This window comes from Empidonax traillii, unplaced genomic scaffold (genome assembly GCF_003031625.1).
Source record: "Empidonax traillii isolate 1590-97213 ecotype Southwest subspecies unplaced genomic scaffold, ASM303162v1 scaffold421:size509273, whole genome shotgun sequence".
NCBI classification, from domain to species: domain Eukaryota; kingdom Metazoa; phylum Chordata; class Aves; order Passeriformes; family Tyrannidae; genus Empidonax; species Empidonax traillii.
The window spans coordinates 426,132-498,220 of NW_020955614.1; the positions used below are offsets into that span (position 1 = coordinate 426,132).

A 72,089-nucleotide genomic window follows, 5' to 3' on the forward strand; every position below is an offset into this window, starting at 1 on the left:
ACTACAGGTCTTCCAAGATTAACGAAATAATGGCCTGTGATATGTATCTTTATGACTTGTTTAGTGGTTGTGTTCCTGACTCAGTGGGCAGTCTAAGAGAATGCTTCCTGAAATTAATTGGTTTGGGGGCAATTAACATCATCCACGATGGTGAAACAATGCAAGCAACAAAGCTCCTGGTTTTTCTCATCTCCCTAGGGAGGAGGTCCAGGTCTGGGGCCTGAGTCAAATAGCTTCAAGCAAGAGAAGACTTGAAAATAGTGACTTGTCCTCTGAAGGAAAGAGGGAGGGAGAAGCTCTTCCCCAACTCTAACATATGACCCACTTTCCTGGCTCACTGCATGAAGGGAGCACGATGGCCTGGTATGACAGGCATGCATGCAACAGATACTTTTTCCTGGAGTGCTTCTCTTCTGATTAGCTAACACCAGGTTTCATGGGATCTGGTTCACTCTACTGTTCCTTGAAAGTCCTGGCCTGCAGGTGTGGCACCACAGTCTGCCCAGTGATGAGACTGGCTGGAGACCTGTGATGGGACTCAGGGACCTCACTGAAAGGCACACATAAATAAATTGCATGAGATAGTAGCAAAAAAACAGGATAGCTAAGAGATCCAGTTACTGTCCTTGTGGTCTTCATTTCTCCTGAGGATGGCAGCAGGAGTCTCTCCCCTCTGTCAAGTAAGGTGCCAGTCTGGCCATGCATGTGGAAGTCACAGTCAAGGCTGGTGACACGCCATATCAAAATGTGCAGGGCTGTCTGCAGGCAGGGCCTCTGCCTGCCCTGGCTGTTTGTGCCTGCCCTGGACTAATGCCACATATCCTTGACACCCAGGCAAGCTGTCTGGAGAGCTACACAGGCTCAAAGGATCCTTGGCAACAAAGTTGAAAAACAGTAAAAGAGGAGTCAAATAAATGCCAGAATTGATGCAAGAGAAGGCAGAGAGAAAGTAGAGTCATGAGGGAGGTAAAGCAATGATTTAAGTTGCTTGGAACTATTATAAAACCCCACTCTTAGCCAGTAATGACATCCAGACTGAAACACAAGATTTCCCTGTCCTGTATATGACTGTGATGGCTGCCTGCCTTTACTTTCCATAGTAGCTGTCCTTCAAAGCAAGATTTGGGCTTCTAAGTGCTCCACAAACCCCCTGAATGATCATATGTTGACTAACCTCACTAAGGAAACATTCCAAGTACTTGCCATTAGCAAGTAGTTGAAAACTAGTCATCAAGGGAATCAGACTGGAAAGGGGTTCTTTACAAAGACATTGAAGTACAATTAACTGATGGTTCATAATACCTTGAGGTTATCACTCTTGGGTTTCATCCATTTTTTTTTTTCTCTTTCAGTTCAATTCAAAGTCAATTAAATCTCACCTTAAATCACAGGACATCTTTTTACTTCTTTTGCTGAGTTTGTGTGAGATGCAGTGCAGACTGCAAACCAGGGAATCTACTCACCTACTGTTGCCCCTTCTGAATTTCAGTGGGAGAAGCATTTTTCAAACCTGGGTGTGAGTTCACCTAGTAAATCCTTAGCAGCACTTTCAGACTCTGTCCTTATTTATTGTCGAAATGGAGCTTCATATATCATATCAAGTTGGTTTGACTCATCTCTAAATTACTGATCTGCCCTCTCTAACAATTGTGTTATGCTTACCATCCTGTGGCCCTTTTGAACCTTGTCACTCCTGCTGGAGACAACTGGTTATCTCCAGAGGTTATAGCAGTCTACACAATCTAGTACATGTTTTACTAAACCCTAACAACTGCAGTAAATATTTTATCAGATTAGTGATTAACTTATTTTCCATCTGATCTGTCTTGATTCATCTCTCTCGTTAATTTTAGCAAGATTCTTCGTGTAGCTCAAAGATCCTCTTGGAGCTCTCTCTGACCTATAGAAAAAGTTGAAAATGAGTAAAATGGGCATTTGACTTGGCCAATTCTGATGCTCTACTGAGACTAACAAGAAAGCAGTCAGGCCACTCAAATTAGTTCAAGATTCTTAGATGGCTTCTCACCTGGATATGCTACAGATCTTTCTGTAATAATTTTTTTTGGTTGGTCTTTTTAGTGTAGATCTGGGAGAGGATATAGAGCACAGATTTCTCTGCTGAGGATGCCTGTAAAGATGGTGTTGCTTTTAGGCAACCTCCCCACCAAAAACTCACACACATACACACACACACACATGACTTGTGGGAAAGCTGCTCTTGGCTCTCTGGAGAGACAGGAGGTTTCTCTGACAGTCTGATACATCTCCGGGGCAGCCAAAGGAATTTTATTTTTCCCTCTAAAAATGATCAAAACTGGTCTAGGTGAGCAGTAGCTTCTTCAACATTTCACATGTTAAAAGAATCAGTTTTCTTTTTTTCTTTTTTTTTTTTTCTCTCTGATTCTGGCAGAAATATGTTTTGGAAAACTATGTTTTCATGTATGATTATTGTTATCATTATGAGCAGAGCATTCTGAAATACAAAGGGATTGTTTCTAACAAGGGGTTCCTTGTCTAAACTGGGCTAGAAAAACCAGCTATTCTAGTTCACCTAAGCTGTTTGCCCTTCTAATTCTCCTTTGCAATGCGAAGGAGAATCAGTCTTTTTGTTTTTCTGTATTTGTATTCTTTTAGGTGCAGGGTGACTTTGCAGAGCTAGTTGGTAGATAAATCACTGCTGTTCTTGTCTGTGCAGAGTGCACTTAAAACTAGTATTGCAGATATGCCATGTTCTCACTTTTCTTCAATTAACTTCTGGCGTGGAGCTTCACTTTGTAGTCCTAAATGCACTGCAAACACACTTTAATGGCAACATTCAAAAGGTAGGAAAAACTACTACCTAAACTTGGCACCTAAACTCCTCCTTCCAGGATTGTGAGGGTGAGTTGCCAAAGTAAGTTCTCTTCAGTGTTATCCGTGCATCTGGCCCTCTCTTGGCATGGGATGGGCCTGTGCAGTGTGAAACGAAGTTACAACTTCAGCATAATGTTGAAATGTAATAAATTAAAGCCGCCAGCCAAGTGAAACTTGTAATTGGAGTGTCACTTTCGAGTGAGAGAATGGCTCAGGCTGGTTCAGCGTTCTGCCTGGGTTGCAGAACTGTTGTAATTACCCTGTGTGGTTTTTAATACTTTTGAGAGAAAAAAAAAAAAAATAAAAAAAGAAGATGCACTGATTTTTAGAAGTACAGTCCGTTGCCAACATGCAGCTGGCATCTAAGGGCATCTCAATGTTTCAACCAGATGAAGAATTGCAAGGCAGGGTCAAAAATTGCTGTTGCCAACACGTGCTGAGTTACTTGTAAAGTACTGTGAGTTCTTGTGGACTGTTAGACTGTCATTGAGATTGTAATTTATTTTCAAGAATAATCTCTTTCTCTCTGTTCCAAAGCAAAGCATATCCTGAAAACATGAGAGGACAGACAAAAAAAATGTAAATTTACTGCTGGTCCTCCCTAATGGCTTTTCGCCCCCCATCATTCCTGAGGACATTCTTTAACCCTGTACATAAATTTTTATAGATATACTCAAATACACATATGTGTATTGAGACAGACATTGGAATTTGATGTGCATGAATAGATTTCACACCTTTCTAGAAAGAACCTAGATGGTATGAAAGCCCTCTTGGCAAAAGGATGCCCTTGAGCTAGTATATTTGCATGAGGAAGCTCCTAAAATAAATATGTGTGGGAGTTGTTGAAGAGATTTAATCTACATTTGCCTGTCAGAAGTAATAAATCAAAAAAAAAAAAAGAAGCTGATAAGTATTTAACCTTGAAGGTGGAGTAACACCCAACCAGCTCCTGAACCTGCTGTGCATATAGCAGTTCAAATGATTGTGGATGCTGGTAGTTCTCCCCAGAGCATTGATGCTCTTTAATATCAAGTTCGTTTAGTAGCTATAGAAAATCATATATTGTGAAAGAGCAAAATAAAGCACTTCATCTGAAGTAAGTACTTTCAATTCATGTCAATATATCAATGTTTCCAAAAACCAAACTGGGTTAGTGCATTTCTGTCTGCTGGTTGCCACCTTTGAAAGGTAGCACAGCACCTTTAAGCTTCATCCTCTTACAAGTGTCTCAAACTACTGAGTGGTAAAAGTCAGATCAGGGAGATATAAATCACTGAAATTGCTGTCCATTCGAACTGTAAAAAGTGGTGTTAAAAGACAAATTTATGCATATCCTTGTGGGCTTTCTGATCTCTTGGAATATTTCTTCAGGTCTTTGGCCTCATGGCTGGGATGCAATTGTGTAATTTTCCTAATCTTAGTCTGAGGCTGTCTGGGCTGCAGAACTGTCTGCATCAAACTTGTTTATACTGCTGAGTTCAGGCATTTTGTACTGTAGATGGATTACTTATACATTTGGAAACTCTATCATTTATACGTTTAATAGTAAGAACAAACTATATATTATGGAAAAAACAAATACATTTCTGTCCTAACTGACACTTGCTCATTCTATAGCTGTAAGTTATTTAACATTCACTTTCTCATTTTTTTCAGGAAGGGTGGGAAGGTGATGTTTGGCCTCACATCCACATCTGCCTTATGCTCAGCAGGGCTTTGTGGTGTCCATTGCTGCTACAGGACATCAGTAAAGAGCAGCTCCCTTCCAAACTGACCTATCTACTGGAACCAGAGAGGGGTATTAAAAAACCCAAACCAAAACAAAAAACCCCAACCAAAATACAAGGCAGGAGGTTTTCAAGTTAGTATATGATCATATAACTGTGCACTTCTCAATGAAAAGATTTGATTGATAATGCTATTACTGCCTTTAGCTCCACAGGGATAAGTGAGTATTGCTCTGAAACACTGAGTTACTATGGAAATTCCCATTACCCTAAGGAACAGCTTTGGAAATATCCTTGACTTTGTTTGTTTGTTTTGGTGGGGTTTTTTTGTTTGTTTTTTTAACTTGTGGCATGCATCCCAGTATATTCACTTCACATACATGTGGGCTCCTAGCAGACATTGAAAAAATTCCCCTTGGTGCAACAACAGTCCTTTCAAGAAGCTTTTTTCAAAGCTTTAAAAAGCAACATCAACACCCACAGACTAAGACATCAATACGTTGTTTTGGAAGTGGCATGGACTGTCCCTGGAAAATAACAGGAGGTGGATATTTTAAGGAGCTATGTCCCCATGTGATTGAAATGGCAAAGGTTAATTCACTCACTGCTCTTCTAGATGATGCCAGAGAAGACTGGTTGTTTGGAAGGGCACCTAGTTCATAACAGATTTCGCTGATGCCTGGAGGCTTTCATTGATCTGATAGGGGAGCAACAATAAACGGAATACCTTTGGGTGTAGAAATCCAGTAAACTCTTCAAGAACAGGTAAAACTTGTTAGTCTTTTCCTGCAGTACATTCTGAACCATAACGTTCATATAGAGGATGAAGTTTGAGCACAGTGTTCAGGTTGTTCTTTCCTCTGTGCTTTGTAAGCAGAAGCTTGGATATGCGATATTAAAGAAGAGTTCTGTTCGTAAGTGGCATTATGTGATTGTTTCTTAAAGTGCTTACATGGTATAGGAATAAAAAATCCAATTTTTATATGCAACTCATGATGGCAACTTGGTCTCAAACATCCTGAAATGAAGAATCCAGGGCTAAAGTTTTCCTGAGTGATGAGGTCTTTGATGGTTCCTAAGGCACTTACTTCCACTTAGTTGCCTTATATCTGAACTCAGTGCTTGGGCTCGATATTGCAGCACCCATCTCAATTTTCTAAGGACAGGACTAACTCCCCTATTACTAATCACTGCTGAATAATTTATATATTTTCACAGAACCACAGCTGAGGCTGGCCAAAACAGCACCATCGCTGAGGCATGGGGGCTTTTAGTAGATGCTTCTTAAATTTTACATCAACTAAGAAGGAAACATGGGATTTATCTTGTGAACAAACTATCTCCAACTTTATTACTGCTGTTAGAATAGCAGATTACTGCAGCATTCAGACTTGGAGGCATAACATGTAAGTTATCTCAGCATGAAGTTCTTTCATGCAATTTTGGACTCTCCCCTCCTGAGCTATGTCGTCTGTTCCTTCCTTTCACTTTGTTCAGCATTTACTAAGTGACAGACATAGTACAAACTTTACCCATCTATTAACTGCTATCCACAGGGCTAGGTCTTTTGCCCTTTCCCTTACCCAAGGAGGAACTAGGTTTCTAAATATGTTTAAAAATATAGTCTCAGTCTCCATGGCCACTTCTTTAACACACTGCTTGTTTATACCTAGGTTGCAGGTGAACTGGCATTTTTAACGCAGGCTGTTGAATAAAAAAGCAGCGGAATAAAACTGATCTCTAAGTTATCATATTAATTACAAAAGAAGCTCAAAAGTTTCAAACTAAGAAGCCTTCTACAGTACATTATTACCCTTATCCTCTTTGGCCCTGGTTTTAATCCATCTTTAAGAAAAAAAAAAAAAAAAGAATGATGACCCATAAACCAAAATGAACCTTTAATCAAAGACCTAGCACTTTAACTAGTGATAACTTCTAATATTTTTACCTACTGAACATGCTCATTAACACAAACATGGTAACTTTAACGAGGAAAACAAATATTTGCACTGAGGGCCCAAGATTTGAGTTCTTCTGGATTATAGTTGGTGGAAACAGCTAACGAAAAAGGTCAAGTTTCCTCCTTATCTGAGCTGTTTTTCACAGTTGACTGGGTTGCTCATTCATCAGCTAGGCAAGACTCAAAGTCTTTTAAGAGATTGGACTGCTTCTTGATGTGAGGTTTACATATAAGCTCCTGATCACTGAGCTGACTAAAGGAATTTCCAGAGCTGGCCCAGTCTGACTGATGATGACTATTACAGCTGTAATGTGAGAGCTCTACTGAAAGGACAGCACAAAAGGATAAAAGTAAGATAAAGGAAGCTGTCAGCATTATGAAATATCAAAGCTCAAGCAAAAGTACAGTAGATTCTGACAATAGATATGGGGAAGTCCTTTTCTACTTTAAGATCCACTTCAGGAAAGTCTGTTTTTTGTTTGGTTTTGTTTGTTTGTTTGTTTGTTTTTAATATGAATTTTTCTTTTCATGTAAGGGTTGTGTGACATTTTTTGGAGGGTGAAGTCTTGGCTTGATTGGAACAACAACTGTATAGAAGTACCGAAGCATTCAAAACTTGTGAAAACCTATCTGCTTTGCTGTGAAGCCAAGCTTTGTGGTGGGGAATCAGAAAGGGATCAAATAAACATCTTGTTCTAGTGTCATTGGCCAAACCCAGTTAATGCTAACGTTAGCTGGAACAAATGTTTCTCTGTCTGCTTCTGGTAGCCAGGCAGGGCCATACAGAGTTTGAATTCTCAGCTAGTGGATAAGTTTGCCCTCAAGTAGAAGATATTTCCCAATCTCCGGTTAAAGTTGAAAGTTTTTTTTCTTTCTATCCCCATGAGCCTAAAGTGGTTTGTTACGCTTTCACTTTATGACAAGAAGCTTTTAACATCTGGTAGGAGTCACATTGTACTAAAGGGGAGCAAGGACAGCAACACCATTGCAGTGTCATGTGCTGTCAGCAACTGTCGTGGTTGCACTGGGGATGTCACCATTTGCACTGTGCACAGAACAGGAAATACTGAGTTACCAGGCTGTTCTTATTAGCCAAGTCTTCAAAAGTGGTAAGGAGGGAGCATCTCTGACATCTCTCAGTAGCTATTTCTAGCAGGACACCACTGACCTGGTAAGAATTTTTTTCCTAATGCCCAACCTGAATCTCCCACACCTCAGCATGATGCTGTTGCCCTGTTGCCTCTTGCTTTATCACCTGTCATTACTGTAACAAGTTTGGTTCTGTGATCTCTGGGGCTTAGTTTCAAGCATTTGTAGGTTGTTTTACATCTCTGACAAGCATTTAAAAACTACAGGTGGATGCAGTTACCAGACAAATGCAAAGAACTACATGCTACACAGCACAGGTGTGAGAAAGCTGGTGTATCTCCTTACCTGCAAGTTACAAGGGTCAGAGATATAGAGGGAAGGATTCACAGGTTTGAAAAAGTCACAGCAGGAAGAAGGAGATGGCAAATGATGCAGTTACAGGGATGGTCTCCTAAATTCAGCCATGGGTGAAAGCCAGTGACAGGTAAGTGATTTGTTGTCACGATGAAAAACAAGCATGCAGGGCTTTTAAATACCACGTTACTGAGAAATGTTGGAGCTGGGGTGTTTCCACAAACTGTTCTGGTATGGTTTCTGAGAAATATGTTTGGACAATTAGAGGACTCTGACAACTAGAACAATATTACTGAAGATGCTTCTCATCAAAGCTCTTCAGGGAATAATAAATAAGTGTAAGACATTTGCCAATAATCCCCTGTCCTATCAGAAATTATCTTGCATGTGAATGAAATTTCAGTGAGCAAGGCTGCCTCTCCTGATGTGTCCCTTTCCAGTGAAATGGCAAGGTGGAGAGCAATCCTGAGAGCTTCTGAAATCCCTTACAACTGAGAACAAGCTACATCTTATTTTAGGAGTGTCCATTCATTGCAGGGTCCATGTTCTTCAATTCGCTCTCACCCCACTTTGAGGATTCAGTTCTTTGTATATACAACTAATGGAAAAAACACACACATGTGTGTGTGTGTGTGCACGTGGAGCTTTCCTGCACTGCTACAGCCTTAACCTTCCCCACCTGTGCAGGGCTTATATATCTGCAAGTAACCATTATACCAACAACCATTACAGCTACTGCTGTAATGAAGAAGGACCCAAACAGATGTATCACACTTTGTTTTGGCAAGAAAATACTCCAGCCACACTTGAAACATCCTTCGTTTAGAGACCTTCCCTTCCCTCAACCCTGTGCTGACTTTTCTGTGTCTGGGGAAGGGCTTTGGGGTTTATGGAGCTAAGCAGTTTGTTACCCTGACTTCACTGCTAAATTTACAGGAGATGGAACTGACTTTGATGTGGGAGCAGAGAGGGGACTGCTGGATTATTTCTGGTCTCAGCTTTGTCAGAGAGATGTCACCTTCAGAGATTGTCTCCTAAGCCAGAGCAAAAATGGTTTGTGCTTTATGGCATGTGTGCAGTTTTCAGCCTGTCTGCTGTACACAGGCCTTCACCCCAAAAATATATTAATGGATTTATCTTGGAAGTGGGTGGGGGAAGAATCATATTTTGCTTCATTTAGGAGGAGAGTTATTGTTATGGCCCTGAAAGAGAAAAAATGTTGGCAAGACCTTTATAGAAATCCTTTTCTTTTGTTCCTTGCCTTCCTCTTCTAATCCTGTAAAAGCCACTGTTAAATGACATGCATGTAAAAATTAAACTGTCCCTCTCCAAAAATGATGCCTTTGCTTAAAGGACAACAGCACAAGTCAGTGTAAACTATGGGCTATTTCCTGTCCTTTTTGTGGACAGCAGATCATGCTGGGCTTTGCTTGCAGTCAGAGCTTAACATCCTAGGGACTGTCGGGGGTGAAGGAAAGAAGCCTTGCCAGTGACGCTGCCAGCAGTCAGGAGGGTATCTTCTTGCCCAAACTGTGGGGTCACGAGCATTTAACAAGAATTTAATGTTTAACAAGAATTGTGGTAAAGCATTTCTCTGACTTGGGCTGTTACACTGATGTTTATTTTTGCTTTGTGTCTACCAAGAAAAAAATTCTAGCCAGGGTCCTCCTACCAGACTGCAGGTGTGGAAACAGCAACAGAGCAAGAGATACAGCTACTGCAGGTGGTTGGTATAAACTTGTGGTACCTCAGGTACCATTGTCCAGGGCTACACCTTATTTACCTTTGTTTTCTTTCCTGGCTGGTAATCAGCTAACTGCTGTTTGCTGACTGTAATGGAGAACCTGAGGGCAGACATGCACCTTCCAAGGCTTTTGCCAATCACAGTGGACATGGTGTTTGTTTGATGCTGCTAAGTGCATTTTTTTCCATAGAGTGAGTGTTCACAGGACGGGTATAAAGCAGCCCCTGTGCTGTTCAGAGCTCCTGTGCTGTTTGGGTTGCTGTGTTATGCTCACCCCAAGTTTATTCAAATGATCCTCGCCAAGGCATCTGTCCCACTGCTCCACACGCAGACAGGTAAAGACTCTCGTGGCTCAGGGATGGGGCAGAGGTGGCTGCCATGAGTCAGGAAGCTCTCTGGCCTTGTGAGCTCACAGATGTGGCTGTACAAGTGCCAGACTGGTGCTGGCTTCCCTCCTGCTCAGTGTGCAGAACCTCAGAAACCTGCAAAACAAATGCCCTCAGCAATGCCCAGTCCTTACACCTTGGCAATTTCCACTCCAGCTTCTCATTTGCTCCATGTACTTGTTGGAAAGAGAGTTGTAACCCTGTCAAGGTCTGAAGTGAAGGTCTCCTGAGATGAGTCCTCCTTGCTGGAGGTATTGGAAGTGCCTCTGACCTGGCATCCAGATGGTCTTGTTTTCTGCCAAGTGAATTTCAGAGCTTCTGATATTTCTCCTTTCTTTTCCACACCACTTCCTTGGTCTTTCTCACTTAACAGTTTACACACTCATACTTTTTTTTGCCAAGGCAGCATTTGGTGCCTGATCCTGTGCAGTAACAGCTCTTACCAGTGAGAAGCCAGTTATTTTCTCTCCTCCCTGTACTCTAGCTTTCCTGACCACTCCTCAGTGAATCACTTTGGCATTTAAACTTCTTTCAAATGCTTCTGCTCCAAGTCTTTCACACCAGAAGACCATTTCTCCTCCATTGCTTTGTGTCATTTAAACTGTGCCAAAACTTTTGCAATAACGCTCACAAGAGCATTCCTGCTGTCCAGAACACTAATTTTTGACTTCCAAGTTTTAAGTAATTTCGGATCAAGTAGTAGTACTATTTAAAGAAACCCAAACCAAACAAACAAACAAACAAAACCAAACAAAAAACCCCTAGAACAATGCTCCTTGAAAATACTACTTTGTACACTATCCTTGTCAGCAGCATGTGTAATTAGACCCCAGTTTCTTACCCTAGCCTCCCTTTATTTTAAAAACTCTAATCTTGTCCACATGCTTTTAAAATAACAATTATTATCCCATTTATAAAATGGTATTTTAAGGCTATATGTATCATATGTTTAGAGCAGCTTTTTTTTTGCCTAGCATCAGGGAAGAAGAAACTTCTTAAGAATCCCCATTTTAATTTTCAAAAAGACATGATAAAATTCTTGTAATCCCAGCTTTCATTTCCAGCACAAAGCAGGAGCCGGATGACACACCTAATCCAACGTGCAGGCAGAGGGCAGACAGCCCACGTAGCCACCCAGTCCCTCCTCAAGGATAAGGGTTGCCTTTGAAAGCCTCCATTGTTCTCACTGCAGCATCCCACGTGTTGTGACTGCAATGCAAAGCAAGGCAAAGGTAACCACAGCACAGCAACTGTGCTGCCAAGCAACATTTTTATTACAAAGGGGAAGTTTAACGAAGAAAAAGCCTGTTTCCTCTTTATACTATTTCTTCAGTTTTAGTTAACAGCTTTCCCCCCCCCCCCCCCCCCCTACAAAATCTGTTTCAATCTCAGTCACAGATCATTCATCTTGCATTCCAAATCCAAGGTTCTTCGGCCTTAAAAAGGTTGTGAGAACTTTCAGCTCATACACATGCCTGATATCCAGAATTTTGAGTTAAAACTCAAGTGTGCTCATGTATCCTGAGGCACAGTGTGCGTTCCAGGCAAAGTTCAATAGTAATACTACAACATTACTGATTTATTTAGTTGTTATTCCAAGCCAAATACAGCTATTCTGGCTGGGGCCCATTATCTTATGACCTTCACGGGCTTCAGAAAGTTTCTGAACTTTTTGAAAGACTTAACCCTTCTTGGCAGCATCTAAAAAAGCCCCTTTCACTCTTTATTATTTTTCTGTGTTTGCCCAGTGGCTCAGACTTGGCTATTTCAACTTCTGGTGAAAGCACAATAAGACATATTTTGGAGGGTCAAACAATTAAATTTCTCTAGCACTGAGCAAGACCTCAAATCTCTTACTTAAGTAACAGGAGGTCCCAGACGTCAAAGTCTAATCAAGGCAGAAGTGGTGTCCTTCTGAACCTCAGACATCAAGAGCAGACTGGGGACTTTTGAGGCCATCACCTTTCAAGGTGTGAGTGGTGGCAATTTGACTCATGGTCCTATAGCTGATTATAGCATAGAGATGGCAAAAGGCAGGCGTAGGTAAGAGAGGACCTCGTGCAATTTCAGAGGGAATATGTGGTGAGCGTGGAATAAACAGCCTGGAGATGAGCACTGTATTTGCAACTGGTGTTGTCCCTGTTCCCTTTTGTGGCCATGGTGCTGCCTGCTCTCTGACCAAGGGCATGGGCAGGTTCAGAAGCTCCTGATGCCTTGGAGGTGTTTGCAGTATTGGCTCTAAACTATAGCTGCTAAGGACACGCCTGCTTCCTCTTCTTTATATCTGTGGATATTTAGGCTGGTCTGATGGCTAAGAATAATAAGATAGAAATAAGGGAATGGGAGCTTATGTTAAGTAATTGAAAAATTGTTAAACAAAGATTAAGTTCCTAACCTTGAATTATTTACAGTCACATTGGACGCAGCTGAAGAAAGGATAAAAGCAAACTCTAATTTCTGATCCTGTGCTTACAATACCTTAATGTGTATATTACAATGATTTTAGCTCTAAACATGTGAAATAAAATTTGTTTATTCCCCCTTCATATGCAAACCTATTAAAATATCCAAAGGATGACTGTACAGAATGGTAAAAGCCTGATGTGTATACTTTCTACACTAAAGCCCTTTTTGTCTTTGGTATATTTGAGCAAAACTCCCTGCTGGGTTTTCAATGGGCAGATGCTGTGCAACATCTAAAACAATATGCCAGGTGTAACTCACCTGGTTGTACAACACCCAATTCTTCAGGACTTGTCCTGGATGTACTGTGATGTTGAGCTCAAATATGCATTTCCTCCAGTTGATTTCTGCCTCTGTTTCCAGACCTTTGTATCATATCAGATGATGCCTTAAGGTTGTGTTATCTTCCCTGTGGGATGGGTCTGCACTAAGAGTCAGGAATGTAAACTGAGGTGTTAATCAGTAGCAGTCAAAGCAAAAGAATGGAAGAGCAGCTGCTGGAGTTGAAACATCAGTCTCAACACTTTGCATGGCTTGTGCATGATTCGCTATGTGACTGTGCTCATCAGGCCATCTCATGAACAGCCCCCCCAAGAGAACTGTGAAGTGATACTGTTGGGTTTTTTATTCCTGAAACCTAAAGATGGGGAAAGGTTAATGCTTCTGGCAGTGCTTCTGGAACCCAAGGGCTAACCCTGGTAAAAAAGCAAACAGGCAGCCTGCCTACCATCAGCTTTAATGGATTGCCTTCTGAGGATAAGCTGCCAGGCTAAACAGTGGCCAGTGAAGGAGTTCAGGTTCTTGTACTGCGGCTTATGATGGTGCCAGTTCATCTCACATGCAGTTTCCTGTGGGCCCAGAAGGGAAGACTGAACCTTTCTTACTAGATAGCATGTTCCTACTCAAAAGGAAGACCTCACAAGAAGAGCCAAGTAACCTAAACCCTGTGTTTGTGTATAATATCATGCAATATTTTATACAGTTTAATTCTATTTAGGAAGGGAGAGAGAAAATATTTAGGAGCAGTGACAGGAGGAAAAAAGGCAGGAGGATAAAATGAGGAATGATATATTCTCTGGCACTGAATTAATGTCTATATTCTCTAGTATCTACTACAAAATTATTGATACTGTTTAAGAATTTCTACTACAACAATTCAGTGAAAGATGGTTGTACTGGGTTGTGATTAAGACACGAGTCAAGAGGACCTGGGGTCAGTTCTTTGTTCAGCCAAAGACACTTTGGGCACTGCTCAGTATGTTTAAATTCAAGGTTTCTCAGGAAAAGAGCAAGCAGGGAATGTTCTATTTCTCAAGTCCAAGACTATGGTTAAAAAGATTCTAATTATTTTTGAGATCTTCAATGACCCATTTTACTGGCAAATACCAATTAAAAAGAGGTGAAAACAGAGGATGCTGGGTGGTTTGATATGTCAGCAACACTGTAACATGTCTTGTAAGTAAAAACAAATTATTTGCAGGAGCACTCTGATGCCAACAGGAGCTTGTCTTCAGTAACACTGTCCTGCTGTAGAAAAGTCTAAGTCTCCATACACAGATTTAATTTAAAATTTGCCCTTTTAAAGGAAGGGCTAAGGCTTGAAAATACATTTGCTGCATCCCAGCAAGTAGGTTCACTAATAACAAAAAAACCAAAGACAGATTTTTTGCATTAGAGAAAGCACTTTATTATTTCTCTGACTAACATGCTTTGTTTTCTTTGGAGACCTGCTGAAATGTTTTTGATTGCATACAAGTAGGAGATCAGTTGTAATAAGGCGTGTCTCTGTTTCTCATGTTGTTGCCAGGTCTGAGATACTTTGGAACTTGCTTTGATTTTAAAGGGACACTATCATAGAATCAGATAATCATTTAGGTTGAAAAAGACCTTTAAAATCACTGAATCAATAGAAAGAACGCAAAAACTTTGCATCCCCTTCATAAGGACATCTTACTGGGAGACAGTCACACTAAACAGAGTATTTTTAAGTACCTGGCATTGTTTGGTTTGTTTCTTTTTAAATACCTTGTGAGTTTCACAGAACTAAACCAGTGCTTGAGTATTTCTAAAAGCAGCTTTCCTGATTTTCAGACTGCAATTCTTCATTCCCATGCTACTCTGTATTCGGGTTTACTCTTTGTATATTAATTTTGCCTACCACTTCTTTTTGGGCAGCAAAAGTAGACTTGTCCAGGTTTCCTGGTGTTTACTCAGTTGTGGCACATGCAGTGTTACTTGGGTTAAGAAGATAGAAGAAAAAGAAGTTAGATTTTAATTGTCTGTTTTCTATCATATTTTAAAAAGTTATAAAAACAATTTCCTCAACATGAGGTGCTGTAAGTTCCCTTCCCCTGTGTTGTTTTTGGACCTGTAGTATTTTGAACATGACCTCTTAAAAAAAAACCCAGTATTTTTAAAACCTCCTTCTGGAATGCATTTGATTTGAGTTATTCAAAGCAAATGTGGAGGACTAACAGACCTATGAAAATGATCTGTGATGGGAAAGCAGGGTTGTTTGCTTACCTCCCCAGGGCACATTCTGTTCTGTGCACACATGTGGGACCTTCTGGGAATCCTCTGAGAACTATGTGCATCTACCAGCAGAATTTAGCTCCCTGATATCCAGAAATATGTTTGGACACAATGCAATGTCACAGTCTATTGTCCTAGTTTCTGGTAGGAGCTAGACCTTTAGCCAGTTGAAATGTGCATCAAAGGAATGCACATCTCCTGGATAGGAACAGCTGTAATAGCTCCTGTGCCAGCAGGTCAGAATGAGGGCACAGGATAGGCTCTGTTCGAGCAGCAAGGCTTAAAAATACATATGACAAAAATACACATGACAAAATTTTCATTGCCATAAAGGTAGTTCACCTCCCCTGATTTCAGCAGAGGAATGCCAGATCATGTCAGCTGATAACCCAATCCCCATCCTTTTATATAGTTATATATTAATTTCCTATTGGTTTAATGGACAATTTAACTACTGGTTGGTTGTTGGGTTTTTTTGAAAAAAATTTGACTTACTGAAAGTGCAGATGAGGTTTTTTTAGTGCTTCTTTACCCTCTCTGAGCATCATATCATGGTAACAGCCTTTAGGTGCTTAGGATTTTTTTTTCCTACTGTTGCCTATTCCCACATGTGCAGACATGGTCCTAAAGTTATCGCATTGCACGTAATTGCTGTAGGGAGGATGATTATTTCATGTAAGAGAATATGAAGCAGGATCAGCATTCCTTAAGCAGCACAGAGCTAACCTCTTGTGTGTGTGTCTATTACTTCAAAAACAAAGGCAAGATTCCACTCCCTTTACTATATATCTAATCAAAAGAATTATTTTGAAATTGCAATTTTCTTAAAATAATCACCGAATCACCTGCAAATAACTTCCCCACCAACTAGTAAATAATGATGGGTCTAAATTCAGCTTAAAGTTTCTGAAACGTAGTGTCTTAAATCCAGTGGTTCCAGTTAAAACCCCATCTGGACACAAATTACAACAGCCAGGTGAGGGAGGATGAGAGGAGTGAGAGATGATAAAATGTATGTAAAATCAGTTTTGTTGCTGATGAAATCTCAAGGAAAAGAGGCTTAAGAACCAGTGAGCCCATGAATACAAGCAGTACAAAAATAATAATTTTAACTTCATTGGTGCTTTTATAAAGCAGGTAGCGAAACAGCTTCTTGTGCATACATGGAGTCTGGAGATTCTTATTTAGCTTGTGGAAAAAAAAAAAAAAAGAGGGTGAAAGACTACTAAGTCCTGAGCAGTGCACTTGATGCTTATTCACTGTAGAAAACTATTTGTACAAAACAGTCTGAAAAGCCTTTGCTGCCAATCAGCATTTCAAACTTCTCTGCATAGATCAAAGGCAGTCATCTGGAGCTCTGACTAGTGGTAAACCTGGATGAAACTTCACCTCAGACATCCTGAAGAATCCATCTTTGGTTATTCTTATATTGATATATACAGTGACAACAAGGTGATTAGGACTAAAAACTCCCAAAAATCACTCAAGTCTTTATATAAAATCGTAATTTCTTTTTTTCTGAGATACTTCCTGGTTCACAGTGGCAACACCAACCATGTGAAGATAATTACGTTAACTGATGTATGATCTCGTTTGTCTTCAGTGGTGCTATGTTCTGATTCAATCTCTTAGTGAGTTATAGGCTTTTGTGGTCCGGGTGTTGATGAAATCCGCCTTCTTAAAGTCAGCCTTTGGAATGAAAGAAACAGAATTATCCATTATCTTCTGTGCTGATTCTGCAAGGTAGCTGTCTACAAGCTAGATAGGGAGCCATGGTAGAGTCCATGCAGAGTCCTCTACAAGTTGAAGAGACAGTCACATCTCCATTTAGTCTAAGACAGGTGAGATGAATAATTGGAGTTGCTTAACTCTCTCCACTGACTGCACCAGGAGTCTGTTCTTCTAGCTCAGCTCTACAGACTCCTGGCTCTTAGGTGACTAATGCCAGCTGAGATTAATCTTATCGGAACAAACAGTACAGGCTGATGCCAAAATGACTCAGGGCTTTATCCACCTCATTTGATCAAGTAATTTCTGTTGCTCATCAGCCTGACTTTTCAAAAATGTCTAGGCATTAGGTGGTCTGCAGTTTTCAGTGCCATACTTGGTGTCTCTAAGGGAGCTGATTTGCACAGGAACAACAAGTAATCGGATTTTTTTTGGAACTCACATCTGACATATGTGTCTTATAGGCATACCTAAATTACCAGTGACTTCAGAAAATTCATACCATATTGCTGTACAATAAAGTCAGGAATGTAGTTGTAAAAAACCAGGGACGACAAAATCTAGTTAAGAATTTATATGGGTACATTCTTGAGAACCGATTTCTGGCTTGTGGGGAAGTATACTGCTGAGTGTGATGCAACACCATGAAAACACACTATGCTAAGTAACTTTCTTAGAGCAAATTTCAACAAAAAAAATCTACAAAAAGAAACAGCCAACTAATAAATGCTGAAGGCTTCCTTGAGAACATGGGATAGTTTTAGGTTATAGGGAATTTTAGGTGACAATTATGAACAGCAAACAAACCAGGACTGAAAACAGTTTGAAATGCAGAGTGAAGGTAAGTAGGTTGAATTCAACGTGGCTGTGCACTGAAAAAGCAGTCACAGAGCTTGAGGAAAAAAAAAAACCAAAGAAGAAACAAACCGGTTTGTTGTCTGACTCATGCTGGTCATTTCTTGTTTGATTTTGATTACGGCAGTAAATATTTGCCAACACCTTTCCCAGGCCCTAGCTTTTTGCCTACACATGGGCTACCAGATCGTGCAAATAAGGAGAATAAAACTGGTCTGGTTTCAAAGCAGGAAGCTGTCTCACCCTGCCTTTGTTTTTGCTGGCACTTTACACCCTCTGTGCCAGGTTGGTTCAGTCAGCGGTGGATGGTCACCTACTATGCATCACTTCTAACCATCTGACACTTCTGACAGGAAGCAGAAAGAGTTTTCACAAACTTTGGCAGTGGATTTAAAACCACAGAGGGAGGGAACATGAACATAGGTGAGCAAAAATTAAGGCCATGCATTACTAAGGCAGTATAAGCAATAGGAAAAACAAATTCAGAGACCACTTGAAATCCTACTGATGCTTAGATGTGCAGAGTTTCTAAGGGCCCCAGAGGACAAATGAGAGAGTTCTAGGTCTGAAAGGACAGATTCTGTGTGTTTGGTCTAACCCAGATCTTACCTTTTTGTAAGCGTTGTGGAGATCAGTATGAGACCACAGGGAGTAGAGGAGGACTGAAGCAGCCCTGCTAGCTTTGCTGAACATGTTACTGCAATTTTGCAAAAAGAATGATAAAACATATTTAAATTTCCAAGTCATAATCACAGTGCATGTACAGACTTCAGCAAATGTAACCTCGCAGCATTTGTCCTGTCTCTCTCTGCTCCTAAATGTTGCTTTGCTGTTCTTTAGGTATAGTAGCATGTTTCATGCTGTCCTGATTACTGAAAAAAATGAAACAAGCCTCCAGGCATCACTCATTCTTCAAAATTAGGGCAAAACCAAGTACTTTGTAGGCTACATCTTAGAGCACTATTAATTTTCGGTTGTGAAAAATACACTCAGCGTTTGAAAGAATCTTTCCAGTAGGTAGAATCTCTGGTTAGTTAGACAGGATTTAAACTACTTGGAGCCTCATGAGGCCTCCTTTACTGAGATGCATTTCCTCGTTCATTTTGTAAGAAGAGAGGAGAGGAAGGCAAGCAGCATCATTATTCGTATTCTTAAAACATTAATTATCTTTTGAGTAAATACTGATTGCACGTGATTACATATTAAAGAATGATTAAATTTTGATTCTATTCTCTAAAATGCTACTTTATAAATTATTTTAAAATACAGGTCTATCAGTTTTATAAAAGTATCTCAGCACTTTACTGCTAAAGATTATCAGGAGTGTGTTACAAATAACAGGAAAGACAGAAACTTTTGGGGTACAAGCAAGATTTGATGGTTAATCACTACATGTATCAGAATATAGGTAATGTTGTGCAGTTATCTTCTGAGGAGTTACTTAAAATTCTGAAACACGGTGAATTTAGCTGAGGATGGAAGAGTTGTAAGAGATTTTTCTTTATTTCCCAATATGTGCAATTCTATTCACATTGCTTGTTTAAGCTGCCCTGTACCTTGAGACAAAGGGTTTTTTTCTCCCCAGGTGGCAGAGAGGTTGCAGCTTTTTTTTTTTTTTTTTTTCCCCAGGAGAAAAAAGGAAGAGGGTAAGACTTCTTGTCCACCTTACCTGTCATTCATGCTGATGGCAATAATCTTGGGCAGGCCATCAGTACTCAGGAGAAGCCGTGCATTGTGCGAGCTGCTCTGCGTCAGGTTGTACAAGGTGTAGCAGATGGACGCTGTGGTTTCACAGGCAATGTCAGACCCTGGGACAGACTCGGGAAGTACTGCGACCAAATCAGGCAAAACTTCTCTGGCTTCAAGTTGGAAGAGAGACAAGCAATTCCATTACCAACAGGTGCAGGTTTATGCAGGGGTCCTACCTTGTTCCTCCCATTCTCACCTAGCAGGGTGCTGTGTGCTCCCACAACAGTCACGGTTTCGTACCTGCATTACATGCCTGCAATTTAGGTTAAGCTGCATCCACACTAAATCAGACTTGCCTCATACACAATACATTATTGCCTCACGTGCTGTAGTGAAGTCACTAGGCATGTGCCAGCAGCAGGCAGCCGCTTCCCAGGGAAACCTCTGGAGTCCTAGAGGTAATCATGGGTATAGTGATAGACACCAAACTGAGAAAGGGTGACTGCAGCACAGCTTTCTGAGCCAGTGTGTAAACTGTTTATTTAAGAATAATATCATATTCTGAGGTCCATCCCTACCCAAGAAACACGTCATCGCTTTGACCAGCCTGTTCATTCCTCCAGATGGGTGACAAGGTTCAAGCAATTATGTCACACATGATAGTCCATTTTTTTCTCCATCAGTAAATCAAGAAACGCAATTTTCAGAAAGCTTCATGAATGTAGACACATATCTAGAAAACAGCATGCCTTTCCCAATGTGCTTTAAACACAGGTTTTTTTAGGAATTTGACCTGAATTCACACATGCTTTCAAGTCAATCACAAAGAATACCTTATCATGGAGAAAAGGTTTGCCTGAAATTCCCCCAGTTCTTTCTACTGTGGGTGAGGTAAGAAAATGACTGTGAATGTGCAAGATGAAGCATCTGTCTCCACATCTTTGTGCCATTCTATATCTTTCCCACACTCTTTCATAAATTATTTTTTATGATGAAATCCCAGCTTCTTGTCAGTTTAATTTCTATTCTGTCCGGGGGATTCACCACTTGTAAATTTTAACACCATATGGATTACCCTTTCAAATCACCTCAACAACATGTTATAATATTTTCATTAATAGGGAATGTTCTCTAAGGATTAAACAGTGCCCAGGGGACTGTTCTGCAGAATTCTGGAGGTTAATCTGCCCTGTCAACCTTTTGTATGCCTGTAATTTCCCCTTTTCCCTTTGGTGGGAACACAGAAAAGGACAACAAATTATGTGAATTCATTTTATCCTATCAGTAGGAAAAAATTTCAAATACACATTAAATTGAAATGAGAATATTCAGAATAGAAACGGCTTCTATTTAGAAATAAGATCCTTTAAAATTATTTTTTCTATAGCATCTTCTAGCTTCCATTCTCAAAAACATTTTGCAGGAAAACTGTGTGAGCTGCAAGCTTCCAAAGTTTTGTGTCTAATAGAAGAAAATGTGACCTTTGCTAGAAGAATTAGAGATGGTCTGTGATTTCTAGCAAAGCATTACATAGCTGTGGCAGCACAGAAGCTGGCACTCACCTTCCTTTACCCTATTTTAAGCAGAAGAAAAACTCCCTCTCCAAATCTGCATAGATTTCACTTCCATTATGTACTTTTGAAGATAGCACCTATGGAAGTATTTGACGAGGAATACACAATATAGAGAAAACTTGAGGTGAAAGTCCTCCTTAGGCAAAACTCTTCATTTTAAACCCTGTAAAATGGCTGCAAGTATCTGGTGTAAAGATCTACTCAACTCACACGGATCAGATTTTTTTGGAGCATTTCTTTTTTCTCCTAAAGAAGGAAACTTGAAGGTAAAGAGAGCAGAGAGCGCCCGAGAGACAAAGCCAGTCTTTGCTCACCTATATCATTTTGCAGAGAGGTGTTGCGAGACAAGTTCCTGAGCAGTGACACTGCTGTCTTCTTTACTGCAGGGTGACTTACATGCAGCATAGTTCGGATGCTTGGAAGGCCATTTGCCTTCTGAACAACAGTCCGGGCCACCGCAAATGGCATCTGTGAAAGGACACGTGGCAACACTGTGTCATCACCGTGAATGTACGGCCTCAGGAAACCCCCCACAGCAGGTTCTCTACATCAATTTAAGCACGTTTAAAAGAGTTTCAATTCAGAGCTGCCTATGAGCTGCCATGGAAAAGGAAGGTGCTATAAAAGAAGTTTTGAGCCTTCTTTCTCCCATGTGCTCTTTGGCCGGTTCCTCAGGCAGAGTCATTAGCTTCCTCACCACAAAAGTGATCTGCTGCTGCTGCTGCAGAGCCTTCCTCTCCACACGGGACTATGTTCCACAAAATGACTTTTTTGGTGCTTTTAACATCTGCTCATCCCTCCCACTGTGTAATGAATTAGCAAATTCCACACATGGAGATGTGCACAGAGTGAGAAGAAGCAGGGCCCATGTTTGCCAAGCAAGAAAACATTGCAAAGTTGGTTGTGACTTTCCCTCCAATGTTCTTCAATTTCCTTGACGATGTCAGTGAGCCAGTGACTTGTCAGTGATTATTTGAGCTCAGTGCAGTGGGCGTGTTGCACTGCAGCCCTGAACTCTATGCATTCACATTAACAACTAAACGATCAGAAAAAAGAAAAAAACACTTACTGGTCCAGTGCCAGCAGTGAGGTTCTGAAGAGCTCCCAGGGATGCTTCCTGGGTGTAGTTTCTGGTGCTCTTCGCTATTAAGGAGAGATATATCCTAATCAGTGTAGAATGCCAGAGTGATTCAACACCTTTGGGATTGCTCTTTTCCTCAGGTAGTGGGGTGTCCTGGTGCTTCTAAACATGTAAACAGATAAAGCCTTTAGAGTGACCTTATTTGACTTAATGCATCACAAGCTAAACTAGCCATTTTGTAACTCTCTAGGACGAGATTATTTGCTGATTGTCAAGATGTGAGCTCAAATAATAATGTGTAAAATTTCAATATTTAATGATACTGGCCACTCAATCAAAAAATAAAGGACATAGGTATGGGGGAAGTTGTTTCTCATCTCTCAGCAACTGATGTTAGGGGCTGAGATCAAGGAGAAACAGAAATGGACAGCTAGCTGTACTGTAGATGGAAGGCACAATATACTCCAGCAAAACCAATAGATGGAGGAGGGTTATCAATCTTTTTTATTTTGCTTTGCTATCCCCTAGTACTGTTTTCCCTCCAACTATTCCCAGTTGTCAGAGTATTAGTGATCTGTACCACATGGCACTGAAAAGAAGAGGTCCTGAGATAGCCCAAAACCCAGCACGTTGTGGCAGTGGCAAATCATTCTGAGCTGGTTTCACTGGTGAAAGAACCATCACAACACGCATCCATTGGTAAGGCACTTGCACAATTGCCGTACGTGGCACAGATACCACTTGGATCCATCAGAGGGGATGAAACCCAGTGGCTGTATTCCTCAGCTAAGGAAACAGTGCTTTTTATATGTCAGTGTCACCAGCAGCAGCTGAAAGAGATAATTGGTGTCAAGTAGGACTATCAATAAATCTGCATTTTTGGGGCAAGTAAGTGTCATGGTATTGGACACATCAATAACAGACTGTCAGGTAGATTACAGTCTTATTCTCCAGAGGTTACTTTGACTGATTAACCAAACGAGATGTAACTAAACATGCACTTTACCTCTTTTACTTTTCTACTCCGTGTTCCAAAACAGCCTGGTGTTTTATCGTTGCTAGAAATATTTCTTCTTTGCACATATATGCTCTGGGCATAGCTCTCAGGGAGCTCTATCTCTAGCTGGTAGGAAAGATTGTGAAGAATGCACACACAGTTTTCTGTGGCCTAAAATAACAAAAGAATAGAAATTGAAAGATTTGGCATGCACTGAAGGGACATGTACAGACATGGGAAAAGCTTTCATTTTTGGATCTTCAACAACTAACTGCAGAGCTTCTAATGCCTTATGGAAGAGCTGGGCTTCATGCCAGTGATCCACAAGACTGCATTTACACTGATAAATTAAACATGCCCTGGGATGTTCCTGAGCGCTGAGGCCAGCTGGCACACAGGGCTTGCATTTGGAGTGGAGTGCATGCCTGCTGGAAATGGTCCTGGGACATTATAATTCCTGAATTGTGCCTAGGAAGTGTTTGGGCGAGTGCTATTTGACACAGACCAGGAGTGTGCCAAGAAATATTTAAGTGCTTAAGAGTAAAGATGATCGTGTACAAACCTTGCTGTAGCATCAGCAAAGCTTTGTATCTTTCCTAAGGATGAAGTTTTTTTCCTGTGGTAGAATGCTTTTTTAAATAAGATGTTCCTTTCTGAACATGGCTAAGGTCAGGTCTACAATTTCTGAGTGACGAGTCTATGGTAAATGGCTTTATTACCAGCTCCTCCTTTTTAGAAAGTAAAAAAGGAATGAGAGATTTTAAGACAGAATGCAACAAGGAGCTATTGGCACAAGTGTAACGCGCTGGATTCTCCCTGAAGCTAATGGCACTGAATACAAGGAGATGCTCAAGCAACTAATCCTAGAATAGAGCTGTAAAAGAGCAGTAATTACCACTACATGGCACAAGTTACAGCAGGCACGCTAGAAGTGCCTCGCAGGCTGCAGATAACTTTGTCATAAGTGGAGGCTGGTCTTCTCATCCAGCTAAAAGACAAGCATCTAGTCTAAGCTGTGTTCAGGGTTCATCTGCAGCCAATGGTGGGAGGAAGAGAACGAGATAAACTGGTGTCTGGAGGTGTCCGTGTCCTTGTAGTTACTGGCTTAGGCGGCAAGTATAACTTCTAAAAAAACACTTAGGAAAATTAATTCCATTCTAAATGATGCAAGCTCCTTAATTACACTGCCACCACACTGCCAAAAGGATTTAGGTTCTCATTTCCTACGGGGTATATAGCATTAAATATACAGGTGAGTAACCAGATTAAATTTTTAAGCTTCTAGCGAGCTAGCTCCCTGAGGCAACTGAAAAGGTAACATCTGACTCTTTTGTGTCTTAGTATCTCTGACAGCTGTGACTTTATCTCACTTTTTTAAAGAAGACAGAAGTTTCTACCTTTCTCTCTGGTGTTTCTGAAAATGCTTTCCCAGTGCTAAGGTACTATTCTTTTAGATAGCAGGATAAAAATACTTCCAAAAGCTTCTTACTGGACTTTCACATTTGGTGGCAATTTTAAAAGCCCTGGAAACAGTTACATCACAACACTTTCTGAACACTGGTTTCTAAACAACAACAACAACAACAAACATTCACTTAGCAATTTCCCCTAGGAATACACTTTTCATCTCAAAGAGTACCTTGTCATTAGGCTCATGGTCTGCAATAGCTCCTTGGATATAATACACAAGAGAATCAATCAAGCCATCACATTCTCTCATCTTTTTCCTTCCTTCTGGGCCGGCAGAGCTCATGTTTCTGTGCAGGAAGGAATAGGTTGGTAAGAAGAGATTTAGTCAAAGATATTTTTCTGTGCTACTCTGACAAGCTTTTCCAGCTAAATCTTAAAAACACTGAAGTTAAGGTTGACTGCTTCCTTTCTTCAGGGCTGTAAGACAATCTGAGCCTCTTCTAAGTTTAAACTTTCACTTCAGCACACTCCCAGAAAAAAAGCAAATACACCAGGAAAACAAACCATTGTGTTTGGATGCATAAGGTACGATCTGACTCCAATTTTCATCTCAAAGTTGAGTTAAATATTTTTAAACAAACCTGAACAGAAAAACCTGGGATTTTTTTCATTATTCTATTTTCAGTTATATTTTTAATATTTAGGACGGTGCCTATGTCAAAATAACAGAGGAAAGACAGCTGTAAAAATTTCCATGCACACAAAGGTCCTTTAGTAATTTACCTACACCAAACCAGTTCTTGATTCAAGATAACCCATAAACAGCAATTGTTCTGAGAGTTTTAGCAACATCTCTACATTAACATGTGAAGAAAACCGATGTCACTTACAGGGCCACGTTCACATGGCAGTTCAGGCGCTTGTGGAAATGCTTCAGGGGAAAATGCTATCGAGTAGGAGGGGGTTTGAATGCAGCCAGACTGGTAGGTTGGAGCAGCAGCCTGGCCCCACTGCTGGGCAAGACGCTGCGGGGATGAATGGTGAGGTGGCTGCCAGAGCAGCAGTGGGAGACAGGGAAGAGGAGAAAACTGTCCTGTGCTCAGCTGATTCCCAGCTTCCCAGAGAAGCTGCTGGCATCTAAGCAGGTAAAAGCTGAAGCCATAGAAGCTGCTCAGTCTGAGAGGGAAATGCCAGATGCCTTCAGCAGATGCCTCGTGCTGTTCAACCACAGTGCCTCAGACACTTCTCTGCAGGCTTTCTGCTTCCTCCACACCCAAAAGAAGGCACTGTTTGCCAGGCTTTCATGTAACATTTTCTGTGCTTTGGAGTAACCCAAGTGCAACTTGAAAATGAATTACAAAAGTGATTTAAAAAGTCATGAAAAACCAAACACACCCTTGCTGCTTGAAGCTAGGCTCTAAATAAGATACTGATTTCCAGGGAAGTAACAACACTTAAAATTTTGTTGTGTAATTACTTTTACAACTCAACAAGGTCTGAGTTATGGAATGCTGGAGTTATAAACCCAGACCTCATTATTTTGGACTCCTGCAGCTCCGCTGGCCAAAAGACTGCACATTCCAGCTTCTTTGTTTGAAATAACATTAAATATAACCCAACCTGAGCATCAAAACCGGAAAGGGACATGTTTCTTTAGATACTTTCAGGTTGCTTACTTTGCATGCTTACTTTACCCACTAGAAATCAGTGTTTATTATTTTATTACTGACAAAGCTAATAAGGTACAGCTTTAAACTTTCCCACGGCTTATGACTGTAAAATGAACGTAGCATTTTATATATTGTCATTTCACTTCTACGTTTTTTTTTTTCCACCCCTGGAAAGCACATGCTTAGACTAAATACTAGTGCTCTGTAATTATAATTTTACTTTAGGTCATAATGTTCATAATGTCTCTATCTATGAGTTCTCTATTCTCTCATGAAATTATGTATTGCAGAATCAATATTCAGATTCCTCAATATGGCCTACTATAGGCATCACTTTGGAATGTAATTTTACCTATATATGTCACATTCGAGGCATGTGATGCTTTCATATGTTTATGGCTATGCTGACAGAAATGTACATGTTATAGCCCTTCTAGCACATAGCAAAAATAGTTCCTAAGGCACATAGACTAAAAATACTGTTAGAGATAAGTGTGGAATTTCCCTTGCCAAAGACACTTCAGCTGACGTGGTATTTAGTTTTGTCCCAGTACATTATTCTGAAACCCCCTGAACTTTTTACAACTGGTCATGCTGAATGTTTGTGCAAGGAGAAGCTTTGCCCTGGACTTGCTGTCTTAGCATGAATATAGTGAGGCAAACAGCTTTTATAGCTCAGGAGGTGGAGAAGAGCCTTAATTGAGGGCACTGTCCTGTTCTGCAAAGGAAATTAATTACCAGACTCTGTTTCATTAAGAAGTTGATGCTCAGCTGTTCATCCAGCAACAGATATCAGTGCATGTCTGTGTGCATGTCTATACACACATGGCCACCCCATTCTCCACCTTTCCCCGTTTCCTTATCACCACAACATGGGTTGGGAAGGGAAGAGTTCCTGCTCTTCCACTCACCCAAACATAGCTGTAACCACCTTACTCTAAACAGGGTCAGAGAAGAGCATTTCAGGCAAAACCTCAGTTGGACAGCTTCAGTTCGTTTGCTAATTGAAGCTGGAGAAATTCCAGGAAATAAAAATGTTATTAGATTGGGAAGAAAAAAGAAGTTTCTGAGAAGTGTCACAGAAATGTAAAAGAAAAACTTTTTAAAACAATGGCGATTTAGAAAATTTCAAAATTGACTTCATCTTGGCTTCCCAGGATTTGAGGTTCCTGACAATTGGAATGGCTCCCTCTGAGCTCAGGAGCTGGACTTTATTGTAGTGGAGTTCCTGGAGGCCCTGAAATACTCAGTGCTTGGGCAATTGCTGTGGTTGGGCTGGCCCAGCATTGTGACTCATGGCAACTGCTATGGGGAGACTTCAGGGCTACCTAGAAATCTTAAAGTCTGCTGTGCAAGTTTGTTTTATTTGCATTTTATCAAAAGTGCTCTGATATAAACAGATCCATGAAACAAGGATCAGCTGGAGTAAAAATCAAGAGCCTTCTCATAGAGAAGCTCTTCTGCTGCCCAATTTCTGATATTTCAACCCTCCATTGGCCCTGAAGGGTTGGAAGAGTGCAGCCTTAGGGAGACTAGTGCTTGCAGGGCTGGTCTCTTTAAATGACTCAGAACTCAAATTTTGGCATCACCTAAATATTAAAAATCTCGGACTTCTGGCATGCTCAAATGTGGTAATCCTGGGGACATGCTCAAACTATACCACATGCTAATGTGGATGCATTTCATCTATCTATGTGCCTCATTTATCTCATCTTACATTTGCTTCTTCTGTTCTCTCTTGCACTCACGCATGCTGCAACTACATTTGTAACCAAAATAGCTGTTTGCCTATGTTCTCATGGCATTTGGGGAGGATCAGCCAATTCCCTACTGGGAAATATTATTTTGATCCACAGATGCGAGGTAAATGCAAAGAAATATGACATAGTAAAATCAAGCATGACTTTGAAAGAAACAGAATGATGGTAATATAATGTTCAATTAGCTTGCAAATGGCACCGAATGAAAGGAATACTCCCTTTAAGCCAACACTGAGTCATACACCGATTGTTGGAAAAGGTTTTTGAACTGCTGTGAATGATCCGCATAACTGATAAGAGGAGGGATTTTGCTCCTGGGACTCATTCAATTACCAGACAACAATTTCCTGAAGTAGTTTGGGAAATTCTATTCCCTGCATGCCTTACACAGTTCAAAACTTCATCAAGGAGGGAAAGGTATCTAGGATCTACTTAGTAACCAGAGGCGCCAAGCTGCAAGATGCTTGCTGGAAATAACAAAATTCCTCTCAGGAATTGGGGGAGCAGATAAACTGAAGAGGAGGCAAGAGAAGATAAGAATGGATGGAAATAAACTTCAAGGAGTAGCAATGCTTTGCAAAGAGGCCTTGGTTCAAAGACTTGTTATCATTAGTCATTTGTTTTAGGTTCTCTCTTAGAAGCTTCCATTACAAGTTTGAGCTGCCATCACGCTTTTCAACACACGGTGAGAGCTTTGGCTTCACTTCTCTCTGGAGCAAAGGGAAGAAGATTTTTATGCAGCCTCCTGGTTTGAAGTGTAATGATACTACTTCCTCCAAATAAAGCTTTACACTGTCCTGTGGGTCAGTGTGTAATTAAAAAAAAAAAAAAAAAAAGCTAAAACAAGAGCTGGGATAGACAAAGTGTCAAAAATAATAATGAAAAGGAAGCATTACTTTTATTTAACTGGTTGGGGAACCAGTAACAGAGAGCATAGCTGACTTTTCTGGAGATAGTTGTCTATAAAGTTTTGAAAAACTAGGTTCTCTCTTAGAAGCTTCCATTACAAGTTTGAGCTGCTATACAAAGGGGTATTGGATGCTTCAGTTCCAGAGCAATTAAACAGGAAGGCTCTGTAATTAAGTACAGCAGTTTTGACCCTGAGCTCCAACACTTAAATGAAATGTTTTGCAGGAGGAAGTGTGACGACTAAAGATAAATTTGGAGTTCTGCACTGTAGAACTTTCGGGAACAGGTATTTCAAGATAAAAATGGAATAAGATAATTTATCAGCTTTCAAGATGTAATACAAAGAGCCTTCTACTAAGCCTTCCTTTTAATCAGAGGAAGAGTCATGCCAGAGATTCACTGCATATAAATAATATTTAAAACCATATATTCTGCATGCTGTTGGTATCTTATCCCTTCAGACACAGAGAAGGAATATGGGGAAGTATCTTGAAGACTGAAGATTTTTACCCATTTGTGTCAGAACTGGAGACAGAACTTTTACGTATAGGACTTTCAGACCAAGAAAAAGTGACTTTACCTTTACAATCCAACAGAACTTATCTGCAAATGTCTGTAATACTCCTGGAGATAGCGTAATACACCAATTTTACTTGTTCAGCTTATTGTCAAGCAACCAGTGAAGTCTGTTCATTTGACTGACTCTGCCTGTTCAGGGCATAGTGCTTTTTATCACATTTCACTACTGAACAATACTATTTCTTATTCTAGCTGCCAGTGCAGAATTCTGTGGCGTACACAGCTTCTTTTTCCTGTGTTAAGTTTTGTGACCCGTGATTTCTGTAAAGCTTTGCTTCTGACATGGTTTTAAGACAAAACACAGACCTAGAGAACGGGATTAACAAATCCTTCTAACGTCAGACTTCCTTATCAGTGACTGCAAACACTGACACAGGCAGCCAAGATTCAAGACTCCACAATATGTCTGGCAATAACTGGTTAGCAGGACAGGGATTGGTCTGCTCATTCACTCATTCCAGTGTTTGAAAGTACCTGCAATATTATCTGCTAGAGTGGATTCACTTCTCCTCCTGAACTTTTGTCAAGGAGGAGGAAGAGAGCTTTGATTTATGAGTTGGTAACTGTGTGGCACAGTGCACACACCCACACCAGATGCCAGTGTTAGATTTGGACTGTGGGTGTCCCTTTCAGTCAATAGGCGTATGTAAATTTTTGAAAATAAGTTCTGGCATTCTCCTATAGCTAAGTACTGCACTATGCATAATGTATTGCACTTCAAAGTACTATTTTTACCCTGTAATAGAAGCTGCAGGCTATAGACTTTATCAGCGTGCACAACAAATATGTTAGTATTACAAAAGGGAAGACTAATTACAGATTTATATTCTAGCAAATAAATATACTCTTTTAACATCTTCATTAGCAACATCATTCCCTCAGTGCACAATTTTATTACTTTGTGGTATGCTCTTTTTTAAGTTTTCAGCATTTATTCATGCAGAGATTAATTTTTAATTAATACATAAGGAAGGAATACTTCTAGTGACCTAATCTGGGAGGGGCATCCATTTCCAATAAAGAGATGCAAACTGATTAATCTTAAAAATCTCAACTATTTGGCCTGTACAAAGAGGATAAGCCTTATTAAAAACTATTCTGTGCCAGAAACTAATTCTGTGCTGCAGTCTTGCAGATCACCTTCACCTGGGAATTTTAGAGCCCTTCTTGTTTTAATTATAATTTTCAGTGTTGAAGCTCTTAAAAATGAGGACTAGAATATGGACATCATATTTATAAGATAAGTAATGCATCCTTGAGCACCTAGCTAAGGGCAGTTTAAGAGGCTTTTCATTTAGGCTGCAGAGCTCACTGCAGCTCTGGAGCAGCCCCAAGCACTGACTTTTCTGTACAGGGTAAGGTAAGTCCAAAATTTACAAGAACTCACGTAACAACTTGTATCAAGCTGCTGAAACAATCCCAGATAAAGTAATACCAAGCTAAACCTGAGAATGATCCTTTTTCTGCATTGGTTGGCTTACAGGGAAGAGACAGTTCCAGAGTCCAAATGTAGGAGCAGCCAGACTGTTTCTGTGTAAATGCATCCTGGGCTAAGCAATATGAAAAAAGACAACCTTTTCATTTCCTAAACACCACCAGTGTTAGCTAGAGAGATTTTATTATGGGTGGTTAACGTTTCTTTTTATTTGCTTTTGAGCCATCATAGTAAATAAAAGTTAATTATTACTTAGAGGTGAACTTAATTAGTAGTTAGTGGGCTGACAGGAGTTCCTACAGGAAAAGGTGCCTTATTGTTGAGTATTTTGTATAGTTAACGATTCATTTGTCTTCTGAAACCACATGAGTCAGGCACAAAGCTGTTTACACAGTAAAAATTAATGCCATATATACAACTACTATGCTACAGGACATGTTAGCATAGCAGGAAGGTGTGAGGCAAAACTGGGCAGCTTCCCAAGCCTCTAAATTTCGAACTTAATTCCTTGTATAGTACTAGAAGGTGTGAAAAATTCGGGCCATGACTTTGCACTTGTACTTTACTCCTCTAAGGAGCTCACTGTCCTTTCATGCATTTTGGAATGTGTAAACAAAAGACATGCATCCCTGATACTCATGAGTGTACTTATTTAACGAACAATGACTTTGAACTCACAAACACAAAGGGCTCCAGTTCTACAGACTGTTATTTTTAAAGGAGTTTTTCTTGAAGATGTGATTTTTATCCTTCAGCCATTTAGGGGTGTGTTCACTGAGGCCTTTGGTGTTTCTTTGTACTATCTAGCTTCTGTGTTCAAGAGCCTAGTAGCTGACTGCAGTAGCAAATACACAGCTGTAAATCTATTCATCCACTCCGTGGCTGCAACTTGCTTGAACTTGTGCAAAAGGTTGGACAGGGCTTACTGTGGTTTAACAAATGGCTTTTTCTTAATTTAAGTTAAATAACTTTCTAGTCAGTTTAAGTATAGATTAGGATATGTCAAAGTAAGCATCTTTGGCAGCAGCTGAAAACTGAAGACTTTTATGTGCTTCTAGGTACCATGTCTCTTTTCCAAGTCATCTGTTTAGATGAGAAGGGATTATGTCTTGAGAGGAACTCTGTGCATTTATCTAAAGGGTCCTTGGAGATGCTACTGGATGTACCTATTAGTTATGGTTTATATGCAGAGTAGAAAAAAAGACCAACTTGGCCACTGCTGAGCATATTCTGCTCACTACTCAAAGGACTGCTCCCGAGCCTGCTAGCATTTAGCAGGTATTGCAGCAGGTGAGCAGAAGATATTTAGCAGAAAGGTCAAAAAGCAGTGGTCCCATTAATACCCAATATTGTTGTACATGAGGATAACTTTCTCAGTCTCTCAAAAGGATATTTCAGATACACAGGCACTTCAGTTGTCCCATCAAAGATCTGTGACACCAGAACTAATAATTCAAATATTTTAGTCTTTTGGTAGTCCAAATGGCACTTACAGGGGTATACAACAGTAAAGTGCATCAAAATTGAAAACAAGAAAGAAAGTAACTGTGCAGGCCTGTTTTAACATCACTATTGCTTTGGGTAGCATTTGGTAGATTGAGTGCTCACCTCAAGCATCCCGTGGCATTGTAGAAGATATCAGGGTCAGGTAAAACACTTGACTTTGGGTAATCTCGATCTGGCCAGCCTGAGTAAGGGATGAGTACAGCTTCGGTCAGCGTCTGCAGGGCTTCTCTAACCAACAGGTGCTTCAGCTGGTCATTAGAGGACAAATTCCACAACAAACCTGAAATATCCAAAATAAAATCAGAGTGGCAAAAACACTCCTCTGCAGTTTGAAAGACTTAATCTCAAAGTCCTTGAAGTTAGAGAGTGAAGAAGCCTGCCTGATACTTGATATCCTGAGGAGGAGCAGAAGGGGTTGGTAAGTGTTCACTAGCCCTGATCTGAGGACAGGGAAATGGGGCAAAAAAGAGGGCACAGTTATCCATGGGACTAAAGTAAAATTTCTGCATAGTCAGTCTGATGCCCAACCACGAAGTGCAGTTTCCCATGGCTCCATATTGCTTATCTGCAGCAATCATCTTCTCCATTACCAAAGTAGCACAAGCTAAACAGAGATAACAACACCAGCATCACTGATCATCCCCCACAGTTCCAGGGAGGAATCTGTCCATTCTGGATGCCTGGCAGAACTAGGTGCACTTACAAGCACCAAGACCAATGAGTGGGAGAATAAACTCATATTCAAAAGGGATTGTGATGGAAAGTACAGAGACTGAGTTCACAGGTTGCTGGAAATCTGCTGGAAGACAGGAGATGCCCATTATCAAGTTTCTCTAATACTTGATAGCAAAATTTCTCATAAGAAGGCAAGCTGTTAAACACTGTTTGGCCGTTACTGTCCAGATATTAGCCACTAAGCAAATTATTAAGTAATGCTACAAAGCTTGTCTATTTACAATCTCCAAAACAAATCTTAAATATAATTTTACATAACTTACTAGGTTTGCTTATGTTCTATTCCAACAGATGATAGTTCTTTCTGAAGTACTCTTCTCCCAGAAAACGACATGTATTTCTGCTTTTCACTACAAAGACATTCATTGTTTCCCCAGCCTGCTGCTTTAAGTTTCACAGACCTCCTCCTCCACACACTGGTAGAGTATTAGTGAATGTTCCTTTCATCAATTCACAACAAAAATTGCTTCTTTTATATCTCCTTATACTTTGAATTTAATTTCAGGTATTGTGAGAAATAATAAAATCAAAACAAAAGCCAGCCAAAAGCAGCCCATTCCTTCTTTTGGGATCAGCTCTTCAATCTCTGAATTAGAGGATAAAAGGAAGAATGTATTTTCCTGAAGGAAAATAAGGCTTATGGGAAATCAGACAAGCAGTCCAAAAAACATTGGTAAGGAAAGCAGGTTAAGGCAGAACGGCACAAATGCAAGGAAGGGGACAAGGACAGAATATAATTTAAAGAAGAACAAATTAACTTTTAATAACAGATTGATACTTAGAATAGAGTTGTCAGAACAGAATTTGAGATGTTGCTTACACTGTAAATTTTCCAACAAAAATCCTACCTTTACCCATAGGCACTGTATCACTGGGCTGAGAAGGATTCTCTCAGTGGCATTCTGGGTTTGGATGAATTTGTTCACATTAGAAAACATCTTTAGGAGTGGATTCTTTCCTTGCATCTATGCTATAATGTACTCAGAGAAGCACAGTTTTCCCTTAAATGGTTATTTGGAAGAATGGGTGGGGTCTGCTTTTAAATTTATATTTCTTTTAATGACAGTCCTGCTTGTGTTGTAATCTTCCCTGCAGGAGAAATTTCCTTTCATTTCTTGTATTTATGCTTCATGATAACAAGATCAAGAGGTTAGCTACTCCCTGGAGGCTCATCTGGCTTACCTTCAAAAGCTAATTTTTTTTTTTTTTTTCCAAGCCACAGCCATTTGACTTTCTGTTCCTCAGTATGCTCTCCAAATACTATAAAATTCAATTCCTGTCTTGGCTCTTGTGTTGTCACCAAATGACATCCTCTCCTACTACTTAGGAATAACCTCATTCCTTTCCTAAGAGATTTCTAAGCAGCTTGTATGTCAAAGAAAGGACAGAGCCTATGTTTCCTTTCCTTGACTTGTATCAATGATTTCATGAAGCTGAACAGTTCACTCAGATCTTGAGGAGGACTCGTTCTCCCTATGAAGGGGTCATATAAGCACAGAAACTGCAGAGAAACCAGGCAGCTATTTCCTGCACAGGGGCCTTAGGTCCACTGGTCCACAGCAGCTTTCAAACCACTTTCATAAGCACAAAGCCACCTTGGTGGGGGTTGGGGCTTGGTGCTCTTTGTGTTTTCTCCTGGGACGCACAGAGCGTGAGGTAGCACACAGCACTTGCTGTAACCAGCATTTATCTCCATGCACTTTAATTGCTTTTAGTCTTTTCACAGGACAACTCAAGGCATGCTGCATGATTGTGCTCAGTCTGTATTCCCCAGGTCTAGAAGGAAATACAGGCCATCAAAGTATTATTCTTTAGAACATTTGATGTAATATGGCTTAAAGTTAGGCAAGTGCTTTCTCTGTGTTAACACTGCTGGTCCTAATAAGCCAGTGATCTTAAAAATAAGCCTTTAAGGCTGATATTTACTTGTCACATGTAATTTTCTGAGAGGTAATGAAGTACAGTATGGGAAAAAACTGTGTCTCAGAGTTTTAACTTCCTTCTCTCCAACAACTTCCTGATCTTCACATACTTCTGCCAGGTGAGTGCTTTGGTACCATGCTTCCTACACACCAGCAGAAACAAAAAGCTTCCCTCTGCTGAGCTTAGACATCTTTATTAATGGGTATTGCATGCTTTCCATCCTTGGCCAGGAGTCTTTCACCACAGCTCAATGAGGGATTATCAGGTACCAAGCTGATTTTACTCATCTTTTATAGGGAAAGACATTCAGTTAAATATCGTATAACACATTTGGAAGTCCCTGATTTACTGTCAAAGTAGGCAAGTAATATGTATGATGTGGAAAGAGAAATGGACTTCTCATGCTGACTGGGTGGAAGGCCAAATTTTCCACATTAATCTTTTCCCGGAAGTGTTACATGAGATTGCATGCATAGCTATGATATTCCACTAGTCCTGCAGGAAGCCAAAGGCAGTGCAAGAGGAGAAACAAAACTTGTAGGTGAGTGATCAGTCAGACAGGGAAACTGTTGTTCAGCAGAATTTAACCATTTGGTTAGAAAAGACAGTCAAAGGTTTGCATTATCCTTGGAAAAGCCTTGTGTTGCAGCCCATTTCAGGCTATGCAGTCAATCTCACATCACAGTAATTCCAGTGATCCCTAGATAACACTGTACATGCCAAGATCATCTGGAAGAAATGATCTAAGTTAGCATAGGTATAACAGTGACTGTCTATCTCCTGCCTGCAGCTCACTCCTTGCCTGTCTGGGAAAGAAAGTGGCCAGAAGCAAAGCTGATATTCTCATAGAAAATCATAGAAAATCATTCATCCAGACTGCCCTTTGCCCTGTAGGCTCCTTGCAGCTTATTAAGGAGAAGAAGAACAGTTGAAGTGTTGGTAAAAAGTATGCCCTAGTGCCATTTTCACAGAGGCACTCAGTGTATTTCCTCCTGACTGCACATTTGGTCTTGAACAAAGCAAGAAATGCTTCTCTCTTGGTGTATTTTTTTAAGCCATCCTTGGCAACAGATAGGCATGAAAGCATATCACAATATTTTGCTTTACACAAGCTACATCATCTTGCTTGATACTGCTTAAATATTTTGTTGGTGTCCTCTTTGTTTTGTAAGTAAATACTCATGTTCAATGACAGGAGTAATTGCAGAACGAATTGCCTTCATCCAATTCCACACTGAAGGGGAAGACAGTAACATTCACAATATCCATGTGAACTATCCTGCACAGTCAACAGTTTTGTCAGAAATTATGAAACTGCTAGCAAGGAAAGAGCATTGGCTCTCTGGCCACTGTACCACCATCTTCACTGCTTACCTCACTGATCTGTAACAGCACAGAGAGATAATACACTATACAATAAGTTACTAAGTGACCCTGATTCTGCAACTGATGACTGTGAAAACCTTTAAAACATTTTAATGTTGCAGAGCTGTAGAACTGAGCCAAAAGAACCAACAATACAAAGCTTTGTTCTCCAGCTTAGGGAGTAGAGTATTTAAAATACTTAAAAGAATGCAGAATTACAGAAGGTCTTGACATGTCCTTGCTTCAAGGCAGGGCTGCTTGACACCTTCTGTATCTTTTCAAGCACTGTTCTCTTAATAGCTTTTGTTCCTGGTATCTTTAAAGTTCACTTGAAATAAAACCCCATTCATTTATTCATAATGTTTTCCATTTATAAAAGATAGCCTGCTCTTCCTCTGTATGCTAACGAGAATGAATGTGGGTCATGAGCAGTTGAATTCCAACAGACAGACTCTGGTCACACAGGACTGCAGGGATGAGGTGGTGGGCACTTCTTATTAAAGGGCTGCTGCAAAGCCAACAAGGCAGCAACCATAGGTTTCCTTTTGAGTAATGCTGGACTTTTCCTCCCACCATCCCTTCTGCTACACTAAAGAACAACAAGGGTTTCTGATCCAAAGGGCTTTTCCTTCAAATTTGCAGTTGGCCCTACTAATTAACAGTTCTTCCTCAAGGTTACTGGAAATAAAAGCATGAGAACACCAGCCCGGCAAAAACAGAATCCAGAATGTCAGTCACTCCACTGACGGTGCTGTGTGATCTTTGCAGTCAAATGGCTGTCCAGGAGGAATTCTCTCCCTTGTACACAAAAAAGAAACATGCTGTTGCTGAGGCAGAGCTTTCTGCTTGTCACAGATCCAAGAGGACAGACTCGTGTGTAAACCACTGGGAGTGAGAGAGCTCAGAGCAGAAATCTGGGGCAGTAGAGGTTTTGGGGAATACAACAACCACTTTCTATCCAAGGCACCTGACAGTTCTGGGTGACTGTCTTCAGCAAGGAACTCCCGGTAGGTGCTGTCAGCATAGAGTCAAATAACAAAGGCTGAACTGCTGTGTAAATAGCAGAAGCATAATTACAGTCCCAGGATCCTTAAGGGAGCCTCACTTTTCTTTTCTGGAATATCTAGGATTTTAAGCTTCCCGCAAAAAGACTCATATAATTTCTGAAGGAGCTTTAAGAGGGGAAGTTGCAGTTCCTAATCTCTTCTTATTGACTGAAAGAGGTTTTGAGTAAGGACCTTGGAATTTTACTCTAAGTGAATTGCCTAGAATAGGTGGCAATGTTCTTGTACTTAGTCACTAAACATGGGCCTAAGTAAACAATCCTGTACCTCTCCCGGAAAGCTTGTGCATTACTTAAAGCACTTCACGTCTGACTGCACAGAAAACACTACCTGTGATTTGCTTCTTAGTCTCTACATCCCTGGTGTGTCGGAGTAGGTGGAGCAAGAGTGGGATCCCTTTCTGCTCTGACACTTCCAGTTTGTTGTCATTGTCCTCAAACACCAAGTTTCTCAGAGCACCACACGCTGCCCGCTGAATGTCCTCATTCTGAACCTCGAGGAGCTGTAAAAGTCTGGGGATACCACCAAGTGAGAAAACCTGTGAGGGAAATAGAGCAGAGAATAGTTAGATGCAGTAAAAAACAAACTTCACTCTCCCCCTGCCCCAGCAAATATTTAAATAGTCATAGGGACTTCTTTCATTTGCTCCTATTTGAAAGACTTTAGGCGCAAATCTTTAATGATTTGCACATGACTGCTAACTTCTGGGCTTTCATATGACGAATAGTTAAAATTAACAAAGGGAGGTATCACATTTTGATAATGTAAGAGAATGAAACTAAATCTCTTCCAGCTTTGCTGCAGATTTGTACTCTCTGACAAGACATTTAATCACTCTGTATTTTAGCTTCCATGTTGCTGAAATGGGTATTTGAGATTTAATTCTGAACGTTTATACAATTTATAAACTGTTTTGAGGTTTCTATATGTAAAATGTTCCTGAGTGCCAAATCTGGGGTTTTTCTTTTCAGCAGCAAGCCTGATGGAAAGACAGTATTTTTTTCTTTATTATCTACTGTGCATTTATCAAATAAGTGACAGTGTATCAAATAAGAACACATTATACTTAGTACTTCTTATCTGTGGCATACTGAGAAACAACAGTAAATTTAAACATTGTAAGCTAGCTATCTACTGAACCACCCTCATTTAACAAAGACTACTTTTCGATGTCTAATTCTTTAGAAAATGAGGTTTTGATCACAAATGAAGACTTTAGAAGATCTTATTGTACAGCAGCTGTATGGAAAAATTAGTTTCCAAGTTCTATATGCTGTGGGAAATGAGGAATCCCATATGAGCTGTGATGTGACATAAGCAAGCCTTGGCTCATTTAAGAATGAGTTTACTATGAAAAGTATCTTACATTCAAGTACAATTGAGAAAGGTTTCTTCCAGCATCTCAAAATGCCATATGGTTTTGTGGACAAACTTATCCTTGTGTATAATCAACAGCACGTGAAAGACTAAGAAATCTGATACAACTGTTTTGAGCAGTCCAGAGTTTAATGACAAAAAGAATTCAACACAACTGGCAGGTGTTGGCAACACAAAGAAATGCAATGTAACAAAGCCTTTTGCCCTTCCTGTAGCAAACCACACAGCCTGCCAGCCTTTCCTCTGATTCAGCTGTACAAAAGGCACAGTTTCTTGCTACTGCACTGCTGACCTGATTCCCTCTGTAATCATCTCAATGCTAGCAAAATGAAACACAGAAACATATACCTTGAGGGAAATGGAGCACAGAGGCACATCAACCTATTTTATTATAGATCAGCCCTTTCGACACTGACACTGTAGTTGGTTGGGTTTTTTTAAAAAATTTATGCAGACTTTCTGTTAGTAATTTTAATGCATTTATAGCTCTTGTAAAAGAAGTGGTGCTATCTTGACCTAATTTGCAAAGGATAATTTACTAAAGCTATTGATTAGTCCTAAATTTTCACTGGTAGACAGAATTCATCAAAATACTGTAAGAACACCACAAGAAAAAGAAAAGCCACTAGACTCACAAACTATCAACCATGAGGGAACATGGTTGTAAGCATGTAAGACAAAGGCTGAAAGGCTAAAAAGGGGACAGAAAACAATGCCAATGTGAACAAGTCTGACAGGCACCAAACAAAAAAGCTCAGCTAGGATATGTGGAATAGACAGGAAAACAGAAGAAGGCTTTAGGCTCCAATTAGAACACTTCTACTCATGCACTTGTTTGCCTGGAAAGCTGACTGAGAGAGGTCTGTATAATAAACCACCTTCAAACATTAAATTCTGGAGCTCTGTCCTCAGCCTGAAGTTAAGGATGCTACATGTACTGGTGTTTTCTTCCAAAATAGACTTTGACATACCGTGAAAGCAAGTTAAAAGGACTGAGTGATGTTTGGCTGTCACTGAACTGGACTGCATGTACATGAATATGGAGTTAAGGCTGAGGTTACCTATGAATGATACTAAGCATATTCCAAACCAAAGCAGGTGTAACACTGTTTTTCAGTGGCTGAAATAAACTATCACCTTACACATTCACATACAGAACTGAGAGACATGTTTGTGTCCAGTAGTGAAACTTAAAGAAAAGGAAGAAGAGAACATTTTTAATATGCGCTTTCAAAAAACTTTTAAGAGATTTAACAAGTGTCTTGTAAGGGACTTAAAAAATTTGGTTATTTCTGTGTAAGTGTGCCAGTCAAAAATGAGAGACAGAAGCAATTATAATGAGAAAAATTTCAGACTCTATTTATAAAGGCTGAAAGAAGTATTTTTTTTTTCCTGAAACAGAGCAAATTGGATTTTTTTTCCACTTTGCAGCCTCAACATTTATGAAAAACCACGAAGACAGGGCAGAAACTAATCAAATCAGTTTGAAAAAGGGAGATTTCAAGTCTGCTTTTAAAGTTATACCAGGAATAACTAGTAAATGTAGTAAAGCTCTTTGACTGCCTACAGCAGCTTGTGGAATCCTAATCAGTGGGATGATCTGGATGTTGGTCCTAAACATCTGTAATTACAGATGGTTTGAGTCAAATTTTACCCTACATTTCTATGTCTCCTATCACAAAATGATAAGCCCAAATTTTTGCAAGCATAGATCCAGTCCTATTCCATGGATTTAAAAGAAACTTCAGCATAAACCATCAGTGTATTTTAGGGAAAATATCTAACATTAATATCCTATAAGGTTTCTTGAGTGCCTTTTTTTTGTGTGTGTGTCATGCTGACACAGTGCCATAAAGTACAGAAAGCTATTTTCTCTACCTGACTGTAACTGGTGCAAAAATAATTACTTACTTTTCTTCTGGCATCTGCTTTCTGGAAGCACTCATGCTGTATGAAAGTCACTGCAGCAAGAATCCTAGGCGTGGACTGTGTGTTTTCACTTTTCAGTATGTTCACCGCACGCTCCAGTGTCATCTCCACTTCAGGGTTCCTTAAAAGTGTAGACAGAGGAAACGGTGAAGCAAGACTGCAGAAAAACTATCTTTGTTGTAATACCAGGATTTTTGTATCTTTCAAGTAACTTAAGATTGTCTTAAAACTTTTTTTGCTTTCCAGTAGCAGAAAGCAGCATAAAAGCTTTAACAGATACTGATATTCTGGGGAAGAGAAAATCATAAATAAAAGTGTGGCGACAATGAGAAGTTCTGGAGAAAACAAGTCATACTTCAAATTATAAAAACAAAATGGAAACATTAGTGGATGTTTTTATCAGTGTTTCCATCAGTTTCCATCCTTTCATAACAGGATGTCCTTCATCACAGGATGAAGGACAGGATGTGGAAGGAAAGATGAAGGAAGTGGATGAAGATCCAAAGAAGGCAATAACCAAAGTAGAGTGACTAGTACTGATCATGAAGACACCCTCATGTTTTCCTCAGTAATGTGATGATTGCTTTTTTACATTTGTTTTCATGCCTTCCATCCATTTCTTAGTTTCCAGACTACATATGTGCAGGACTGCATTGAAACAGATCGGCAAAGCCTTTTTTTCAGAATAAAAAGAGCACTCATTAAACTGAGTACGTATATTCACTGCGGTAGGATTAAAAATAAGTGTGGCTATTTTCCTTTCAAATTCCAGCATGTTTGCTTAAATGATGATTCTTTTAGACAACCATATGAAAAAATGGAAAAAGAGGTCACCAGACACATTTTTTTCCTCACTAAATAGAACATAAAACAATTCATGGCACATTCAGGAGCATTAGCCATGGGACAGGTGGTTATGCTCCCCAGACTTTTATTTACTTTTTGTTTCAAGTATGTTCCACCTAGAGAAAAAAAAAGGAGGGGGCGGGGAGGAGGAGGGGAAGTGGACAAGAACCTGAGTATTATATTTTTTTTAAACCAAACAGTTTTGTAGTACCACATCCTCTGCTGGGGATGAGAGGGCAGTCTGTGAACCCCAGTGAAACAAGCAGTCATTGGCAGTAACTCCCTACTTCAGAGCTACCAGAATGAGAATGATTTACTTAATAATCATCCCACTAAATGAAGCCAAAGTTAGAAATATTAACACAATTAGAATTTATGTTAAAATACGTCCCTGGGAAATAAATTTACTTAAATTGATTTTTTTTTTTAATTAACTAAGTAGAAATATTAAATAATAAACAATGTTCAAGAAAGTGAAATACCAAATGTTTTGATACTGAAAAGATATTCCTAAAGAGTGTGTTTGTGGACTGCACCAGGTGTCACCCAATTCTTCAGCTCTGAAACTGGCTCCATATTGGACCTGCAGGAGTGAAAGAGCCTGGAGGCTTGCCCAGAATGGGCTGCAGGGAAGCAAGGTAGACAAACCAGGCAGAAATCAGGCAGATTTCCCACAGGGAATCTTGCTATAAATGCACTGAAATTCAGCTCTTTCTCCCAAAATATTTATGATGCACTCGTGAGCTCTGAGACAAAAACAGATTTTGCTGGAATTTTTCTTGCAGCTACACTGCAAATCAACATCTGCTGCTTGGTTTTGCCAAGGCAAAAACCAATTAGTATGGCTGTAAGGACAGCAAAGAAATGAAGAATTTTGATTCACTCCACCTGTCGCAAATGAAATTATACACCCATACTCTGAGGTTTCCATGTGCCTTTACATTTCTTTTTGGTATAAATCATTACTGTTTGGTATAAATATGTTATTTCTTGACTTCTCCTCTCCTCTGAGTTACTGTTTTGAGCAAATACACTGTATCTACAGGTGCTGAGGATGCTCATGCCAGAGAAAGATGAAATGAAGGGGACAGTGTGTTGAGGATGTCAGTGGAGAGGTTAAATCAAAGAGAAATTAGACAGAACTTTGGTGCCTGGCAATGCTTACAGCTTCCATATTTTCAGAGTTTAAAATTCTGGCCAAATTTAAAACAAAGTAGTTACTAAATTAATCTAATTTGTAAGTCAGATGAACCAATCAGAAAACTACTTAAAGATCTCAAACAATGAGTGACGTAAGAAAGCCAGATCATATTTCTCCTTCTTACTTTCTATAGTGGGACAGAAAAGCAGGCTTTTCAACCTTGGGTTTTAGTCCTATTTCTTAAATCAACAAAAATTTTGTCACTCTGTGCACATCTGAGCATGTCAACCTGACTGCTAGTCACTGCAGTCATTCTGGAGCCCTTCGCCAAAAAGCAGTCACCTTCTGTGGGCAGCAGACAACAACAGTGTATTAAATTGTGAGTCACTTCACGGACTAACAGCTGAGAAGGACTAGAACCATGTGCCTTTCAAGGTTAAAATTGCTGCATGAGCTGATCCCTCATGGGATACCAAAGAATCCATGTGGAAACTCAACCTCAGGATGCCAAGGGTGTCCCAGAGTAGTTATGGTCCATCAGCAGTGCCTGCCAGGCTGAGATGAACACAGGGCCAGCGTGTTTCTAAGTGCTGAGGGTGTAGATCTGCACTGAGACTGACAGCAGCTCACTGTTCACCAGAGTTATCCCTTCATGGCTGATACTCCTTCATGCAGTAGGCAAAAATATTTCTCTCCTGTTGCGCACTGCCATACTAGGCTTGCTCTTCATTGGATAAAAATAACATTCCCTGATGTTTTATCTGGCAGCAATAAAGGATGCAATACAATCTTTGACCCTCAATGGTATTCATAAAGTTGCAGCACCCTAATTCTTGTCAAAATAGAATTTGATGCAGTGATTCTATCTCACCCTCACAACATTTACAGGCAAACTTAATAGCAGTTGGCTGACTGGCACCGTGTCATGACACCGAACAGTCAGTCAGGAAATGGTTGTTAAACAGAACAATGATTTGACAAGTTCTGACTTCACCTTAAGTGCCAGAGTATAATATTTTTGAGATAGATACATACATAATAATTTTGTGACAGCTCTCTGCACATTTAGAGGTCAAATTCTGTAAGCAGCTGTTTCTCAGACAGCTTCAGGTTGAATCTCTTTCCTAAGCTTTTCATCATAACAGTGTTTTTAACCGATTCACTTTACCAGAGGATACAGAGATAACATCTCTATACTCTGATTTTTTTCTACTTTGCTTTCATAGCATGAGCGAATTCTTTCACAGAAAGTTTGAAAATGCTTTTATATAAATTTCAAATGCTGTATACAGCTAGTCCACTACTTCTCTTTAACCTTGAACAACTATTTTACACTCTCTTAATTCACCCTGGAAAGACCAAAATTGTGATTTGCATAAAAAAGTATAAATTTCAGGAAAATTAATTTACTCCAAAGCCAAGCTTATCTTTTTTTTCCCCTCTATCTTACTAAGGTGGGATGATAGACTTAAGTGAAATACCTCTGACTTGACAGAGGTGTACACTCCACAGCAAAATGTTGTCTAGTGTGGTTTAAACAGTTAATTCTACAGCAACCTGTGTGGTAGCTATTGAGGTTGAACCAGAATGCACTACAAATAGGACTTCTGCATCCAGTCCTTTCAGCGGTGAGACTCACAAGAGGACTTATTAAATGTGCAATATAGGTGTTGACAACAGTAATAATGTATATGGATATCACACACATGATTATATAAACATGTGTAACAAATGCTGACTTCAGTGAGCTAAAACAGCTACAGTTTCCTCCTTATAATTTAAGAATAGTGTAAAGATGGTGAAAGTGGTGCAAATCTCTTGCAGAATTTTAACTTAGATGATGCTTTCCACCAGCCTCTTTACTAATATAAGCTATTAGGTTTTACAGAGACTTTTTAATACTTTGGGTAAAGAGCCCCTCACTCCCCCAAAAACTTAGCCATGAAACTAAAGTAGATTCTAGGATATTTGAAAGTCTAAGCAAGATATGTAGAAGTAAATGAAATGGAAGTACTGAGATAAACAAGATCTGTAAACAGCTGCAAAGGGAACTCTAGAAGCTCTCACAGCACTTCCAGTTGTTTTCCTCTCTAATTTCCAGCAAAAGCTGAACCTAAAAACTGGCACTTTAGGAATTATGCTGTCAAAACATTTCCAATAGACCACAAATCTCCCAGCTGAGTTCAACACAGTCTCAGTCAAGCCACTTGCACAATGACTGAAGAAAGATTTTTTCATCTCCAGATATGAAAAATACTTTGCTTGATGTTTGTACAGGCAGACAACCAGACTCCAGTGTCTGCACCTGCAAAAGAAAAACCAAAATCGCTCCTACATGTAATTAAAGACAAAAATTGCTGGTTGTTGCTCAGAATTGCACCCTAGAACGTGCCAAAAGTTAAGAAAATTATTATCAATGGGATACATGCCTGCTTGTAAATTGTCTCACTGAGAAATAAAGTCCTCTCAGGTACCTATTTTCAACATTACTACTCTCAAATCTTTAACTGTTGTGAGCTCTGAGCTGTTTTTTTTTTCTGGACTTACTTGCTGTAAAGACTGAATACCTAGGAGTCACATCATTAATATCAGATCTCTTAAATCCTGCATTTCCCGGTAGTGAGAATTTCAATCCAGGCCAGAAGTGGGCACAATACTACATATACATTTGTAAATCTTATCATAACGCACAACACATAGTTGACAACAGAAAATACCTCATCAGTGATACCAGATGATGCCTCAAAACTCACAGTAACAAATTCAGAAAAAGAAGAAAGGTAGTCTTCAGAAAAATGAGCCTAACCACTACACAGTTATGGGAAAAGAGCCATTTCTTAATAACACTGTTGTAAATTACACTATGATTAACTTAAATAAGAAATTTTAGGATCTTATTTGGATTATGAAACAACAATAGAAACCAGAATAGACACTACAAGTAACCATCTCCTGTATACCAAGTGGTTTGTTCTGTCTGTTGAACCTTAACAGCTCTGAAAACATTTAGAATTATTCCAAAATTAAAAAATATTCACCTCTGAGTGGAACTTCAGAACTGATGCACTTTCTTTTTTGAAAATGAAACTGATTTTAGGCATTCTGAAATCTTCTCTAGAAGAGAATTTCAGGGGGGGCAGGGGAAGTAATATTGGGGGGAAAAAAAAATTCCAGTACTTCAAGCATTTTTCCTGAAGTCTGGGGCAGATTTTTGACTTTCTGGCATGGATCTAACAGGGCTTTAAATCAGGATAGTGCCCTCAGAGCATGTAGGATCTCATGGTAGTGAGAAGCTCTGGGGTGTTATTCTAGGGATGGATGGTGCTACAGAGCTAAGAGAAATTTCTGCTTATGTTTTAATTGAAGTTAATATTAAAAAGTATCCTTGCAACCATGAAGGATTTTTAACCAGAAACTGTAAATGTGCCAAAAGCTGCTTCACTGGTAGATTTCTGACCTATTCTTGTGAGGATCAGTGCTGATATCATCTGGTCTTTTATGAGGGCAAAATTTTCCAATACTACGTTGTGTATTGTGACTCAGGTTGTAAATTACTCAGTGACTACCTATAGTGTTATAAAATTGGTTAACTTTTGGCAAAAGGGGATCCCAAACCTTAAGTTGGAGCTGTGGATCCTGTAGTATGTACATACATACACATTTTTTTCTCCTTTTCCTCTGTTGCACTGGAAGAGGATTTTTAAAAGTAAATCTTCCTGCATCCCCTGCACTGATATTACATACACTCTGTTGGCTGCTGAACCATAAGCTGTCAGTTTACTTTCTCTTTTTAAACAAACATGTTCCTTTCAGCTGTGACACCCCAGAACCAAAGCAGGTCCTGCATTGTGCTTACCCTAGCTGAGATCCATTGATGGTGACTTGCTCACTCTGCAGGAAACCATTTCTCCCAGCTGCGGCCACAGCAGCTGTCAATGGCATCCTCTTCCCATCTGTTTCTGCAGTGACACTGGCTATTGAAGCTGGATGGGAAACTTCCCTCCTGGTCTGTGCGTTTCTGAAAGTGGTTTGGTAGAAGCTGGACCTTACAGACTGCCTGTTCTGAGACGCCAGCTGGGAAGCAGTTGGTGATCTCACTTGTCCCATCGCGCTGCCCGAGGTCAGGTAGTTTTCTTTCTCCAAAAGGTTGGTCATACTGCGACTGTTGCCCGCTTGGTGGTACAGAGGTACAGTGGGGCTGGGGTAGACACCATCCAGGGCAGCATCATTAAAAGCCCCCATGCGGGAGTGTCTCTTAAAAGAGCGTCCCCTGTTCACCGACTCACGAAGAGTGTAACCAACAATCTCAGACCGAGCGTATCTCGGGGGGACAGTCCCACTCGATCTCCCGATATCTCCATGCCTCATAGAGAATCCAGTTGAAATCCCTCCATCATAGTGAAAATCATTGGACACATATGCCAGTCTTTCCGGAATTCGTTGGGGTGAAACCTCGAGTCTCTTCAGAGGTTGCCTTTGAGCTCTCTCTTCCATTGTCCTGTAAGCTATCCTTGTCCCCCAGCCATTTGTATAAGAGGATGGTGAGGCAACCTGCTCAAGGGTGCACAAAACAACAGGAGTCACAGTAAGATCACAGCACTTATAATTAATAGCAAAGAAGTCTAACAAATAAGTAAAGATAAAAATTTTACACTCTGCTTTCAGAGCAAGAAAACAAAATGCAAACATCAACATACACTCTGTGTATTAAATGGGATTCTGCAACACCTCTTTTACCTGCCTCAAGAAGGTAGGAAGAAGTACAGTCTATGGCATCTAATCTTTAGTCAAGAACTCAAAATAGTTCCACAAGTCAATTATTCCTGGCAGTGAACAGTTTAAACAGTTTGATTATTAAGGGGCATTTTTCAGCTTGAAACTCCTTGGGGATTAACACCAACATCTGCTACTAAAACTAAATTCAAGGTTGTCCAACATACAGAAGAAAATTCATCAGTCAGATATGGAAAATATTATACTAAAGTGCCAGCACATTAATATTAACCTCATTAATATAAGGTTATTTAGCACTTCTGTTCACTCTGTGGTAGGATCTAGTAAAAAGAGATAGCCCTTTCCGTGTTTGTTTAACCTCTTAAAAATGGAGGAGACTGTATAACATTCCAAGAAAATCAAAATGACCATTTCACCATTTCAATGATATCCCCAAGTCTACAGTTGCAATTTTAGATGATTTTTCTTTTCTTGTCCCTAATGGGCATAGACTGTAACAGAACATCATCTTGCTTTATAATTTTCTCTTTTCTAAAGTCAACAAATCCATGTCCTCCAACTTTTCTTTATAGGATGTATCTTCAAGATTTTTACTGTTTAGGTGTCGTTTGAGGCCTCTCCAAATTTTCCTCCTTTTCCTTGTCTTTATTGGACACCATACTCAATTCAAAACCTTCCAGAAGTAAATCAACTTTGAACACTATCTGGCCTTGAAATACAGGAACCATGTTTTTTTAAAAATCAGTAAGCATAGGGGCATACAGCCATAAATCAAAGTCCCATATATATTTCCATCTTGTAATAAAGTTTTGCAATATTAAAGGTATTTTTTTTAAGGTAAACTGAGGAGTTTATACAAAATATTAATTGAAGGAACAGTGCTCAGCAGATAGCTGCCAGACTGAAATCCCCTAATTTCACTGTTGAAGAGATCCTGAGGATAATAACTGATTCACAAAAGGAGTAAAGGTTACAGAAGCTGGTGGGTTGAGGCAAGGATCATTGGCTATATCTGTTTATTCTACAGAAGTTTTGCAAGGATATCTTTATCTTTTGTTTGGGGATAAGGAGTTTAATGATTTTGTGAAATACTAGACCTTGTGCCTTCTCCCAGCTTTCACACAGGACAAATAGTCTCTCTCTTCCCCTCAAACCCCTGTTTCCCCCACCAAGAAAGCTATATTATTTTCTTGTGATTCCTATGTCACCTCCAGTTTTCCTCTTGTTGCTCTCTTTCAGAAGGAATTAATTCACATAAAATATTATGGACTGGACAATAGGTGAGAGTAGCAGAGAGTAGGACAGAGAAAGAAATATGTTTAAGTAAACAGTTCTAACTCTCCCCATACAGAGCCAGGGCTGCTTCACTGATTGTTTAGAAGCTGGACTATTTCTTTTGATGACAATAAGCTATTCTTAGTAACCTAAAATTAAGAAAGAACTGCCCTCTCCAAATACAGTTATTTATTAGATAAATATTTCTGTTCTCAAGCTGAATTGCTTTCAGTTGACTAATGTTGATCATGCAGCAGCGTTGCTATTGAGCTGTGTTGATTTCCCAGTCACATGGTTGCTCCCTCAAATAGGTTCATACCAGTTATGAGCTGTGTCACAAACCCTGCAGAAAACCAATTATCTGTTCGTTCAGGCCATGAACCCAAGAAAAGCTGGTCAAAACAACACGAGAACTTATGATTAGATGGTTTAAAAACACCATTGTATTGCAAGGACTGTACTGCTGAAATTCTTGTAATGCTAAAAGGGGTTACAACAGCAATATTTTAAACTATAAAGAACACTCTACCTGTCTTTGTGAAACTAAAGCAATCTGTTTGCCTTTGGGTTTGGATGCTTAATTATGTTCAACTGGGCAGCAGGGCCTCTAGCTGATCTGAGTTACGGATGTGCTGATTGACCTCCTGCCTGGTGGGAGGGATAAACTTGTCACAGCCTTTGCCTTAGTGGAGTGTTAATATGATTTTTCATTTTTTACCCTGATGCCAATTCTCACAAAACCAACAGGGTTGCAAATAGCCTGCCTGCACAACTGAGTTTAATCCAGCCACTAGGCTCTGAAGTCACTGGAAGTGGGGTAAAACATTAAGAGACTTCAGTTGTAAAAACCTCATTTTCTAGAAATCAGGTTTTAAAAAGAAAACAAATAATCAAGCAAACCTTATAACATCATCTATATGCTATTATTTCTGGTAACAAAATGAATGAACTATGCACATGATATTATGTTTATTTCCATTCATCATCTTCCTCACCTGGTTTGACTGGTAATATGAGAGACTATACGGAGTTCTTGGTGCAAAATCATTTTCAGTAATCCCCATGTTATAGACACGCTCTGGTACACTGGATGCACGGTGCAAGCTGCCTGTAACCAAAGATTAATATTAGTAAGATTTTAACAAAACACAGTATTGTTCCACAGGAGGAGATACAGTACCAGGGAAATGTAGCAGTGTGCACTACAATTAATATATATAAGCTGGATGTTGAACAGGGAAATAATGGAAAGATGTTTGCATTTGGCATATCACATTCAAAACATGGCTAAGCAAAGCTTCCTGAGGATACAAGCCTTTTTTTCAGTTCCCTATATATTTTATATAATCTTCTCAGTGCTTCATCCAAAGAGCACAAAGACTCCACGAACAAATTCTATGGCTTATGGAGGCAACTGGCATATGATGCCATAAAGCTGGGTTGTTCACTGATGCCTCAAATCTGCACCTGAAAGGTTCACTAAGCCTACAAATAATGTAGAAGATTCACAGTGAATCTGCTCTGATCCTTTTCTTCCATGACTCAGCTTTTAAAATAGAGCAGCACATTGTGATTATTTCTTTCATTAAAACTGCAAACAAACCAACCAAAAACTTCAGGCTGTTTTTTTTTTCACCAATACAATGTATTTTCAAAGAACAAGCGCTCCTATTAGTGAAAACTCTTAAAGCAACAGATACTGCTGATACAATTATCCATGAGATTTCTGTGCTACTATGAGAATCTGCATGTAGGAATATAATTGACACGGGTTTAAAGAGGTGAAACAGAAGTCAAAAGCAAGATATACCTCAAATCAGTCATAAATGGGGCCAGTGTGTGCTGCAGAAGTTTAGGCTGAAGAGACAGCAGTGGTCACTAAAGAAGTTAATTTGCCATCAATTTTCAAAGTAGCAGATATTACCAGAGGTACTACAGAAAAGAAATCCAAGGAATGAATCGTTAACTTGGCCAAACAGCTGAAGTCTCTGCTTCTAAAAATAGCAGGAGACCTATGTCCGTGGGAATTCAGATGCCAAAGACATACCAGTGAGTAGCTGTTGGGGTGTTTGAAAGCACCTGGTGTACGTGTTCCAGAGCTGATTCCTCCAGTGTGTGCAGTTATATTCTGGGCTTCTTTAGGTGCACAACCCTAGGAAGCTCAGCACATCTGTATATTTATCCTTAGTGTCTGCAGTTAGTCAAGGACTCAAAAAGGATGAAAATAAACTCGGGTAACCAGAATAATTTAAGAATAATTCTCCCTAGCATGTAGCTACCTGGGCAAGTCCAAATTTGTGTATCCTATAATATAGTATAATACAATACAATATAATGGCAGACTGCAATAATTTGAGGCCTAATTCAACCATACTTTGCAGTTACTTTGCCTATTTAATCATACTTTCCGATTTTTTCATTTTGGCCACACGAGGCAGATTTAAACACGTATTAGGTGATTTGTTAAGACACATTCACAGTAACTTTGCGTCATGAGAGTGGAATGATGAAGCTTGGTCAAACTCATGATTTGGATTGTAATAATTCCTTCGTGACATTACAAGGTTACCATAGCCCAAGGGTTATCCAAGTACATGAGAAGCCAGTAAGAGGGAACTATTCTCTTTTACTGCAGAAAATTCTGGCTGAACAACATCCAACATCTATATATTTCTATATTTCTATATGACACAAATCTCTCATTTGTGTCATATGAGACACAATGTACTATTTCAAGTGTCCAGTAAGGTGTCTATCTTAGCCTGTCCCCTGTGCCTGCTTTTTTTAAGATTCACTTTCTTCATTGCTGCACAACAAAGTACTTCCATACAATAAATACAGCTTAAAATAAATTTCTGTTTCTTTACAGTTTGTATTTTTTGTCCTGTTTACTACACTTAGTGAGAAAGTACTCTCAGTTATTTATCTAGTTAGGGCATAATGACCCTTTGAACAAGTAATTTTTGTATATTTCAGGTAACTCGAAACTTGTCTTTACAAAAAAATACAAAAAAGAGAAGATAAAAATAACAAGGCCATTCATGAACTAGTTGAGGATAAACTGCATATCTAACAGTACCCTCTTTGCAAAAGCAAAATGCAGTCAAACAGAAATTGTAACATGCAGTTATTTTCAACTAGTCCTCTTTTCTAACCTTCAGTCTCCCTGTGAAACTATCCATCAGTAAAAATTTTTCTCCTTCAGAGACAAACACAGTATATATCAATTTATGGAATTTCACTTTGCATTTGCAGTTATCTCTCGCTTGCTCTTACAACACTGGGAAATTATTTTGCCAGAATTATTTTACCTGCAGATTTATTAGGCAGACATATAATGCACGTGTTTTTACTGTGCGCTCTTTACCTGTGCCACAAGTCAGTGTGTTAAAGGAAAAAGTGGTAATAGAAATGCTGTGTCTTTCCCTGAGGTGCAGAATAATGACCTGATCAAAACTTGCCTCTATCAGCAGGGCTTCCTTCAGATTATTTTCACCATACTACAAAAACCTGCTTGCCTTTCCCACCTTACAGAGTTGTTCAGTATTATATATATTCAGAAATCATTAAGCTTTCCTTACATACTCAGTGCACTGGGTTTTTTTGTTTGTTTGTTTGTGTTTTTTCCCCTAAAAAAGCCATGACATATTTTTTTAAAAAAACCCATTTATATTACAGTCTCATATACTGTTAGGATTAATATTTTCTAGCCGTGATACTCAGTGTTTTAAAGTCTTACAAAAACTCTCTCCAGAAAATATGCACACCATACTCATCCATAGGGGACAAACACTATTTGAGAGGCCATAGGATATCACACTTGATTTCCAGCAGCCAGTCAAGAAAAAAATGGGTTTCCTACAGGCCCTGCATCATGTCTGTCAACCCATAAGGATAGTTTAGAAAACTCAGGCATCTCAGACAACACCAGACACCCATGTGTGGGCAACTGAGTGGAACCATTTATCACAGTCTCCCCTCTCCCCTGTCAATATGAACTGAAACAGTCCAGGAACACTTTGGATGTGGTCAGTGGAGGAGGAAACCTGAACCCTTTTGCTCTTCTCCACAGCCAAAATAAAAGCTGTACAAAAATCACCTGATATTGCAAGTCATGACAAAATTTTAAGACTGGAAAAAATAATGACACTATCAGAAGGGAGACTGTACAGATGACTGAACAAAAATCCCACGTGTCTTCACAGAGGCTCTTCTCGAGGCCCCTTTGTCCCCCTGGATGTGACAAGCCCAACAGCTCCAAAAGCCTTGGAAATTTCTCCCCAGCCATCACTGCCTATGGCTGCTGACAGATCAACCTGCTGTTTGCTCTGCTTTCAAAAACAACTATGACAAGAGGCATCTCTAAGATATATGACATACGAACAAGACAATTATCCTCCATTAAGAAGCTGGGCGTATCAAATTCCCCTTAAATCACGTACAGTGGTAACTCTCAGTTGTGGGTCTTTTTCAGCGCTTTTGTGTTTGAATTGTCATCATCAAAGTCAAATTTTGGCCTCAAACCTCCCAGTGCAGTCATCAGTGTAGCTGTACCCTGTACACACAAGCCTATTAAGGACTGTGATACTTTCACGCACCCTGAGGGCCCACCTGTTGAGTTTTCATTGTCCACTCCTGCTCAGGGCAGGTGGGTGATGATCATATCCCCAACAGAGACTCCTCAGTGCTCCTGGACTGTCATCCTTTAATCCTTTCTTATACTTCAGCCCTCACGATGGACTAAGATAGTGACATTTAAGAATGGCACATGAAAAAAGTTACTGAATCACTCCATCTAGAGATCAAAGAGCCCTCTTTTTTGATCGTGCTCCTTCATCACTGTGCCAGCACATAACTGGTCCCAGAGGAGTTTTTCTAATGTTTTGTGCTGGTCAGTACATTTACACAAGTGCTCAAATTTAAGAAAAAGATTTCTTCTGGCTCAGGAAGCAGAGGCGAGGAATTTAATAAAACCAACAACAATTGAAAGTCATCAATGAGGAATTTTTTTTCTACTTCATTATCCCTAAAATATATAAACAGAAATTTACTACAAAGCTGTTATCACTGTCAGAATTCTGCAAAATAGAAGCCTAAGGACAAAAAAGTGCCCCAGTCCCCTAAAAGGAGGTTCAAGAAGAAAATACTACTCAGAATTTTAAAAATTGAGAAATGTGAGGAATAAATAAGGGTCTGATTTTAACAGTCTTGTTAAAAGATGTTTTTTATTGGGAAATCTCCTAAATTTGAATTCTGGTTTGATTTTTTTTTTTTTTAAATAAACACAGTGTTTATAAAACTGTGTTAGGGAAAGAATCACATCAGGACATTTGATTTTGTACGATACATATCAGAGGCAAGTGGACTCATAAACAGAATAAAGCTTAATAGATTCCTAAAATGTACATAAAATAATCAATTGCTGCATCATAGGCAAGCTGAAAATCACCAGTCATTAAAGTATATGATTCTGAATGCCATTTTTCTTTGATAAGGCAGAACTACCTTAAATATTTCCATCTTTAAATAGCATCCAGAAATTTGATATGACTGCTTTAGTTATTCAAAACTTCTAAGGGCAGTATAATCTTTAATTTATAAAGGTTTTGCAATGGATGAATTAGAAAAGTTGCAGCTGTTGTTAAACTGCTTGAAAAGTTGTTTGACAACATCTTGAAAAGAGCTGAGGTCATACGTAACTTCAGTCTTTTTGCAGCAGGTAGAATCCTCAGATTCAAGGATGACTGAATTTCCATTATAAAAAAGAAATACACTCTCCAAAATGGGGAAAAGGGCATGAAACAGCAAACAATATGAGGGTAGGAGGCAAAAAGTTGTTTGTCCATTTACAGGTGAAGCTGAAGGCTAATCAGACACCTATAATTTGAATTTCTAAGGAGAAATTATGCTGCCTGACAAACTACTTCTTGTGGCTTCAAAGTTTCCAGTGCACTCAGTAGAAAATGGGTGTGCACAGATGATCCTGGGCAAGACCTTTTCTATCACTGATTTTTCATACCCAGTGGTTATGTGCTTGGCTAATTTTAGGCATGTATGTGAATACTGTGGTTAGGTATGCACTAAGTACCTTGCTGAACTGAGTCTGAAATACTCCTGCAGATAGGACAGTTATATCACAAGGGCCTGCTCCTGCTCCCTCCAACCCTTTGTAAGTCTTCCCTGAAAGTGCAAACAATACGGGGCCCTTGGTGAATGTAGTCAGAAAAAGGTTACAATTCAGAGAAAGTGATGCTTTTGCATGTAAAAGAGGGCATATTTTTTAAATTTTTTTTAAAGTACCCTACATGTAAAAATTGAAATGTTTCTCAAAGCATAGCCGATTTTTGAGCAAGTCTATACAGAAAGCACATTGGGACACATATGCACATATATGTATATTTTTCAGGAAAGTAAACACATTAAATTCAAGAGAAGCATTTGATTCACATATATTTAAAATATACATAGATGTCCATACGTTAGATATATATGTATATTTAATGGAATGCATTTCAGTTTCATTTACTTTTTCTGAGTTTTGCAGTAGGACTAAAAAGTATACAGTGAGTTGGGCACAAGAATACATTTGAAAGATAAGAAGTTCATTTTATGCATGAACAAAACACGTTACAGACATGGCATTTGCCACTCCTGATCCTGAAGTTTAGAAGTTTTGGTGTCTCAGAAATGCAAGGGGTTCAAATACTTGACCTTTAGAAAAACAAAGCAGGATAACTATCCCCAAATACATCAGGTCTGTTAATGTATTCCAGAGAAGCCAAGATGACTTAGGAGGATGGGAACTCTGTCTTCATAGTTTTATGCATGGTTTAGAGACATAAGCTCAGGTTCATGACATCCTATCATTTATAAACTAGTGCTTAAAAAGCTTTTTGCAGGCTCTCTGTTCGTAGAAAAAGAAATTAAGTTACTCTAAAAGTGTTTGTAAAACACATTTAAATGGCAGTAGCCACGTTAAGGACTTGCATGTGTATCTGCACATTGCACAGCTGTGTGTACCTGTTTGTGTGATTTGTATATCTGATTTTTATGAGCAGAATACATCCATGTCTGCACTGTGTGCATTTTTTCCCATGAGGTGTTTTTTAGATAGAGGCCAGACAAAGAACAAGAAAACATTCCTCTGCCTGACAGGTATGGATGAGAGAAGTATAAAGACCTTCATCTCACAGCTTTTAGTAAATTAAAGTTGAGGACAACTGAAAAACAGGGTATGTAGCCTGTAAGTCAGTCATATCTTCATATTTTAAAAATATGATTAAAGTTTCATGGTATATAAAGTTTTCATTAATAGTTAAGACTAGGCCCCTCGGGCAGTTTGCCTTTAACCCTCAGCACCTGAGAGTCACCCTGTGGCTGCCTGATGCTGTGATCGAGCCCTGGCTGGGGCACAAGGTGTGACTGCAGACTGTATTGATTGGGTCTGGCCTTCTGCCTACAAGATCTTAGAAGCACAGAGTGACTGACGTCAATTTGTATCATGCATGTTAAAGAACTGGGTAAATAATGCCTGACAGCATTATCGTTCTGTGTTTCCCATTCATGCCTTTCTCAGAGCTACTCTTCCAAACTTTCTTTTAGTTTTGTTTGTTTTAATTTCACGTTAAACAAGGCAAAACATTTCCTATATTTCTTCCCGTTTTATTTAGCAAACAGGACCAGTGGGTAAGGATAAAAGCATTAAAATAAGCACATTAAGCGGTCGCTGGATTAGGAGAATTTCGCCTCAATTCCTCCCCCTCCCGGGCAGCGGAGTGCCGAGAGCGGCCCCACCACGCACCGAGTTACGACAAGAGTTTGGGAGGGAGAAACTTCTCACTCACTGAGGTGTACAAAGACAACGGGAAGAAGCGACAGATTCGCTTTTTTTTTTTTTTCTGCCAAATCCGGTCACGGCGTGTGACCGACACCGGCTGTCCCGAGCAGCCCGCACCTCCCGGGGCCGGGAAGCAGCTGCGGCCGCCCGCGGGTCCCACCCCGGCCTCCCGGGACCCCTTCCCGTGCTCCCGCCGCCGCTCCCACCGGAGAGCCCCGAGGGGCCGGGGCGGGCACTCACCATTGTACAGCGAGCCCCGGTTCTTCCTGGCCAGTGTCTGCTGGACCTGCCGGTGGATCCGCAGCGCCTTCTCCTCCCCGGCGCGGTCGCCCGAGAGCTTGAGCCGGTCCTCAGAGGGCAGCGCCAGGCTGGAGCTGTCCAGCTCCCCCAGGATCTGCTGGCCCAGCACGGTGCGGATGTAGCCCTGCTCGGCGGCGGGGCCGCGGCCGGCCATGGGCACCGCCGGGCTCGGATCGCGCTCGGCTCCGATAACCTGTTGCGCTGCTGCCGCCGCTCCCGCCGCGCCCAGCGCCGCCCGGGGCTGCCCCGCCCGCCGCACAGGTGCCAGGCACGGCCCGGGAGCCGCTCCGCCCCTTCCCTCCCTTTCCCCGTCCTCTCGCCGCTCTTCCCCTCCCTTCCCCTGCCCGCCGGGGTGAAAGGGTCCGGCGTGGCCGCCCAGCTCAACCCAGCCCAGTTCAGCTCAACCCAGCCCAGCCCAGCCCAGCCCAGCCCAGCTCAGCCCAGTCCAGCGGGGCGCGGCCGCCGCCTCCAGCAACAGCCTGTCCCCGTCTTCGCCCCGGGGGAGTCCCGGAGCGGCCGGGCCTGTGAGTGTGCGAGTTTGTGATGGCTCTGGAGCGACGTCCTGCGCTTGCCGGCAGACCGGCTACCTACCATTCTTCCCCCACTCCCCTTCCGCCGGGAACAAACACACGCACGCGTTTTAAACTAAATATGCGCTGTCTTCATGTATCGCCCCTCATAGATGCTTTGCGTTATGTTATATATTTAAGATGCTTCTATGTTTTTACACATTTACGCGTTTTGTGCGTGTGTACGTAAGTTTCGACCTGGAAACTGAAGATGCTCCGAGTGCGGTGGCCCGTGCTGTGCAGATCAAACTTTCCGGCGGGACTGTGATGCGGGAGTGGGTATAGGGATGCTGATTTGGGAGGTTTTCTTGCTCGGTGGGTTTTTTTCAGGCTGCCTGGGGGATTGCAGAGAGATGAGTTGAAGCCGCCTTCTCTCTGTTGTAAAGAGGTGATGAGGAATGGCTCAATAAAAGTTTGGAAAACCCCAAATGGCCCTGCCCCTGCCGTCACGGGCGCGTTCTTACCCATTGAAGTACAGCGGGGCGAGTGCGAGCCGGGAGAAGGCTGAAGTTCTTACCCTGTCTCAGGACACAGCTTGGAGTCACTGTTTAAACAAACACTCTACTCGCAATAGGCTGAAAGGAAGAGAAACAAGGGAACGTACAATGTCTCGGGCAAAGGAAAATGCAGGCTTTAGAAGAAGAGGCAGGCGATCTAGGGTTGCACAATTTAAAAAAAAAAAAAAAAAAACAACAAAACAACAAAAAACTCCACCAAACTAAATGTAGGTATTTTGATGGAAACCCTGATATTTCTTAAAAGCAAATGAAAACTAATGCGGCTTTTAACTTCATGTGTTGTGATTTCAGAGACGTGCTGGGACTCAAAATGAGCTGTTGAAGCTTGTTTTTTACCAGACTTCAGACAGCAGTGAGGGTACAGGGTGGCTGGGGAGAAACTGGGGTGATCCTTGTCTTAGTATGTCACTCTAACATAAGAAACTGGGCACCTTCTCAGAAAAAACAGGGTGGGGATGGGGATGAGGAACCAGATCTACATTTAGGAGTTCAGAATACTTTTGCTTCTGATTTTTAATTGTTGTCTCTCTTCCAATTTTTTGTCTAAGAGGAGGAAGCAGCTCTGGCCCTTCTCATCACTTGGACTGACTAATGTCACCCCTTATATTCTAATGTGGTGTTCCACAGGAGAGGTCATGATAGTGATACATGACAATAGTTTCACTGGTTAAGAGAAATTGAGTGACACACTCCTTCTCCCTTATAAATGGGGAAAGGTTATATATTGGAGCAGAAAGGTTGGAGATGAGCTGTGAGGGTACCAGCTGGAAAAGAGGAGCAGGAATTTGTGGAGAAGAATATGTGGCAGAACTGCAGATAGCAGTGGTTCCTCAAGCATATGGCTTTTTTGTTGTTTATTAGGACAGGACTAACTTGCATCCTGACCTGGGTTATAAAGCTGTGTTCATTTCATCAGTCATTCATACAGTCTTGATGAATGCTGGCAGAGCTATGATGGGCAGGAAAAAATTATAACTGAAAAGAGCAAGGATAAAAAAATGAAAGCATGGGCAGGATAAGGCAGGAAAAACAATGGGGAAGACACATCACAGCTAGAAAGGAATGTTAACTATGTCAGAAGCTCTGTTAGACCCTTTTGCTGACATGCAGATGGTCACAAAAGCATTTCCAGTAAACAATAGATACTACATTCTCAGGCAGTATGAGTGAGGAGATTAGAAAATAGTCTAAAAAATGTGAAACATTTCCTCCCCTCCTCCTTTTCCCTACCCTCTTCTCTGTTCCCGAACTCCAACACAAACTTGAATTCTGGATAGTTTTTATAGTCAAGACCAGTTTGGTTTCACACAAAAAATAGACCTGAAATGGACAAGATTTAGAAAATACTCTTGTAGAGGGTATCCTCAAATGCTACTGACATCATAGAGAGGTTTACAAGCTCTTGGCACATCACCATTGCCTCTGTTGGAAGAGCTCTTGAATTGTTATTAATTTTGCAAGTATGTACATTTATTTATGCTTGTGATATCTGTGGCAAAAGAAATGGCAATTTTCTCTGGACTTTACAATCTTTAATTAGATTTTTGCGTTGGGTTTCTCTTTTTGTAACTAGGAATGCTGACTGGAAAGCTGGGGGTGGGGAGAGAGACGAGAAAGAAAGAATTTTGCTTGCACAGCAGTTCAGAAAATGCTTAGCCAACATCTGAAATAGAAATGAATTAAGTTTTTCTTCGGTTTTTCTTAACTGAAGAAAATAAATACATACCACATAACTGATTGCCCTGTCAATAGCAATCCCTTGAAGTTGATTTATGTTGGATTAACATCCCCTCTTTATTCAATTACAAAAAACAAAAAAAACCCCGCTGCAAGTCTTTTGAGAGGGAAATACTTTAGCAGTGCCATTTGCAGATATAAAGCAACATATTTGAGATTATCCCTGAAAAGACTGCAACTTGTGATGGATGTTTACTCATTAGATTTTTGAAAAAGAGAATTAATTATAATGCATATGGTGATTAAGGGATGAGGAACCACATACAAAAGTATTTGCTTTCAGCTCAGTGTCTGATGGAGTCAAACAGATCAGAAAACCAGATATTTCTTTATAAGACTTATTTCTTATTCTTACCAGATGTGCTTGGCCTCAACCACACAACCTTTCTCCATCAGAAGTTTTCCACAAATAATATTTATATTAAAGTTGTGGTAATTGTTCCTTTAGCTCATTTTTCCTTCCTCCCCTTGCCCTGTTAACTGTGTTAGGACTTAAGGAACCAGCTGAGTTTGTACCTTGGAAACAGATTATTTCCAGTTGCAGGAACTTTAGAGGAAATGAAGTGTTCAGTTTAAAAGTGCAACAGCATCTTAAATACACACACAAATAATGAGTGTGAATCTCTAGGACCACACAGAAAATGGAGTGCCATTTACTCAGGGTTTGTTTCCCCCCCCTTTCCATTTTGAATCCTAGGGTTGAGGGTGTTATATGTAAGGGCAGATTATTCAAGAATAGCAGGATTGTTTCTACACGTGCCCTCTTCCCTACGGTTCGATTTGACCCCGCCGAGGGAAAGGGAACCGACTCCTCCCCGCCGCGAAAACCCCTGCGAGGAGCGAGAGGCCACAGTGCCACCGTGTGTTCCCTCGCTGGAACGGCACGGCCGAGCCCGCTCCCCTTCCATGCCTCTGGGAAGGGAAAACTTGCAAAGCAGACTTGGAGAGTACACAGGAAAGAGTTAACTCTGTGCTCTGAAACCTGAGATCGGTATCTATTGCAATTTTGTTTGTCATAGGAGACCGAACTGAAGCTCAATCCTTCTGTCTTTTGCACCAGGCATTGCTATCCTGTATTTTTTTTCCAGTAACATAAATTTCTTTCATCCTAGCATCATTTTTGGAAACCGAGAAACAGAAGATCATCAATTTGGTCCTGTGGCATAATTTAAAATAAAGATTTTTTTCAGAGACACCTGGAGGAAAAGTGCTATTTTTTCCATTGGTGAAATGAGTGTGATAGCAGTTCTCTGCCTGAAAGAGATGTGGCGATAAAAGCAGTAGGATCTGTTATTGAGACTCTCTCCCTGACCTAAACGGAGTTCAAGAGAGCAGCAAATTGCCTGAGGAAAGAAAAAACACAATCACAATCACACACAGACACACACATACACACATAATGACAATGATCCTCATTGAAACATGACAAACCTTCACTCACTTTGATGAGTTGAGTGTGGAACTGTTGGCTTTGAAAATCCAGGCCATAACCTGGAGCTGACTAAACCTTTTGATTGGAGCAATGCCATATCAAAACTGTCCTATGGCCATGGGCATTGCTTTATGTCTCAAGAGATCAAGGACTGCAGATAACAGTGATTCCTCAGGCACATGGGTTTTTTGTTGTATAGTAGGACAGGACTAACATGCATCCTGACTTTGTAAATAAAGCCTTGTTCATTCCATCATCCATCATTCCATCAGTCTTGCTTCAATTTATTTCTTCCCACAGCTGGAGGTGTTGGTTATCCAGCCCACCTAGTGCGGGGTGGCAGCTGATGTTGGCCAATATTGTAGCCCTCAGATAAAATATCTGCTCGAGTAACAGTCTGTTGAGCAGTTTTGCTTGGTGTCACTGCCACACAGTGCTTGGTCTGATGGGAAGGGGATGACACTGCTAGAGAGCTGTACTGGGATGCATTCAACCAAGGGATATTTTTGAATGCTATGCCCAGCACAAGTTGTGGGGTTAGGTTGTCTCTGATGCAATAGAGCAGTCTCCAGGAGAAAGCCGGAGGTGTTGACGTGGCTGCCCTTGTGTACAATGACATCTGTGATGCTGTAAAAAGGTTTTGGCGCAGTGGATGAGACAGCAGGAACAGAGGGAACTGAGATAAAGTTTTTAACACACCTGACTATGAATCATCTCTGTGGAGATTCCCCAGCTGGATCATGGGGAATGTTTTACTTCTGAGTGGGCTCCTCTTAACACTGCAGGTAGGGGACAGTCTGGTTGCACAGCTCCCCTAGGAAGTTATTTTTCAGTGAGTAAGAATGGAGGAGACAGAATTAATCTAAATTTTTCATGTCCCTACAGATCCTTTGTGCGTGGCAGGACCAGCTGCACACTGTGAACTGGGGGTGAGGTGGTCAGCAAGTTCTGGGGGAAGGTAATAAAGCCCATTCTGTCCTAGCCAGTCAGTATCTCATGGATAACATCGCCTTGACTGCTGTCTTCTTACCCAGTTTATCACAGCAGGCTCAAGGCTTGCTAACAAAGCAGACAAAACTGAGCAGCAGGGAAACATGGCCAAAGCTGGTAATGCTGCATTTAAGCATCGATAAAGTAACAGCATGGCCCTGTCAGTGTGTTGGACTGTTTGCTGCCTGACTATCTGCTGACCCAGGAAATTCCCTGTGCCTAAGGCTTGTTCTCTTGTCCTCACTTCTTTCCACGTCCCTGTGCTCTGTTTTATCCAACCATTTCTGGTCTCTCACTTTAGTAATCCAATGTAATATTTTTAAAAGTGTGATTTTTTCTTTCTTTCTTCTTTTTTTTAGTCTCAGAAATGCACACAACCAGTTATTGGAACAAAGGTTATGCTCTGCATCTGTCAGTTCTTGAGTCATCTGGGCACTGTGAGGACAGCCAAGAAAGATCTAGGAAGGCATATTCAAATGGTCTTATCAGATGCTATACTATAAAGAGCAACAATTCATTGTGGCTTGTTTGCAAGGTTTGGAATGAAAGGAATGAAGTGGAGCTAATTTCAGTAATCTGCAATCACTGCTTTGAGCAACACACTTATTCAGTTGTCTCAGGTGTGGATGTTTTCCCATGTTTTAGAATTTTGGTCACTGTAGTAAAAGAACAGGATGTATATGTAGGTGGAAGTATAAATACTTTTAAAGTGAGGACAGAGGATTGAAACATCAGTGGTTTTTTTAGCTATTATTGCAAGCAGTATCATCTAGAAGCTCTGAATTTTATCAGGGCCCTCTTTCATTAGGGACTGCATGTGTGAGGGAGTTTTGATTTCACCTTATGGTACAAGTAAACATGTATCCAAGTGACTAATGTCTCATCTTTATGTACAAGTCAGGGGAGGAGGAACTTAATATTATTCCTGAAGGAATGTGGTATCTCAGAAACTGAAAACCAGTTTTTAATTTTTGGCTCCTAATTTTGAAATGTATGAGAGGTGGCTATTGAGAACAGTATTAGAGCAACATTTTAAAACATTTTTTTTTCTTTTCTAGTGTTAGTAGAAGGGGGTTTATTGGTCATATTTCCCCCATCAAAGTAGTATTTGAGACAAAATTTTTTTTTTTTTTTAAATACAAGCTGTCAACTCCCCTCCTCCAGGAAAAATTAAAATTATTTGTTTCATTAAAATATCCTAATTTCTTTTCCTCAGTGAAGTTGTAGAAAACACTGCTAAAGGGACTTGAGGAGGATATCTACTAATTTTGTGCTGTAAAGCAGGATTAACTGTATTTAAAATAACACAGATATCTTCCTAATCTTCTTTTAATATATAATTTTAAGCATGATGGGAGGCTATTTCTGCATCGTACTGTTTTTCTACAACCTGAGAATGCACACATGAGTGGTCTGTTATAATAGCCACTCATCTGCATAATGCCAGATTAATGCATCCAAACCAGTCACTGTAAGAAAATGACAGAATGCACTAAAACATACAGGAGATTAAGCTGGAAGAAAACTGAAGAGTACATGCATATTCATTTTGAATAGAATTCTTAACTGCACAAAGCAGTCACAAAGCTGGCTTGCCTGTTTCCTTGGGAAAGGAAAGTCTCAGATAGACTCCAGTTGCCAGAATAGTTTATAAGCAATCTGTGTGTAAGACCAGCGGGTCCAGCTGGCCAGCAAGAGCTGCTGTCGAGAGATGCTCTATGAACACAATGATTTCCCAACAGGTTGGGGTTTTTTTTGGGTTTTCTTTTGGGAAGTCAGACTGATTAACTTTTTCTGGGCACATTTTTTGCAAGTACGGTCCAGTCTGATCCTGGCTCAAAATACATGCAACCAGGTTTGCAGTATAAAAAACTGCCTTGTTCCCTATACTTTTTAATTTTCATAACTCTTTTTCAGGGTTTGTTGTTAGCATAGACAGTGGTGGGTATAATACAATGAAAAAGTTAATATTCCAGGCATTTCCAGCACAGTTTAGGGAGTGCATAAGAAGAGAAACATGTTTGCCCTGGATCACATCAAAGATCTGAGGTGCCTACCATGCTGATGCAATGGCCCACAGTGGATGCCTAGTGTGAAATCAGCACAGAGGTGGCATAGTTTCTTAGTATCCTTCTGCAGCCTACAGCAATTTGCAGCTCAGGGATCTCTTCAGCCAGAGGTAGTACCCTTGTGTTTAATAGTCTTTAATGATTTTCCCCCAATAACTTGAATGATGTATTTTTGCATCACTATTGCCCTTCTGTAATAGGTTATACAGCTTCATAGGGTGTGAGAAGATATGTTCCCTTTTGTGTTAGAAAATGCTAGATGACAATTTCACTTGATGTAATCTATTTTTGGCATTATGAAAAAAAAAAAGAATAAGAGTTTCTTATTCATCTTCTCTGTGTTGCTGGTTATACCGTTCACTATTATGTTCCTCTGAAATTGGTTTCCCAGGCTGAAAAGTCCTAACCTTTTAATTTCGCTTTGCATGCAAATTGTTTCAGACTGTAGGCCATCTTTATCAGCCTTCATTTTTCTAGCTCAGCTCTACAATTTAAGATGAGATGCTAGAACTGCACACAGTTTTTAAGGTGCTGAGACACCTTGGACTTAGTGATATATTCATTATTTCCTTTTTTTTTTTTCCCTTTCTTATTCTGTACCTAATAATTCCTTTATGTTCAGGAATTCCTTTATGTTAACATTTTTGACTGCTTCTAAGCTGACATTTTGAAGTCAAACACTGGTGCAGAGCATTCTTTGTTTGGCCTTCATGCTTCCTGCAAGGATGTTGAATATAAACACATTTTAGTGGCTATTACAGAGGTAGTCCTTCATAGTGACATTGTGACACAAGCCAAAAATACCTCTGGGAAGAGAGTCAAACCCAGACTCTCCCCCTTGAGCTGCCTGGCTAACTTATCCATGAAACATTCCTGTACAGTGTCTAAAAATACCTCAGTGTGACATTTAAATCTACATAAGAGTAATTAAATTCTCCTATTATTATGGTATTTCCAGTCCTGGCAGATTCTCTAATGTGAATTCTCTAGTTTGTTGCTATGGTTAACTGTCCTGATCTTGACCTGATTGGTGGCAATGTCCATACTTTGACTTGAGAGTTGTTTTAAAATACTTTGCCTGACACATCTGTATGAGATTCGAGATTTGCAATTGGACACCGAAGTACTGCTGTAGTTTTAGTGGTCTTTCAAGGTGTCCAACAGGGCTGTGGAATACACATCAGCTTTAATGATGAAGGTCAAGCGTGTAAACACACACACAAACACATAGTTTACATTTGTGAAAGAGAGCCATAGGACTAAAGGGAAGTAAAACAAAATATTCATTAGAAACACATTTCATTCCTGTAGGGAGTAAGCGGTGGAAGAAATCAAAATTTAAATGGCATGTTTTGTTCCAAAGACTGCAAAATGTTTTACATGTATTCATGAACCAAACTCGACAACATCACCAAAACAGAATATTTGGCAACTAGTTCCCTACAGCCATCTGCAAAATGAAATGACACCCTGGGAGTTTTCCTACAAACATTCTATGGCTGTGGCTTGATCAGTATACTCAGACACTTTTATTTCATCCCTACCCTTTGCTCCTTTGTTGCATAGTAAATTTGTGTATACTTATCCATACCACAGCATCTGCTGTCTGTTAATCCAGATGCTGGATCTAAAGTGGAAGTTCTCTGTGCCATTCAACTGTTCCTTGCTATGTGCTATGTCTCTAAAGTTAACTATCATTTTAGCATTAACAGGAAATTTGGATGTTGTTGCTTCTTTTACCAGTTTGTGGAATCTTTTAAATAAATTATAGAAAAATATGCAGTCTCACTCTGGTCTCTGTAGTATCCCTTTTCATTTTTAGTTTAATGAAAGCTGTAGCTAGGAATATCTTTCTCTTGCATATTTTAGATTACTGTGATATACTCTGCCAGCAGACACTGGATTTCACTCCTCTTCTTCAACTCCAGACAGTAATTCCGAATGGGATAATGGGATAAAGCACTTCCTGAAAATCTGAAGTAATCCTTCCAAATATTTCCCTGATGTGAAGCCACTGGCAGTAATGCAGATACAGAAGGAATGAATATTGCCTTGGCATCCACTGAATTTGTTTCATTTGGGTTTGGCAACACACGACTTTTTTTTTTTTAAAGAATCAGTCAGTCTCTCCATACTCTGAATCCAGTCTGGCTGTTCTTATTCAAGTTGCACTTTTTTTTTGACATTAATGAAAATTAATTGATCCCTAGACATGCTCTGGATAATAATTTATTTCCCACAGCTGCAAAAAGCCCATATCTCAATAGGGTATTTAACTGAAAAGCAGTCTAAGCAGACAAGGACACTTTGTGTGTGTGTGTCTAGATCTTATCTGGAAGAAGAGATAAAGTGCAGTGGCTTACTGGCCAGATTTAACTGGAAAGATCACTGTGGACATCTGTTACTGGCAGGTTTCCTTCCAGCCGCTCTGAAATCCCTGCTGAAAATTTTCTTCACTAGACCTGGAATTGTGCTAAGAGGGACTGGAATTTCTTTCCCAAATTTTTTTTTTTTTTTTTTTTTTGACTTGGAAAGGACACTAAAGGCTTCCAGTTGTTAAGTCAATGTTTCATTTAGAATACAAAGCAATGAATTAAGGCATCACAGTTATTTAAAACATTTTTATAGTTAAAATGGATGAAGTATAATAAATCTCCTTCCTGACCACTTTGATCCTTGCAGGTCTGTTTGTTTCCCCTTGCCCATCAACTGTCATTGAATAAACTCCTGTGGCCTCTTCTGGATTGCTAAGGAAGTGCCTGTCAGGGGTAGCATTTCATGCCACTTTTTCGCGTAGGTTGCTGATGAAATGACAGTTCCCACTTCTTCCTTTGCACTTGCAATTAAATCCTTCTACTCTTTCCTTTGTGCTGGGTGTAAGCAGTAGTTTGGCCACAGGGTAAGAAGGCTTGCCTTGCAGCTGCTGCAAAACTAGAAATTTGTTTCTTTGTTGGGTTGCTTTTCTGTGAGATTGGAGAATGAAGGAGCAGCACCAAATCTTCTGGCAGTAGCAGGCAGGTAACTTGAACAGCTATGGATCTGTTCTCTCTTGTAGTCTGAGCCTCATTTTCTTGGGGGTCTCTCAGTCCCTGTTACTGCTTCACACCTTTTGTTCCTCTCTTTCTCTCTCTCTCTCCAAAGAGTTCAGTACAACTCAGAGCCCAGTAGCCCAGATGAGACAGACCTCTCTCTCTTCTTGCAAGATACCAAATATAAGAACGTGCACAGTATGGGAAGGAAATTAAGTAGCTTTGTAAAAAATATATAGCCAAACATACATGTAAAATGCATACATCCAATTTTATGCATTTTAGATGAAAAAGAAGATGAAAATTTGTGTGTGTAGAAACTGCAGTCAGTTAGAAAACATGCATGAGTTACTTTCCATTAGCTTTCCTCTCACTACTGGGATCTATCAGTAACAGCTTGTTTATTCCCTCATGGACTGAGTAATTTAACTCCTTTTTTCTCCGTCATAGGAACATACTTGAAAAGAGGCTGTTTTATGCTTTATTCCACAGCTCTGAAACAAGATCTTGGCAATATTTCAGATCAAGAAAGTTGAGTGCTGTTAATATAGATCTCTTGTATTTTATCAGCTTTCAAGGATTGCTTTTCTTTTTCCCTCAGCTTCCTCTCCTCCCTCACTGTGAAAGCTGCTCTGAGCTTTTTGAACTTCTATTCAGTGCTGGGCTGTGTTCTGCTATGAGGTATGGCAGTGTATTAGTAATGGGTGATGTGGCTCTCCAGTTTTTGTGTATGAGCACACAGAGGAATGCACAGACAAGCACAGACTAATGCTCTTATGTCCAGGGGAGTTCACTGGAGAGGAAGAAACTCTGGCTTTCTTGTCTACTCATAGCTGTGGAATAGGACTGCAAATAGTTTTCTAGGGACACTGAGGTTTTAATCAGTTGCAATTCCACATGGACAAAAAACCCAAAGTACAAATTATTTATGAGGTTAAGAGCATGGATTTGTGCATTCATTGGTTGTATGTGAGACCAGGGAATGCATGTTTTATCCAAACCAGAATAGAAGTTTGACCCCTTTTTGTTAACTTATTCCCTAAACTGTAGCAGCACAGAGCTCATGGTTGTATCTTTTCATGGATTGCTGTTTGCAGTGGGAATGGGGGACAAAAATGTCTTGGGCTTCTGCTTGGTGTCCTGATTATTTGATATGGAATTTGGCCACAAAATAACATTATTGCACTGTATAATATTTAGCTTTGTGTGGCCACACTTCTTTCCTCTGGAAGCCAAGGTGTGAGAAAGGGAAGTGAAAAAGTGGGGCTACTGTGCCTTCCATCCTTGTACAAGCTGGAATTTGGGCAGGTCACAGTCTGTGTCAACCTCAGAAACACTCTGAAGTCCATCAGTTTAAAAATAACCACAATAATTCAGGTTAACAAATAGGACAGAAGAAAGCTGTATGACAAATCTGAGCTTGCCAGTTAGAAAATGGAGAGAATAGAAAACTCTAGATCTACTACTTTACTTTGCCTAAAGACATACAGATCTTGAACCCTGAGCTCCAGTTCAGGACTTTAACCCTTCTGCTAGCAATTTGTTTGTTCTAATTATGAATTTCTTTGATTCTTTGAGCCCATTTTTTTTGTATTAATCATCAAATGGCAATAATGCTGTTCAGGAAGTTGAGCCTTCTGTCCCTACTTTTGTCTCTTCCAGAACAAGAAGTACTCAAGAAGACAAATAGTATTTTCTCTTTTATATAATATAACTATATATTAATATGTGCTTCAGTGTGAAATAAATGTGATTAAGGAAAAGAAAGAATCTATGCATCAAACACTGGCTATTTTGATCAAACATAACAACAATTGTCAAACAGAAGATCTTGTCTTTGTTCTTTTTCAAAAGCTGGTTTTTAATTGCTACCATTATTTCTTGGTGGTTATTGTACATGAAGAAAAGTGTGACTGCTCTTGTCAGCCACTTTTCTTACACAGTGTTATTCCTTTTCAGGAATTATATAATCTTGCAGCCTACTGAGAAGTAAATTAGAAAGTACTGAGATTTAGTCCTTGACTTGAATCTCCAATTAAAGTTACAATTGCTCCAAGTTTTGTTTATTTTCCTTTTTCAAACTGAAGTAAAAGGTTATTTGGAATATGGTTCATGACAATTTTGGTGGAGTTCTATGAAGATGTGCTTATATAATACTTGACTTCAAAATCACATGAAAACATTACAATTAAGTGCTCTGAGATTCACTGTACTCTTTGGTTCATTGTGTTTCTTTATATGTAGATTAAAGACCATACTCTCTTTCCCCACTTACATTTAATTCCACTCAGGCATTTGAAGCTGCACTGCTGTAATACTTCATTCAAAGTAAACAGCAACAAAATGCAAGTGCAGAGTAAATATCTGGTGAAATTTTTGTTGCTGATGAAGGGACAGACACCGGCATAAGCAATCATTAGACAGCAGTCATGGTAGAAGGAAAGACTGACACATAGACAGCACTGGATATTCTTTATACCAAAAGCAGCTGTCATGCTCTTGATGAGTTGGAAGTGAACCAGATTGAGAAGAGAAGAGCTAAGGGTTAAAAGTCATCCCCAAAGGATTAGTCAATATGAATTTATTGTTTTGTTCTTTTATGACATCTGAAGCTTCAGCTGAAGAAAGTACAGGAGGTGATACAGGGCTATCAGAGTAAAAGTAAGAGCCAAGATAAGTGCAAGGGATAACTTTCAAATTACTGCGTGGAATCCACATGGAAAAAGCTGATTGGAACAAAAAAATGTTCTGTATATTTAAGGATATCCTAGTAGATGCCTACTGAGAACTAAAGACAAGAGCTGTTGAGGTAGTCCTCAGACAGGAAAAATATCATTGGCACTATCAGAGTTCAAGGGATTTTTGGGTTTCATGTGTTCTGCAAGGGCAGAGTTTTACTTTGATGTCTTCTTTTTAGCTGAGACTCCTGTCAAGTTCCTAATTTCAAACAGGCAGCCTTTGTTAGACAAGAGCAAAGATGAGGTAAGGAGAGGAGGAGGTATGAATTACCTTAAGCAAGGTGAAATCTGCTTCCAGCATAGAGATGGGGAGAGAGGGACGTTTTCTGTTCTCATCAAGAGGAAAGAATCTAGGAAAACATGAAGAAAGAATAATAAATGGAGATGGGAAATGGTGTTAACATTTATTCACACTGAAAATAGAGCTTTATGAATAGATTAATAACAGCAAGAAAATATTTGAACTTGGTGTTGAGTCAATCTGATCCAAACTTTAATGAACTTTGAATTGCTCCTCTGTATTTTTACTGTCTTTTTAATGGAAAATAATAAAAGATTGAAAACATGGACAAGTTACATGTTACAATAAGCATAGTAATGAGATAATAATTATAATAAACTGTTGTAATAAACATAAATCTGAAAGTGTAAAATGAGTTTTTGAAAGCAGCATGGGTTGGGATATCATAAAATGTCTCATTAAAAATTTGGATACTTTATTTTCGAGTGTCTACTTCTAAACTTTTTAATGAGACAAATAATAAAGTAAAATGATGATCTCTGTTTGGTTGCACAGGGCAGTAAAAGTTTTAAGAAAGTTATTTTATGTAAGGAGGAATGAAGGGTGGGTTAAAGTTATCACACCATAAACCAAAATGGAGATTTATAAAGTGCTAATGAATCTGCATGTTTCATATCCATCGTATTATAGTCTCCAGAAACTGAAGGTTACATTGTGGGATCTTCTCTGCTGATGAGACCAAACTGACACAGACACAATTTCCTTTTGATATGTCATGGAATTAAAAAAAAATACGATTATGCTCTGAGATATTATGGGCCATCCAGGACTTTAGAGCTCTAGAAAGAATTTTTGCATAAGCACAATTCTTTAGTAGAAACAAGGCTAAAATATGATGGCTATTAAGTAATGACTGGGTAGTGTGATCTGGAGGCCACTGAAGGTGGAAAGACTGCTGCATGATTTATTTTGAGCAGCAATGCCATCTTTTCTTTTTCTTTTTTTTCTTTTTTTTTTTTTTTTAATTTACACTGAGGTAGCAGTGATAAGTCATGGCTTGACATTTCTTGCATGTCAAACAAAATGATGGATTGAAAGGTGTGAGCTTTAACTGTGACCATTAGGAGGGCTTTTATCTTTAAATTTAAACTCCATGAGATGCATGCAAGATATCATAATCATTAATGGTTTAAAAAACTCTCACAAAAGTAGATGATTTCTACAGAGAAAAACAAAAGGGCTACTTTGGGCATTCATCTGTTAGAGATGGTTCAGTTCACAGAACTAACCTGTATTGTGCCAGAGGGAAGGTAAATTGAGCTAAGTCAGTAGTACTTTTCAAGACTGAAAGGTATTGTCTTTTATGAAATATTGATGGGAAATATAGAAACCCCCAATTCAAATAACTGAATAAATCTCTAAAAATAATAATAGAATAAGACAATAATTTGTGTTGCAAATGACCTTTACAGACCATCTAGTCCAATCCCCATGCAATGATCCGGGTACATCTTCAACTAGATCAGGCTACGCAGAATCCCACCCAACCTGACCTTGAATGTTTCCAGGAATCCACCACTGTTCTCTCTGTGCCAGTGTTTTACCACACTCACTGTAAAAAACGTCTCCCTTACATCTAATCTAAATTGACCCTGTTTTAATTTGAAACCACTACCCCTTGTCCTATTGCCACAGACCCTGCTAAAACATCTGTCCCCATCTTTTATATAAGCCCCCTTTAAGTACTGAAAGACCACAATGAAGTCTCCACGGAGTCCTTTCTTCTCCAGGTTGAACAATCCCAACTGTTTCAGCCTGTCTTCAGGGGAGAGGTGCTCCATCCCTCTGACCGTCTTTGTGGCCTTCCTGTGGACTTGCTCCAACAGGATCATGTCCTTCTAATGCTGGGGGCCCCAGAGCTGAGTCTGGTACTCCA

The 72,089-nt window shown here is 40.0% G+C and overlaps 1 protein-coding gene across 1 annotated transcript; it reads right to left on the reverse strand.

The window, feature by feature from the left end:
- Positions 1–16,641: 16,641 nt before the first annotated feature.
- PKP2 (plakophilin 2) lies at positions 16,642–57,014 on the reverse strand. Its single transcript, XM_027894226.1, has 13 exons — positions 56,771–57,014; positions 49,689–49,801; positions 46,541–47,235; positions 40,680–40,818; positions 37,722–37,929; positions 32,407–32,584; positions 24,675–24,792; positions 23,045–23,206; positions 22,027–22,200; positions 21,272–21,425; positions 19,364–19,553; positions 18,304–18,391; positions 16,642–16,800 (listed from the first exon to the last, which is right to left on the reverse strand). Exons 1-13 carry the CDS (start codon positions 56,982–56,984, stop codon positions 16,732–16,734), a joined length of 2,502 nt encoding a protein of 833 aa, XP_027750027.1. The 5' UTR covers positions 56,985–57,014; the 3' UTR covers positions 16,642–16,731.
- Positions 57,015–72,089: the final 15,075 nt, after the last annotated feature.

What these genes read in the sequence shown, in the direction of transcription:
- PKP2 (XM_027894226.1), bottom strand. Translation starts at nt 56,984, where the DNA reads ATGGCCGGCCGCGGCCCCGCCGCCGAGCAGGGCTACATCCGCACCGTG. An exon ending in CATATTACCAGTCAAACCAG is followed by an intron (nt 47,236 to 49,688) that starts GTGAGGAAGATG and finishes ACCCTTGAGCAG; the next exon opens with GTTGCCTCACCATCCTCTTA. An exon ending in TCCACAACGCTTACAAAAAG is followed by an intron (nt 16,801 to 18,303) that starts GTAAGATCTGGG and finishes TTCATTCCAAAG; the next exon opens with GCTGACTTTAAGAAGGCGGA.